The sequence below is a fragment of the Heterodontus francisci genome, chromosome 33, assembly GCF_036365525.1.
Source record: "Heterodontus francisci isolate sHetFra1 chromosome 33, sHetFra1.hap1, whole genome shotgun sequence".
NCBI lineage: Eukaryota > Metazoa > Chordata > Chondrichthyes > Heterodontiformes > Heterodontidae > Heterodontus > Heterodontus francisci.
In genome coordinates, this window is record NC_090403.1 from 26,316,728 (window position 1) to 26,387,747 (window position 71,020).

General features: G+C 43.0%; 6 protein-coding genes across 6 annotated transcripts in view; all 6 read right to left on the bottom strand.

Moving 5' to 3' along the window:
- LOC137347904 (interferon alpha-14-like) overlaps positions 1-4,104 on the bottom strand; it is a 5,934-nt gene extending 1,830 nt beyond the window's left edge. The window contains exons 1-2 of the mRNA XM_068012950.1: positions 3,973-4,104; positions 3,708-3,797 (exon numbers count right to left, since the gene is read on the bottom strand). Of these exons, the coding sequence (XP_067869051.1) occupies positions 3,708-3,797; positions 3,973-4,104 (222 nt within the window). The remainder of the gene's footprint in view (positions 1-3,707; positions 3,798-3,972) is intronic.
- An 8,921-nt stretch (positions 4,105-13,025) lies between these two features.
- On the bottom strand, positions 13,026-18,956 carry LOC137347905 (interferon alpha-B-like). The gene is made up of 4 exons (XM_068012951.1): positions 18,825-18,956; positions 18,560-18,649; positions 13,232-13,471; positions 13,026-13,124 (listed from the first exon to the last, which is right to left on the bottom strand). Exons 1-4 carry the CDS (start codon positions 18,954-18,956, stop codon positions 13,026-13,028), a joined length of 561 nt encoding a protein of 186 aa, XP_067869052.1.
- Positions 18,957-24,303: 5,347 nt separating this feature from the next.
- On the bottom strand, positions 24,304-30,237 carry LOC137347906 (interferon alpha-B-like). Its single transcript, XM_068012952.1, has 4 exons — positions 30,106-30,237; positions 29,841-29,930; positions 24,510-24,749; positions 24,304-24,402 (listed from the first exon to the last, which is right to left on the bottom strand). Exons 1-4 carry the CDS (start codon positions 30,235-30,237, stop codon positions 24,304-24,306), a joined length of 561 nt encoding a protein of 186 aa, XP_067869053.1.
- A 9,061-nt stretch (positions 30,238-39,298) lies between these two features.
- Positions 39,299-45,237, bottom strand: LOC137347907 (interferon alpha-21-like). The gene is made up of 4 exons (XM_068012953.1): positions 45,106-45,237; positions 44,841-44,930; positions 39,505-39,744; positions 39,299-39,397 (listed from the first exon to the last, which is right to left on the bottom strand). Exons 1-4 carry the CDS (start codon positions 45,235-45,237, stop codon positions 39,299-39,301), a joined length of 561 nt encoding a protein of 186 aa, XP_067869054.1.
- A 9,071-nt stretch (positions 45,238-54,308) lies between these two features.
- On the bottom strand, positions 54,309-60,244 carry LOC137347908 (interferon alpha-B-like). Its single transcript, XM_068012955.1, has 4 exons — positions 60,113-60,244; positions 59,848-59,937; positions 54,515-54,754; positions 54,309-54,407 (listed from the first exon to the last, which is right to left on the bottom strand). The coding sequence occupies exons 1-4, from the start codon at positions 60,242-60,244 to the stop codon at positions 54,309-54,311; spliced, it is 561 nt and encodes a 186-aa protein (XP_067869056.1).
- A 5,540-nt stretch (positions 60,245-65,784) lies between these two features.
- Positions 65,785-68,393, bottom strand: LOC137347909 (interferon kappa-like). The gene is made up of 4 exons (XM_068012956.1): positions 68,262-68,393; positions 67,997-68,086; positions 65,991-66,230; positions 65,785-65,883 (listed from the first exon to the last, which is right to left on the bottom strand). The coding sequence occupies exons 1-4, from the start codon at positions 68,391-68,393 to the stop codon at positions 65,785-65,787; spliced, it is 561 nt and encodes a 186-aa protein (XP_067869057.1).
- Positions 68,394-71,020: the final 2,627 nt, after the last annotated feature.

Genomic DNA, 71,020 nt, shown 5'->3' on the forward strand with positions numbered 1-71,020 from the left:
AGATGGAGGGTGTGAAATGGTTAAAAGAATGATTAGGGGACACTGGTGTACTGATAATGTTACTTGAATACTAATTCAGACGCCAGGAAAAAGCTCTGGGGACATGAGTCCAAATCCCACCAGAGTGGCTGGTGGAAATTAAATATAATTATTAAATCTGCAGTTAAAAGCTAGTCTCATTTATGGTTACCATGAAACTATTGGATTGTCAATAAAAACACATCTATTTCATCAATGCCAAATCTACTGTCCTTACCTGGTCTGGCCTATATGTGACTCCAGACCCGACTCTGAAAGGGCCTAGCAAGCCATTCAGTTGTATCAAACCACTGTAGAAAAGTTGAATAAGAATAAAACTGGACAGATTGACCACAGCACCAGAAATGACAATGGCAGACTCTGACCAGTCAACCCTACAAAATCCTCCTTACTACTTATCTGGGGATCTGTGCCAAAATAAAGAGAACTGTCCCACAGACTGCACAGGTTTGCCTGGCAGATTCATACTCACTGAATCATGCCATAGAGCCATTGTCCCAGACTACTCCATCATCATCGAAATGGGACAAGATACAGCCAGCAGAGTTAGTTGCACAGTATTAAACAGTGGGGAGGGAGTGTCCTCAACATTGATGCCAGACCCCATGAATTCTTACACCATCAGGCCAAACATGGGCAAGGAAATCACCTGCTGATTACCACCTAAAACCTCCCTCAGACAATCAAACTTGCTCTGCCACACAATAAGATCATGGCTGATCCGATTGTGACATTAACTCCACTTTCCTCCCTTAACCAGCACCACCCCCATATCTCTTGACTCCCTTGTAGATCAAAAATCTGTCTAACTCAGCCTTGAATATGTTCGGTGAATCACCCACCACTGCTCTCTGGGGAAGAGAATTCCAAATATTAAAGACCCTCTGAGAGAAGAAAGACCTCCTCGTTTCCATCTTAAAAAGAGACTCCTTATTTTAAAATTGTGCCCCCTTGTCTATCTCATGAAGAAAAACATCCTATCAGCATCTACGCTGTCAAGCCCCCTCAGAATATTATATGTTTCAATAAGATCACCTCTCATTCTTCTAAACTCCAATGAGTATAGACCCAACCTCCTCAACCTTTCCTCATAAGACAACCCTTTCATCCTAGGAAACAGCCCAGAGAGCATTTGCTGAACTGCTTCCAATGCATGTATATCCCTCAGATGATGAATCAGCACTCCTTCATGTTTAACACCACTTTGAGGAAGCAGTGTGGGTCGTAATGGCACAGAATGTACTCTTGGTGGAGAACCTCAATGCCCATCACCAAGAGTGGCTCAGTAGCAGCACTACTGACCGAGCTGGTCCAGTCCTGATGGATGTAACATCCAGACTGGGCCTGCAGCAAGTGGTGATGATCCAGGAAAAAGGAAATTTGCCTGACATCATCCTCACCAAGCGACCTGTTGCAGATGCATCTGTCCATGACAGTATTGGTAGGAGTGAGTACCACATAGTCCTTATGGAGGTGATGTCCTGTCTTCACTCTGAGGATACTGTCCATTGTGTGCAATGGCACTACCACGGTGCTAAATGGGATACATTCAGGACAGATCTAGCAGCTGAAAACTGGGCATCCATGAGGCACTGTGAGCCATCAGCAGCAGCAGAATTGTATTCAATCACACTCTGTAACTGCATGGCCTGACATATCCCTCACTCGACCATCACCATCAAGCCAGAGGATCAGACCTGGTTCAATGAGGAGTTTAAGAGAGCAAGCCAGGAGCAGCACCAGGGATACCTAAAAATGAGATATCAACCTGGTGAAGCTACCACACAGGACAACATGCATGTTAAACAGCGGAAGCAGCATGCCATAGAGCTAAGAGATCCCACACCAATGGATCAGATCAAAGCTCTGCAGCCCTGCCACATCACGTTGTGTATGGTGGTGGACAATTAAACAACTAACAGGGGGAAAAGGCTCCACAAACATCCCCAGTGTCAATGTTGGGGGAGCCCAGAACATTAGTGCAGAAGACAAGGCTAAAGTATTTGCATCCATCTTGGCCTCCTCGTGAGGTCCCCAGCATCATAGATGCAAATCTTCAACCAATTCAATTCACTCCACGTGATTTCAAGAAATGGCTGAAGGGACAGGATACAGCAAAGGCTATAGGGCCTGACAACATCCTGGCAGTAGAATTGAAGACTTGTTCTCCAGAATAAGCTGCACCCTTAGCCAAGCTTTTCCAGTACAGCTACAACATTGCGATCTACCCAACAAAGCAGAAAATTGCCCAGGTGTGTCATGTGCACAAAAGACAGTACAAATCCAATCTGGCCAATTTCCATTCCATCAGTCTGCTCTCGATCATCAGCAAAGTGCTGGAGGGTGTGGTCAACAGTTCTATCAAGTGGCACTTACACAGCAATAACCTGTTCACTGATGCTCAGTTGGGGTTCCAACAGGGCTATCCAGCTCCAGGCCTCATAATAGCCTTGGTCCAAACATGGACAAAAGGGCTGAATTCAAGTGGTAAGATGAGTGACTGACTTGACATCAAGGCAGCATTTGACTGAGTGTGGCATCAAAGAGCCCTAGCAAAATTGAAGTCAATGGGAATCAGGGGGTAAACTCTTCATTGATTGGAGTCATACCTAGAACAAATGAAGATGATTGTGGTTGTTGACAGCCAAACATCTAAGCCCCAGGACATCGCTGCAGGAGTTTCACAGGTTAATGTCCCAGACCTAACCATCTTCAGCCGCTTCATCAATGACTTTCCCACCATCAGAAGCTCAGAAGTGGGAATGTTCACTGATGACGTTATTCAGTATCAACCGTGACTCCTCAGGTACTCAAGCAGTTCATCTCCACCTGCAGCAAGAGCTGAACAACATTCAGGCTTCGGCTGATAAGTGACAAGTAACATTCATGACCACAAGTGCCAAGCAATGACCATCTCCAACAAGAGAGAATCTAACCATCTCCACTTGATATTCAACAACATTACCATCACTGAATATCCCACTATCAACATCCTGAGGGTTATCATTGACCAGAAACTTAACAGGACCAGTCATATAAATACTGTGGCAACAAGAGCAGCTCAGAGGCTGGTAATTCTGCGGGAGTAATTCACCTCCTGACTCCCCAATGCCAGTCCACCACCTACAAGGCACAAGTCAGGAATGTGATGGAATACTCTCCACTTGCCTGGATGAGTGCAGCTCCAACAACACTCAAGATGCTCGACACCATCCAGGACGAAGCAGCCCAATTGATTGACACCTGATCCAACACCTTCAACATTCTCTCCCTCCACCAGCATTGCAGTGTGTAACTTGTACAAGATGCACTGCAGCAAATCACCAAGAATTCTTCGACAGCACTTTCCAAAGCTGCAACCTCTACCACAGCAGCTGCTTGGCAACACTATCACCTGCGTGTTCCCCTCCAAGCTACAAACCATCCTGACTTGGGAGTATATCGCCGTTCCTACACTGTTAGAATTAAGGAGAAAGTAAGTGCTGTCATTGTGAGTGATGTAGTTAGTGAGTGAATGACTGAGTAGTTCTGCTGTCATTCTCACACCAATGGGCGGAAAACACTGGATTTAAATTTCCTGGTGTTGAAATTTCTGATCAGGTTGATGATCTTACTCATACTCTCAATAAAACTCCAGTTCGAATAAAATAAACCCAGTGTTCACTCACCTCGAATCCCTTCGAAAGTTTCATCAGGTTCAAGGGCTTGGTTTTCAGTGAGAGCCTCTGTTTTACACACTGTCGAGGAAAGGGACCGCCCTGAGAGGAGATAACAATCACTGTTACAATCAGCCCCAGAAACTGAAATACTACAGAATCACTGACTATTAATTAGCAAAATTATAAACTGCAAACTATTTCTCCTGATATGGCTTTTCACAACAAACAAACCCTGTGTGGTCCGGTTATGGTTCTGAATGTGTTTTAAACTCACCATTTCATTCAGTTTGCTCAGAGTCTCTGTGTTGAGAACTTGCTGTAACTGCAACCTCTCACAGCCCAGACTCAGGGTCCCGGGCAACAAGACCAACACCATCCAAAATCTCCAAACACTGGGCAAAGCCATCCCAAGCGACCCAGAGTAAAACACTGATCTGAAGGATGAGTAACCGACGGCTTCGATGTTCAGCGCCAAAACGCTTCTTGTTCACTGACTTAAACTGTGAAAGTGGAAATGCAGCCGATTCTGATCCAGGAGCGACCGTCTGTGTTGCTGAATGGTGTGAGAGTGCGGCTGGATTCTGCTGGGATCTCTCACTGACACTGCCATGCTGTCGGATTTAATGTGTGGCATTACATTCGAAAAGTGAAAATATTCTGCAGGATTTTTGGAGTTTGTGCTATTTCTTTTTGATGTAAGGAATCGAAAATCTGGAGACTCCAGAGCCAGCGACTGGAAAATCCCCGGTAGAAAAACATTGAACCAGCTCTCGATTCCAGTTCAATGTTGTGTGGGTTCAGATCACCGGGGCATGAAGGGAGAGTCTGCATTGGGGGGAGTGTGAACATGTATTGGGGCTGTATTTTATAATCGGGTTTAGAGAGACACTGACAGCGGTAATCCGGTGCCGCGGCTTTTAATGCTGACATTCGGCTCCAGAAAGAGCGATTCCCTTTTAAATCCACTCTCTCCCCGGTGTGCTCACATCGCGCTTTTCCTGTTCACACTTCGCTTGTTTGAAAGAAAATTTAATCTGCTTCGACTCTGAGTCCCAAAGTGATCCCGCTCCCTTTTCTTTCATCATTTCTTTCTTGTATCCCTCCCGGGAAAGTGTCCGTGTCAGTTTCTCTGTGGAAATGAACCTTGTGTCAATTACATCGAAAGTGAAAGTGTCTCAGGGAAAGTGACGAGTTTTGTCATTTCCGAAAGGGAGGAGAGTTTGTAAACAGAGCGGGTCACACTGAGAGGGCTGAGGGGGAGCTGCAACAGGGTTTGGGATATCCGGGATATCCCCGATTCCAAAGGGAATGTCACAAAATCAATCTCATCTGAAACTGTGATCAAAAACTTCCGTCCGGGTGGATGTGGGACTGAGATCCCACGAGCACCAGCTTTAGCCGGGAGAAAAACTGCAATTTAGAATAATGCTGATGGTAACAGGATAATGGTGAATAAAACTGTAGGAATTGTAAATAGTTTCGAATGGAGGCGGAAGGAGGGTTAGGGAATTTAAGGAGGAATGTTTAAAACACTGGTGGGTAACATAAAAGGAAGTAGCAAGGACTCTTAGCAGCACGTCCATTATAATCTTACTCTGTACCTTTCTCATTCTGCATAATTGGACTTCCTAATGTCAACATCTTGTCACCCCATTGGGGTAGTGATTCCGCTTTGTAGGAATTCATGGGGAGAGCAAATAGATGGGTTTATCCCCAATTTTGCCTCATTGCGCTCCGAACGAAATTGGATGTTTTGAGATTTTGTTCTCGAGTTTCCGCTCAAATTCGTTTGCCAATCCCCAAACGCAAAATCTGCCATGAACCAACAAATCGGTCAGGGATTTCAAATGTATTTTTAATAAAACTGCCTTAAACTGTTCGATTAGATATTTAAGAGTGGAAACAGTTGCAGTTTGATTCATACAGCAGAAAATGGATTTATCACAAAAAGTAAGCATTTTAAATGACACTATCAATCCTGCACCTGTGAGATTTTAAATGACTGAAATTAAGAACAAAGAACAAAGAAAATTACAGCACAGGAGCAGGCCCTTCGGCCCTCCAAGCCTACGCCGATCCAAATCCTCTCTCTAAACCTGTCGCCTATTTTCTAAGGGTCTGTATCTCTTTACTTCCTGCCCATTCATGTATCTGTCTAGATACATCTTAAAAGACGCTATCATGCCCGCGTCTACCACCTCCGCTGGCAAAGCGTTCCATGCACCCACCACCCTCTGCGTATAGAAATTTCCACGCATATCCCCCCTAAACTTTTCCCCTTTCACTTTGAACTCGTGTCCCCTTGTAATTGAATACCCCACTCTGGGAAAAAGCTTCTTGCTATCCACTCTGTCTATACCTCTCATGATTTTGTACACCTCAATCAGGTCCCCCCTCAACCTCTGCCTTTCTAATGAAAATAATCCTAATCTGCTCAACCTCTCTTCATAGCTAGCGCCCTCCAAACCAGGCAACATCCTGGTGAATCTCCTCTGCACCCTCTCCAAAGCATCCACATCCTTTTGGTAATGTGGCGACCAAAATTGGCATTTTAAAATATATAGGCCCATTTGTTAGTTATATTTGGGTGCAATAGTCATTTTCTTCGTAAAGTAAACTTGCCGAATCTTGTCCTTATTGCCCAAATGAAGCACTTTAAGATTTGGATCCTCCGGAGAGGCCTGCAATTACAATGGTGATTAATTTATCCTGGCAATAAAGCCACTATTTTGGCACAAACTGCTTCCAGTGCAATTTTTTTTCTAAACTAGCGTTGAGAGTGGAAACTCAATTTGCCCTGGACGTAATTTGCAGGTAACAGCGGTCAATCTTTCACAGTTATTTCACTGACTTTGGGTGAGTTGCACTGAGCAAACCAGGACAAATAGTCATGTGGTAGTACAGAACTTGAGAACTGCTAAAAATAGAGACATATTGTGGAAGCTTTTGTTCTTGCGCTCATCAGGCCAACAGGCAAGAATAACCAATGTCAGGGGAAACAACAACTTATTCTGTATGAGAACAGAGTGCTGATTGGTTGGCAAGTGAAATCTGATTGGTAGAGGCTTTGACATGGAGCATGCACCAGTTTATGGTGACTGACAGTTAACTGTCAAGCTTTGTTTGAAATTTAAACCAGGCAGCTTGACTCTGGCTGGTCAAGGCATTTCTCTGAGGAATGAACCAGCAAATGGCTGAAACAGCGGCAATGTGTGTACATGTTCATTCTGTGTGCACCGAACAGAACCCTGCGTAATAAGATATGTAGCTTCCAGAACACACAAATGCGCCACACTGTGAGCCCGACTGACAATCTTCAGTTAGTTGTCAGTGTAATTCTTAGCACACTGCCGATTATTTAGCAAATGTTGTCCAATTGCAGAATCACATCTAATGTTGGACATTGTGTTCTGAGCTTTGCAACCTAGGGCTGGTTGGTTACGTCCTGTACGTTGCCTGCTGCAAACAGTGGAAGGGACAATTCACCAGTCTTTGGGATATGCAGCCTAAATACTTAGCATCACACTGGCATTGAAATTCATACATCACACAACTCACTTGTGTGATAGGCAGGATGATGTTTGCCTTGACAGCAGCATCAGGTTAGTGGTGAACACCATGCGTGTTGCTACTGCATAGCGAACTTTACCTGTTGATCAATGTTTTGGGATACATTACCTCCAGGGTAATTTGAGGTAGACTGGGCATTTCTCAGGGCCACAAATAATGGCCTTACGCACGTTTCTATGTTTCCGTGATTTCCAGTGAGAAATGATCTGATCAGGGTCACCAATGTCACACAGGATTTCATTGATTCACCCTATTTCAGCATCAAGCTTGCATGGTGAGCAAATGGCTCGGGCCCTATTTACGAGGTTGACCATAAAGTCAATCTTATAGCGCGTGGAACTGTCGGAATCCCAATACTTGTATTGAACAATGAAGTATAAGATGTTGTTTTCCCTTACATTGGTTATTCCTGCGTGTTGTCCTGATGAGTGCAAAATGAAAAGCTTCGACAACATATCTCTATTTTAAGCAATTCTCAAAAACTAGGACAAGCGAGCGGAAAGTCCTCTTTGCTTTTTGTTAATTCTAAATTCCTATCCACCATTTATTTTGAGACTTGCATTATAAAATTGATGGTCTGAGTGCATAAAACAAGGCACTTCAGATGAAAAGAGGTAGAAATTATGATGTCACTTCGTGGGTGGGAGACAGAGGAATGAATAGAGGTTCTATGGAATGTTCGGGATGCAAAGTGGCAATAAACTGAACCATTTGGTCGCTGCGTAAAAGATAATGGGAGATTGACTAACAATTTAGGTGAAGCTGTTTGTCAGCATTTATCATTGTAAATTGCTATGTTAGCATTTGAAATCCAATTTTGACATGGCAACTGCCAAACTGCCATGATATAATTGCAGCCTTTGGTCATAAGGTTGCTCTTTCCATATCTTCCTATTATTCGCTTGGAGAGAATAGTGCGAACGAATGGAAGGATTTGCAGGATTTTTAACAGTCTGACAAATGGCGTCTTGAGCATTCCTTCCATGGCCATAAACATACCAATTGACAGATTGATCAGTCCAAGACAACAGGAGAGTATTATAGGCTCCCATAAACCATGCGGAGTATGGGGAATCCACTGGATACATGTGCACACGTGGATGTCAACCCAGAATTCAGAACCAGAATTTGGACCCTCCATTGAGACACTCTGGGACATCCCATCCTCTGACCCGAGGCAGTAATCAAAATACTAAGCCAAAGGTTCACTCCAGGCCCTGGCGTGATCCTGTGGAATAAGTCTCTGAAGTTTTCCAACATGCATAGAAAAAATGTATATTGATGAATTGACTGTGGACAAAGCCAGGGGAAATGTATCAATAAAAAATGAGAGGATAGTCAGTGAAGGGCTGTGTGCACTTGTGGATGAATGAAGACTTGTGTTTGAACAAATGGTAGAAATATTGAGATGAATACACAAAAGCAAGGATGAAGTGCATATCAGTGGACCAAAGGGAAGGGAGGATAAAAACAAGTAAGTGTGAATGACAGTAGAAAATACACCTGGTCCAGATCATATGCAGTCTAACAAACTATGAAATAAGGTCAATGAGAGAAAGAACAAATCATAATTTTCCAATCAACTTCAGAAACAAGTATTGTGCCAAAGGATTGCAGGGTGGCAAGATATTAGACTTAATTCAACTGTATGTAACTCTATGGAGTCCATAGTATGGGGTGAAATAATTGAGAAGTCGGAGAAGCATGAGGGACAGTCAACACGAATCTGTAAATAATACTTGTGCTTGCAGAATACCGTTTAAGTTTTCAATAAGCTCACATACAAATCGACAGAAATGCAATCAGTGTTAAAGATATAGATTTTCAGAAGGTGTAAGACACTCCCACTTTTCACTCATTCTCACTCATCACACCCATTGACTGATTTCCCCGTCTGTACTCTGTGTCAGATACTCCAGTCATCTCCTGCCGCCACCCATTCCTTTTCTCCGTCCATTTCCAATTGATGGCTTTATTTTGCCCTTTCCTGTTTAACAGGAACTGGTGGTCTGAGGTGTATTTGTTTTAATGCAAGAAGTGTAGTAGGTAAGGCAGATGAACTTAGGGCTTGGATTAGTACCTGGGTGTATGATGTTATTGCTATTACTGAGACTTGGTTAAGGGAAGGGCATGATTGGCAACTAAATATCCCAGGATACCGATGCTTCAGGCGGGATAGAGAGGGAGGGAAAAGGGGGGGAGGAGTTGCATTACTGGTCAAAGAGGATATCACAGCTGTGCTGAAGGAAGGCACTAAGGAGGACTCGAGCTGTGAGGCAATATGGGCAGAACTCAGAAATAGGAAGGGTGCGGTAACAATGTTGGGGCTGTACTATAGGCCTCCCAACAGCGAGCGTGAGATAGAGGTACAAATATGGAAACAGATTATGGAAAGCTGTAGGAGCAACAGGATGGTGGTGATAGGAGATTTTAATTTTCCCAACATTGACTGGGATTCACTTAATGTTAGAGGTCTAGATGGAGCAGAATTTGTAAGGAGCATCCAGGAGGGTTTTCTAGAACAGTATGTAAATAGTCCAACTCGGGAAGGGGCCATACTGGACCTGGTGTTGGGAAATGAGCCGAGCCAGGTGGTTGACGTTTCAGTAGGGGACTACTTTGGGAATAGTGATCACAATTCCGTAAGTTTTAGAATACTCATGGACAAAGACGAGAGTGGTCCTAAAGGAAGAGTGCTAAACTGGGGGAAGGCCAAATATACCAAAATTCGGCAGGAGCTGGGGAATGTAGATTGGGAGCAGCTGTTTGAAGGTAAATCCACTTTTGATATGTGGGAGGCTTTTAAAGAGAGGTTGATTAGCGTGCAGGAGAGACATGTTCCTGTGAAAATGAGGGGTAGAAATGGCAAGATTAGGGAACCATGGATGACAGGTGAAATTGTGAGACTAGCTAAGAGGAAAAAGGAAGCACACATAAGGTCTAGGCGGCTGAAGAAAGACGAAGCTTTGAAAGAATATCGGGATTGTAGGACCAATCTGAAACGAGGAATTAAGAGGGCTAAAAGGGGTCATGAAATATCTTTAGCAAACAGGGTTAAGGAAAATCCCAAAGCCTTTTATTCATATATAAGGAGCAAGCGGGTAATTAGAGAAAGGATTGGCCCACTCAAGGACAAAGGAGGAAAGTTATGCGTGGAGTCAGAGAAAATGGGTGAGATTCTAAACGAGTACCTTGCATCGGTATTCACCGAGGAGAGGGACATGACGGATGTTGAGGTTAGGGACAGATGTTTGATTACTCTAGGTCAAGTCGGCATAAGGAGGGAGGAAGTGTTGGGTATTCTAAAAGGCATTAAGCTGGACAAGTCCCCAGGTCCGGATGGGATCTATCCCAGGTTACTGTGGGAAGCGAGAGAGGAAATAGTTGGGGCCTTAACAGATATCTTTGCAACATCCTTAAACACGGGTGAGGTCCCGGAGGACTGGAGAATTGCTAATGTTGACCCCTTGCTTAAGAAGGGTAGCAGGGAAAGTCCAGGTAATTATAGACCGGTGAGCCTGACGTCAGTGGTAGGGAAGCTGCTGGAGAAGATACTGAGGGATAGGATCTATTCCCATCTGGAAGAAAATGGGCTCATCAGTGATAGGCAACATGGTTTTGTGCAGGGAAGGTCATGTCTTACCAACTTAATAGAATTCTTTGAGGAAGTGACAAAGTTGATTGATGAGGGAAGGGCTGTAGATGTCACATACATGGACTTCAGTAAGGCGTTTGATAAGGTTCCCCATGGTAGGCTGATGGAGAAAGTGAAGGCGCATGGGGTCCAAGGTGTACTAGCTAGATGGATAAAGAACTGGCTGGGCAACAGGAGACAGAGAGTAGCAGTGGAAGGGAGTTTCTCAAATTGGAGACGTGTGACCAGTGGTGTTCCACAGGGATCCGTGCTGGGACCACTGTTGTTTGTGATATACATAAATGATTTGGAGGAAAGTATAGGTGGTCTGATTAGCAAGTTTGCAGACGACACTAAGATTGGTGGAGTAGCAGATACTGAAGGGGACTGTCAGAGAATACAGCAGAATATAGATAGACTGGAGAGTTGGGCAGAGAAATGGCAGATGGAGTTCAATCAGGGCAAATGCGAGGTGATGCATTTTGGAAGATCCAATTCAAGAGTGAACTATACAGTAAATGGAAAAGTCCTGGGGAAAATTGATGTACAGAGAGATTTGGGTGTTCAGGTTCATTGTTCCCTGAAGGTGGCAACGCAGGTCAATAGAGTGGTCAAGAAGGCATACGGCATGCTTTCCTTCATCGGACGGGGTATTGAGTGCAAGAGTTGGCAGGTCATGTTACAGTTGTATAGGACTTTGGTTCGGCCACATTTGGAATACTGCGTGCCGTTCTGGTCGCCCCATTACCAAAAGGATGTGGATGCTTTGGAGAGGGTGCAGAGGAGGTTCACCAGGATGTTGCCTGGTATGGAGGGCGCTAGCTATGAAGAGAGGTTGAGTAGATTAGGATTATTTTCATTAGAAAGACGGAGGTTGAGGGGGGACCTGATTGAGGTGTACAAAATCATGAGAGGTATCGACAGGGTGGATAGCAAGAAGCTTTTTCCCAGAGTGGGGGATTCAATTACAAGGGGACACGAGTTCAAAGTGAAAGGGGAAAAGTTTAGGGGGGATATCTGTGGAAAGTTCTTTACGCAGAGGGTGGTGGGTGCATGGAACGCATTACCAGCGGAGGTGGTAGACGCGGGCACGATAGCGTCTTTTAAGATGTATCTGGACAGATACATGAATGGGCAGGAAGTAAAGAGATACAGACCCTTAGAAAATAGGCGACAGGTTTAGATAGAGGATCTGGATCGGCGTAGGCTTGGAGGGCCGAAGGGCCTGTTCCTGTGCTGTAATTCTCTTTGTTCTTTGTTCTTCTAACACCTCAGGCTTAATCCTCTCTCATTTGGAGTGTGGATATGAAGTTGAGAAAAGAGTGGAAAATCAGGTAAATTGGGTTTGAAATGGATTGACAGCTTTGAGCAGTGAGGGAAAATCAGACAGCAGAGAGAGGAGACTTGAACAGAGATTGTATCAGTAACAGACAGCAAGGAGAAAAATCCAGAGCATTTATAGTGAGTATGGAAAACTGATCAACACAAATGAGAAATAGATATTATTCTTGTAAATGTGAATTTTTGAAAACAATTTATTTGCACCAACATATGTTCATTCAGTATAAAAGATTTCCAGTTTACAAAAACATTGTCTATCCCACAACTCTTAATAAATATCAATAAGTTAATTTTTAAACTCACTTTACACATTGTATAACACTGTAACATTTCATTATGTGAACAAATCACAACAATAAATATCAATGAATTAGGATGAATTGAGATGGATTGTAGTTTGGGCTCTTTGGAGAGCAGAATTGTAAAGGTAGGTGTGACTCAGGGTTCATTGATCTGCAAGCCTACACCCTTGAAAGCCCAATAGTGCATTCAAAACCAGACTCCCCACAATGAGCCCTTTAGCATTTCATCACAGGAAATTATCACAGCAATAAATATAAATAAATTTAAATAAATAATTAAATATGAAACAATATTAAGCCAGTCATTCTTCTCTATCGGTCATTTTGCTGCCAATGGCATCATTACAGCAATCCAATTACATTAAAATATTAAATAAAATAAATACTGTTGAATAAAATATATGTAGTTATACATTTAAGGCATTTAAAATAAATATTTATTTTTTCCAGTCTGTACTGAAACATGTCTTTGGAAAGTCTTCAGTTTCTTCTTCTGATTTTTGCTGTTATAACAAGGATCTGTTGTAAACAGGCTCTGGTCTCAGTGCGGATTATTTCCCAGGCACAGTCACTGAATATCTGAAGGAAGGAAATATTCGGGAAAATCCATTAGAGAATCAATAGATTTAAATGGGGTGAAATGAACTACATGCTAGTAATTACACAGAAAATACCAATTGTCCCACCTTCTGTTTGAGAAACTTTTCCAGTTTCCTGAAGTATTTGTGAATGGCAGTCTTGCTCCTGGGCTTGGACTCTGATCTCAATTTCCAGACACATTCTTCCAGCTCTCCGAGTTGCCGATCGAGGAGAAGACGAAAGTTTTCCACTTTGTCTCGGGGCCATGTGACTGAGCCCAGGTTCATGCTGTAGATCTTGTTGATGTGACGCAGGGTTTGATGGACAATCTGGATGCTGTCCTGGGCCTGTGCACAATAGACACAATGACATTAGAGGGGGTCTTATACCTTTTCGGTTTAAAGTAGTAATGGAAAGGAACAAGGAATCGGTCAACAGTAAATAAGCAACGGGAGGCTTTAATAGTGAAGACATCTTGGGTACAGACTGGGTTCATTCCTATGAAGCAGAAAGTAAGGACATGCAAAAATTCGAGCTCCGTGGATAGAGAGCTCAAATAGATAGTGAAAAGGAAGGCTTCTCATAAATATTAGGCTCATAATAACGTGGGGAACAAAGCTGAATATAAACAGTACAGAGAAGAACTATCAAAGAAATGAGGGGCAGAGTGCATAGAAAATGGACTAGCTGCAAACAAAAAAGGGAAGCTACAAATCTTTTACAAGCATGTAAAGGGAAAGAAGGGTTAGTAATTAGTGGCCGGAAAAGCAATTTTCTTCTGGAGCAGGGGGTACAGCTGAGGATCTAAATGATTAATTTGCACGTGTCTTCACTAAATAGGATGGTTCGAATATCACAGTAAAGATGGGTGTTTGGCAGAGGTGGAGGTAGAAGAAAAATTGGATAGGGTGAAAATAGATACAGAGGAGGTCTTTAAAAGATTGGTGGCACTCTGCGTAGGAAAGTCACCCAGTCTGGATAGAATATGTCGCAGGTTGCTGAGGAAAGTAAGTGCTGAAATAATGGAAGTTCTGGCCACAATTTTCCAGTCCTCCTTAGATGTGAGAGTGATGCCAAAGGACTGGAAGTTTTCTGCCTGTTCAAAAAAGAAAGAGGGTAAACTTGACAACCACAGACCTGTTCGCCCTTCATGGGTGGCGGGAAGTTTGTCGACAGTATTTTTCCAAGGTAAAATGAATTGTCACTTACCAAAATATGACTTAGTAAATGTCAACCAGTAAAAATTTGTTAAGGTAAAATCATGTTGCCTAACTTGATTGAGTTATTCGATCAAGTAGCAGAAAGGATTGCTGAGGGAGGTGTGGTGATTGTTGTGTATATAGATCTTCAAAATATCTGTATACAGATTTGCTGAATTGATGGTGAAAAAATTCAATAATAGGTTTGAAAGGGAAATTGAGTAAATAGTTGAAGTGGAAAGGTTTGCATGGCTATGGGAAATAGTGAGGGGAGTGGGAATAATTGGATAATTCATTCAAAGAGCCTGCACAAGCATGATGAGCCACATGGCCTCTTCTGTACCATTCAATGATTCTATGACTTAACCTGCCCTGATGGTGCAAACCTCACAGCCAATCACTGTAGCTCAGGAGTGAGATGGTTAGAGGGAGGCAGATTGTTACATTGTGTAAGATGAATGGGTGAGTTTAGATAATTAGAGGAAGTGAGATGATGAGAAGCAAGGTAATTTGACAAGATTCATGGTTAACATAGATGGAGGGTGTGAAATGGTTAAAAGAATGATTAGGGGACACTGGCGTACTGATAATGTTACTTGAATACTAATTCAGACGCCAGGAAAAAGCTCTGGGAACATGAGTCCAAATCCCACCAGAGTGGCTGGTGGAAATTAAATTTAATTATTAAATCTGCGGTTAAAAGCTAGTCTCATTTATGGTTACCATGAAACTAATGGATTGTCATTAAAAACACATCTATTTCATCAATGCCCAATCTACTGCCCTTACCTGGTCTGGCCTATATGTGACTCCAGAACCGACTCTGAAAGGGCCTCGCAAGCCACTCAGTTGTATCAAACCACTGTCGAAAAGTTGAATAAGAATAAAACTGGACAGATTGACCACAGTACCAGAAATGACAATGGCAGACTCTGACCAGTCAACCCTGCAAAATCCTCCTTACTATTATCTGGGGACCTGTGCCAAAATAAAGAGAACTGTCCCACAGATTGCTCAAGTATTGGCCTGGCAGATTCATACTCACTGAATCATACCATTCAGCCATTGTCCCAGACTACTCCATCATCATCGCAGAGGGACAAGATACAGCCAGCAGAGTTAGTTGCACAGTCGTAAACAGTCGGGAGGGAGTGTCCTCAACATTGACTCCAGACCCCGTGAATTCTCACACCATCAGGCCAAACATGGGCAAGGAAATCACCTGCTGATTACCACCTAGTGCCTCCCTCAGACAATCAAACTTGCTCTGCTACACAATAAGATCATGGCTGATCCGATTGTGACATTAACTCCACTTTCCTCCCTTAACCAGCACCACCCCCATATCTCTTGACTCCCCTGTAGATCAAAAATCTGTCTAACTCAGCCTTGAATATGTTCGGTGAATCACCCACCACTGCTCTCTGGGGAAGAGAATTCCAAATATTAAAGACCCTCTGAGAGAAGAAAGACCTCCTCGTCTCCATCTTAAAAAGAGACTCCTTATTTTAAAATTGTGCCCCCTTGTCTATCTCACGAAGAAAAACATCCTGTCAGCATCTACGCTGTCAAGCCCCCTCAGAATATTATATGTTTCAATAAGATCACCGCTCATTCTTCTGAACTCCAATGCGTATCGACCCAACCTCCTCAACCTTTCCTCATAAGACAACCCTTTCATCCTAGGAATCAGCCTAGAGAGCTTTTGCTGAACTGCTTCCAATGCATGTATATCCCTCAGATGATGAATCAATACTCCTTCATGTTTAACACCACTTTGAGGAAGCAGTGTGGGTAGTAATGGCACAGAATGTACTCTTGGTGGAGAACCTCAATGCCCATCACCAAGAGTGGCTCAGTAGCAGCACTACTGACCGAGCTGGTCCAGTCCTGATGGATGTAACATCCAGACTGGGCCTGCAGCAAGTGGTGATGATCCAGGAAAAAGGAAAATTTGCCTGACATCGCCCTCACCAAGCGACCTGTTGCAGATGCATCTGTCCATGACAGTATTGGTAGGAGTGAGTACCACATAGTCCTTATGGAGATGATGTCCTATCTTCACTCTGAGGATACTGTCCATTGTGTGCAATGGCATTACCAGGGTGCTTATTGGGATACATTCAGGACAGATCTAGCAGCTGAAAACTGGGCATCCATGAGGCACTGTGAGCCATCAGCAGCAGCAGAATTGTATTCAATCAGACTCTGTAACTGCATGGCCTGGCATGTCCCTCACTCTACCATCACCATCAAGCCCAAGGATCAGACCTGGTTCAATGAGGAGTTTAAGAGAGCAAGCCAGGAGCAGCACCAGGGATATCTAAAAATGAGATATCAACCTGGTGAAGCTACCACACAGGACAACATGCATGTTAAACAGCAGAAGCAGCATGCCATAGAGCTAAGAGATCCCACACCAATGGATCAGATCAAAGCTCTGCAGCCCTGCCACATCCAGTTGTGTATGGTGGTGGACAATTAAACAACTGACAGGAGGAAAAGGCTCCACAAACATCCCCAGTGTCAATGCTGGGGGAGCCCAGAATATTAGTGCAAAAGACAAGGCTAAAGTATTTGCATCCATCTTGGCCTCCTCGTGAGGTCCCCAGCATCATAGATGCAAATCTTCAACCAATTCAATTCACTCCACGTGATATCAAGAAATGGCTGAAGGGACAGGATACAGCAAAGGCTATAGGGCCTCACAACATCCTGGCAGTAGAATTGAAGACTTGTTCTCCAGAATAAGCTGCACCCTTAGCCAAGCTTTTCCAGTACAGCTACAACATTGCGATCTACCCAACAAAGCAGAAAATTGCCCAGGTGTGTCATGTGCACAAAAGACAGTACAAATCCAATCTGGCCAATTTCCATCCCATCAGTCTGCTCTCGATCATCAGCAAAGTGCTGGAGGGTGTGGTCAACAGTTCTATCAAGTGGCACTTACACAGCAATAACCTGTTCACTGATGCAGTTCCAACAGGGCTATCCAGCTCCAGGCCTCATAATAGCCTTTGTCCAGACATGGACAAAAGGGCTGAATTCAAGTGGTAAGATGAGAGTGACTGACTTGACATCAAGGCAGCATTTGACTGAGTGTGGAATCAAAGAGCCCTAGCAAAATTGAAGTCAATGTGAATCAGGGGGTAAACTCTTCATTGATTGGAGTCATACCGAGAACAAATGAAGATGGTTGTGGTTGTTGACAGCCAAACATCTAAGCCCCAGGACATCGCTGCAGGAGTTTCACAGGTTAATGTCCCAGACCTAACCATCTTCAGCCGCTTCATCAATGACCTTCCCACCATCAGAAGCTCAGAAGTGGGAATGTTCACTGATGACGTTATTCAGTACCAACCGTGACTCCTCAGGTACTCAAGCAGTTCATCTCCACCTGCAGCAAGAGCTGGACAACATTCAGGCTTCGGCTGATAAGTGACAAGTAACATTCATGACCACAAGTGCCAAGCAATGACCATCTCCAACAAGAGAGAATCTAACCATCTCCACTTGATATTCAACAACATTACCATCACTGAATATCCCACTATCAACATCCTGAGGGTTATCATTGACCAGAAACTTAACAGGACCAGTCATATAAATACTGTGGCAACAAGAGCAGCTCAGAGGCTGGTAATTCTGCGGGAGTAATTCACCTCCTGACTCCCCAATGCCAGTCCACCACCTACAAGGCACAAGTCAGGAATGTGATGGAATACTCTCCACTTGCCTGGATGAGTGCAGCTCCAACAACACTCAAGATGCTCGACACCATCCAGGACGAAGCAGCCCAATTGATTGACACCAGATCCAACACCTTCAACATTCTCTCCCTCCACCAGCATTGCAGTGTGTAACTTGTACAAGATGCACTGCAGCAAATCACCAAGAATTCTTCGACAGCACTTTCCAAAGCTGCAACCTCTACCACAGCAGCTGCTTGGCAACACTATCACCTGCGTGTTCCCCTCCAAGCTACAAACCATCCTGACTTGGGAGTATATCGCCGTTCCTACACTGTTAGAATTAAGGAGAAAGTAAGTGCTGTCATTGTGAGTGATGTAGTTAGTGAGTGAATGATTGAGTAGTTCTGCTGTCATTCTCACACCAATGGGCGGAAAACACTGGATTTAAATTTCCTGGTGTTGAAATTTCTGATCAGGTTGATGATCTTACTCATACTCTCAATAAAACTCCAGTTCGAATAAAATAAACCCAGTGTTCACTCACCTCGAATCCCTTCGAAAGTTTCATCAGGTTCAAGGGCTTGGTTTTCAGTGAGAGCCTCTGTTTTACACACTGTCGAGGAAAGGGACCGCCCTGAGAGGAGATAACAATCACTGTTACAATCAGCCCCAGAAACTGAAATACTACAGAATCACTGACTATTAATTAGCAAAATTATAAACTGCAAACTATTTCTCCTGATATGGCTTTTCACAACAAACAAACCCTGTGTGGTCCGGTTATGGTTCTGAATGTGTTTTAAACTCACCATTTCATTCAGTTTGCTCAGAGTCTCTGTGTTGAGAACTTGCTGTAACTGCAACCTCTCACAGCCCAGACTCAGGGTCCCGGGCAACAAGACCAACACCATCCAAAATCTCCAAACACTGGGCAAAGCCATCCCAAGCGACCCAGAGTAAAACACTGATCTGAAGGATGAGTAACCGACGGCTTCGATGTTCAGCGCCAAAACGCTTCTTGTTCACTGACTTAAACTGTGAAAGTGGAAATGCAGCCGATTCTGATCCAGGAGCGACCGTCTGTGTTGCTGAATGGTGTGAGAGTGCGGCTGGATTCTGCTGGGATCTCTCACTGACACTGCCATGCTGTCGGATTTAATGTGTGGCATTACATTCGAAAAGTGAAAATATTCTGCAGGATTTTTGGAGTTTGTGCTATTTCTTTTTGATGTAAGGAATCGAAAATCTGGAGACTCCAGAGCCAGCGACTGGAAAATCCCCGGTAGAAAAACATTGAACCAGCTCTCGATTCCAGTTCAATGTTGTGTGGGTTCAGATCACCGGGGCATGAAGGGAGAGTCTGCATTGGGGGGAGTGTGAACATGTATTGGGGCTGTATTTTATAATCGGGTTTAGAGAGACACTGACAGCGGTAATCCGGTGCCGCGGCTTTTAATGCTGACATTCGGCTCCAGAAAGAGCGATTCCCTTTTAAATCCACTCTCTCCCCGGTGTGCTCACATCGCGCTTTTCCTGTTCACACTTCGCAGGTTGGACATTGCAGAGACCCCGGGTCACAGCCCAGGGTCACCGCTTGATGCCGAATGTCTCCGCTCGGATTCACCTGTCGGAGAATCTGCTCATTCAGTGGAAGAAGTTTGTCATTTCTGGGCTCTTTTCTGCGGTCATTTTCAGAGTTTGTTTGAAAGAAAATTTAATCTGCTTCGACTCTGAGTCCCAAAGTGATCCCGCTCCCTTTTCTTTCATCATTTCTTTCTTGTATCCCTCCCGGGAAAGTGTCCGTGTCAGTTTCTCTGTGGAAATGAACCTTGTGTCAATTACATCGAAAGTGAAAGTGTCTCAGGGAAAGTGACGAGTTTTGTCATTTCCGAAAGGGAGGAGAGTTTGGAAACAGAGCGGGTCACACTGAGAGGGCTGAGGGGGAGCTGCAACAGGGTTTGGGATATCCGGGATATCCCCGATTCCAAAGGGAATGTCACAAAATCAATCTCATCTGAAACTGTGATCAAAAACTTCCGTCCGGGTGGATGTGGGACTGAGATCCCACGAGCACCAGCTTTAGACGGGAGAAAAACTGCAATTTAGAATAATGCTGATGGTAACAGGATAATGGTGAATAAAACTGTAGGAATTGTTAATAGTTTCGAATGGAGGCGGAAGGAGGGTTCGGGAATTTAAGGAGGAATGTTTAAAACACTGGTGGGTAACATAAAAGGAAGTAGCAAGGACTCTTAGCAGCACGTCCATTATAATCTTATTCTGTACCTTTCTCATTCTGCATAATTGGACTTCCTAATGTCAACATCTTGTCACCCCATTGGGGTAGAGATTCCGCTTTGTCGGAATTCATGGGGAGAGCAAATAGATGGGTTTATCCCCAATTTTGCCTCATTGCGCTCCGAACGAAATTGTATGTTTTGAGATCTTGTTCTCGAGTTTCCGCTCAAATTCGTTTGCCAATCCCCAAACGCAAAATCTGCCATGAGCCAACAAATCGGTCAGGGATTTCAAATGTAGTTTTAATAAAACTGCCTTAAAATGTTCGATTAGATATTTAAGAGTGGAAACAGTTGCAGTTTGATTCATACAGCAGAAAATGGATTTATCACAAAAAGTAAACATTTTAAATGACACTATCAATCCTGCACCTGTGAGATTTTAAATAACTGAAATTGGCATTTTAAAATATATAGGCCCATTTGTTAGTTTTATTTGGGTGCAATAGTCATTTTCTTCGTAAAGTAAACTTGCCGAATCTTGTCCTTATTGCCCAAATGAAGCACTTTAAGATTTGGATCCTCCGGAGAGGCCTGCAATTACAATGGTGATTAATTTATCCTGGCAATAAAGCCACTATTTTGGCACAACCAGCTTCCAGTGCAATCTTTTTTGTGAACTGGCGTTGAGAGTGGAAACTCAATTTGCCCTGGACGTAATTTGCAGGTAACAGCGGGCAATCTTTCACGATTATTTCACTGACTTTGGGTGAGTTGCACTGAGAAAACCAGGACAAATAGTCATGTGGTAAGTACAGAACTTGTGAACTGCTGAAAATAGAGACATATTGTGGAAGCTTTTGGTCTTGCACTCATCAGGACAACAGGCAAGAATAACCAATGTAAGGGGAAACAACAACTTATTCTGTTTGAGAACAGAGTGCTGATTGGTTGGTAAGTGAAATCTGATTGGTGGAGGCTTTGCCACGGAGCATGCACCAGTTTATGGTGACTGACAGTTCACTGTCAAGCTTTGTTTGAAATTTAAACCAGGCAGCTTGACTGTGGTTGGTCAAGGCATTTCTCTGAGGAATGAACCAGCAAATGGCTGAAACAGCGGCAATGTGTGTACATGTTCATTCTGTGTGCAACCAACAGAACCCTGTGTAATAAGGCATGTAGCTTCCAGTACACACAAATGCGCCACACTGTGAGCCCGACTGACAATCTTCAATTAGTTGTCAGTGTAATTCTTAGCATACTGCGGATTATTTAGCAAATGTTGTCCAATTGCAGAATCACATCTAATGTTGGACTCTGTGTTCTGAGTTTTGCAACCAAGGGCTGGTTGGTTACGTCCTGTCCGTTGCCTGCTGCAAACAGTGGAAGGGACATGTTGTTTGATACAATTCACCAGTCTTTGGGATGTACAGCCTAAATACTAAGCATCACACTGGCATTGAAATTCATACATCACACAACTCACTTGTGCGATAGGCAGGATGATGTTTGCCTTGACAGCAGCATCAGGTTAGTGGTGAACACCATGCGTGTTGCTACTGCATAGCGAACTTTACCTGTTGATCAATGTTTTGGGATACATTACCTCCAGGGTAATTTGAGGTAGACTGGGCATTTCTCATGGCCACAAATGATGGCCTTACGCACGTTTCTATGTTTCCGTGATTTCCAGTGAGAAATGATCTGATTAGGGTCACCAATGTCACACAGGATTTCATTGATTCACCCTATTTCAGCATCAAGCTTGCATGGTGAGCAAATGGCTCGGGCCCAATTTACGAGGTTGACCATGAAGTCAATCTTATAGCGCGTGGAACTGTAGGAATCCCAATGCGTGTATTGAACAATGAAGTATAAGATGTTGTTTTCCCTTACATTGGTTATTCCTGCGTGTTGTCCTGATGAGTGCAAAATGAAAAGCTTCGACAACATATCTCTATTTTAAGCAATTCTCAAAAACTAGGACAAGCGAGCGGAAAGTCCTCTTTGCTTTTTGTTAATTCTAAATTCCTATCCACCATTTATTTTGAGACTTGCATTATAAAATTGATGGTCTGAGTGCATAAAGGAAGCCACTTCAGATGAAAAGAGGTAGAGATTATGATGTTATTTCGTGGGTGGGAGACAGAGGAATGAATAGAGGTTCTATGGAATGTTCGGGATGCAAAGTGGCAATAAACTGAACCATTTGGTCGCTGCGTAAAAGATAATGGGAGATTGACTAACAATTTAGGTGAAGCTGTTTGTCAGCATTTATCATTGTAAATTGCTATGTCAGCATTTGAAATCCAATTTTGACATGGCAACTGCCAAACTGCCATGATATAATTGCAGCCTTTGGTCATAAGGTTGCTCTTTCCATATCTTCCTATTATTCCATTGGAGAGAATAGTGCAAATTAATGGGAGGATTTGCAGGATGGTTAACAGTCTGACAAATGGCGTCTTGAGCATTCCTTCCATGGCCATAAACATACCAATTGACAGATTGATCAGTCCAAGACAACAGGAGTGTATTATAGGCTCCCATAAACCATGCGGAGTATGGGGAATCTATTGGGTACATGTGCCCACGTGGATGTCAACCCAGAATTCAGAACCAGAATTTGGATCCTCCGTTGAGACACTCTGGGACATCCCATCCTCTGACCCGAGGCAGTAATCATAATACTAAGCCAAAGGTTCACTCTAGGCCCTGGCGTGATCCTGTGGAATAAGTCTCTGAAGTTTTCCAACATGCAGAGAAAAAATGTATATTGATTAATTGACTGTGGACAAAGCCAGGGGAAATGTATTAATAAGAACTAACAGGACAGTCAGTGAAGGGCTGTGTGCACTTGTGGATGAATGAAGACTTGTGTTTGAACAAATGGTAGAAATATTGAGATGAATACACAAAAGCAAGGATGAAGTGCATATCAGTGGACCAAAGGGAAGGGAGGATAAAAACAAGTAAGTGTGACTGACAGTAGAAAATACACCAGGTCCAGATCATATGCAGTCTAAGAAACTATGAAATAAGGTCAATGAGAGAAAGAACAAATCATAATTTTCCTATCAACTTCAGAAACAAGTATTGTGCCAAAGGATTGCAGGGTGGCAAGATATTAGACTTAATTCAGCTGTATGTAACTCTATGGAGTCCATAGTATGGGGTGAAATAATTGAGAAGTCGGAGAAGCATGAGGGACAGTCAACACGAATCTGTAAATAATAACAATGAGAAAAGAGTGGAAAATCAGGAAAATTGGGTTTGAAATGGATTGACAGCTTTGAGCAGTGAGGGAAAATCAGACAGCAGAGAGAGGAGACTTGAGCAGAGATTGTATCAGTAATAGACAGCAAGGAGGAAAATCCAGAGCATTTATAGTGAGTATGGAAAACTGATCAACACAAATGAGAAATAGATATTATTCTTGTAATTGTGAATTATTGAAAACAATTTATTTACACCAACATATGTTCATTCAGTATAAAAGATTTCCAGTTTACAAAAACATTGTCTATCCCACAACTCTTAATAAATATCAATAAGTTAATTTTTAAACTCACTTTACACATTGTATAACACTGTAACATTTCATGCTGTGAACAAATCACAACAATAAATATCAATGAATTAGGATGAATTGAGATGGATTGTAGTTTGGGCTCTTTGGAGAGCAGAATTGTAAAGGTCAGTGTGACTCAGAGTTCATTGATCTGCAAACCTACACCCTTGAAAGCCCAATAGTGCATTCAAAACCAGACTCCCCATAATGAGCCCTTTAGCATTTCATCACAGGAAATTATCACAGCAATAAATATCAATAAATTAAAATAAATAATTAAATATGAAACAATATTAAGCCAGTCACTGTTCTCTATCGGTCATTTTGCTGCCAATGGCATCATTACAGCAATCCAATTAAATTAAAATATTAAATAAAATAAATACTGTTAAATAAAATATATGTAGTTATACATTTAAGGCATTTAAAATAAATATTTATTTTTTCCAGTCTGTACTGAAACATGTCTTTGGAAAGTCTTCAGTTTCTTCTTCTGATTTTTGCTGTTATAACAAGGATCTGTTGTAAACAGGCTCTGGTCTCAGTGCGGATTATTTCCCAGGCACAGTCACTGAATATCTGAAGGAAGGAAATATTCGGGAAAATCCATTAGAGAATCAATAGATTTAAATGGGGTGAAATGAACTACATGCTAGTAATTACACAGAAAATACCAATTGTCCCACCTTCTGTTTGAGAAACTTTTCCAGTTTCCTGAAGTATTTGTGAATGGCAGTGTTGCTCCTGGGCTTGGACTCTGATCTCAATTTCCAGACACATTCTTCCATCTCTCCGAGTTGCCGATCGAGGAGAAGACGAAAGTTTTCCACCTTGTCTCGGGGCCATGTGACTGAACCCAGGTTCATGCTGTAGATCTTGTTGATGTGACGCAGGGTTTGATGGACAATCTGGATGCTGTCCTGGGCCTGTGCACAATAGACACAATAACATTAGAGGGGGTCTTATACCTTTTCGGTTTAAAGTAGTTATGGAAAGGAACAAGGAATAGGTCAACAGTAAATAAGCAACGGGAGGCTTTAATAGTGAAGACATCTTGGATACAGACTGGTCTCATTCCTCTGAAGCAGAAAGTAAGGACATGCAAAATTCGAGCACCGTGGATAGAGAGCTCAAATAGATAGTGAAAAGGAAGGCTTCTCATAAATATTAGGCTCATAATAACGTGGGGAACGAAGCTGAATATAAACAGTGCAGAGAAGAACTATCAAAGAAATGAGGGGCAGAGTGCATAAAAAATGGACTAGCTGCAAACAAAAAAGGGAAGCTACAAATCTTTTACAAGCATGTAAAGGGAAAGAAGGGGTAGTAATTAGTGGCCGGAAAAGCAATTTTCTTCTGGAGCAGGGGGTACAGCTGAGGATCTAAATGATTAATTTGCACGTGTCTTCACTAAATAGGATGGTTCGAATATCACAGTGAAGATGGGTGTTTGGCAGAGGTGGAGGTAGAAGAAAAATTGGATAGGGTGAAAATAGATACAGAGGAGGTAGTTAAAAGATTGGTGGCACTCTACGTAGGAAAGTCACGCAGTCTGGATAGAATATGTCGCAGGTTGCTGAGGAAAGTAAGTGCTGAAATAATGGAAGTTCTGGCCACAATTTTCCAGTCCTCCTCAGATGTGAGAGTGATGCCAAAGGACTGGAAGTTTTCTGCCTGTTCAAAAAAGAAAGAGGGTAAACTTGACAACCACAGGCCAGTTCGCCCTTCATGGGTGGCGGGAAGTTTGTCGACAGTATTTTTCCAAGGTAAAAGGAATTGTCACTTACCAAAATATGACTTAGTAAATGTCAACCAGTAAAAATTTGTTAAGGTAAAATCATGATGCCTAACTTGATTGAGTTATTCGATCAAGTAGCAGAAAGGATTGCTGAGGGAGGTGTGGTGATTGTTGTGTATGTAGATCTTCAAAATATCTGTATACGGATTTGCTGAATTGATGGTGAAAAAATTCAATAATAGGTTTGAAAGGGAAATTGAGTAAATAGTTGAAGAGGAAAGGTTTGCATGGCTATGGGAAATAGTGAGGGGAGTGGGAATAATTGGATAATTCATTCAAAGAGCCTGCACAAGCATGATGAGCCACATGGCCTCTTCTGTACCATTCAATGATTCGATGACTTAACCTGCCCTGATGGTGCAAACCACACAGCCAATCACTGTAGCTCAGGAGTGAGATGGTTAGAGGGAGGCAGATTGTTACATTGTGTAAGATGAATGGGTGAGTTTAGATAATTAGAGGAAGTGAGATGATGAGAAGCAAGGTAATTTGACAAGATTCATGGTTAACATAGATGGAGGGTGTGAAATGGTTAAAAGAATGATTAGGGGACACTGGTGTACTGATAATGTTACTTGAATACTAATTCAGACGCCAGGAAAAAGCTCTGGGGACATGAGTCCAAATCCCACCAGAGTGGCTGGTGGAAATTAAATATAATTATTAAATCTGCAGTTAAAAGCTAGTCTCATTTATGGTTACCATGAAACTATTGGATTGTCAATAAAAACACATCTATTTCATCAATGCCAAATCTACTGTCCTTACCTGGTCTGGCCTATATGTGACTCCAGACCCGACTCTGAAAGGGCCTAGCAAGCCATTCAGTTGTATCAAACCACTGTAGAAAAGTTGAATAAGAATAAAACTGGACAGATTGACCACAGCACCAGAAATGACAATGGCAGACTCTGACCAGTCAACCCTACAAAATCCTCCTTACTACTTATCTGGGGACCTGTGCCAAAATAAAGAGAACTGTCCCACAGACTGCACAGGTTTGCCTGGCAGATTCATACTCACTGAATCATGCCATAGAGCCATTGTCCCAGACTACTCCATCATCATCGAAATGGGACAAGATACAGCCAGCAGAGTTAGTTGCACAGTATTAAACAGTGGGGAGGGAGTGTCCTCAACATTGATGCCAGACCCCATGAATTCTTACACCATCAGGCCAAACATGGGCAAGGAAATCACCTGCTGATTACCACCTAAAACCTCCCTCAGACAATCAAACTTGCTCTGCCACACAATAAGATCATGGCTGATCCGATTGTGACATTAACTCCACTTTCCTCCCTTAACCAGCACCACCCCCATATCTCTTGACTCCCTTGTAGATCAAAAATCTGTCTAACTCAGCCTTGAATATGTTCGGTGAATCACCCACCACTGCTCTCTGGGGAAGAGAATTCCAAATATTAAAGACCCTCTGAGAGAAGAAAGACCTCCTCGTTTCCATCTTAAAAAGAGACTCCTTATTTTAAAATTGTGCCCCCTCGTCTATCTCATGAAGAAAAACATCCTATCAGCATCTACGCTGTCAAGCCCCCTCAGAATATTATATGTTTCAATAAGATCACCTCTCATTCTTCTAAACTCCAATGAGTATAGACCCAACCTCCTCAACCTTTCCTCATAAGACAACCCTTTCATCCTCGGAAACAGCCCAGAGAGCATTTGCTGAACTGCTTCCAATGCATGTATATCCCTCAGATGATGAATCAGCACTCCTTCATGTTTAACACCACTTTGAGGAAGCAGTGTGGGTCGTAATGGCACAGAATGTACTCTTGGTGGAGAACCTCAATGCCCATCACCAAGAGTGGCTCAGTAGCAGCACTACTCACCGAGCTGGTCCAGTCCTGATGGATGTAACATCCAGACTGGGCCTGCAGCAAGTGGTGATGATCCAGGAAAAAGGAAGTTTGCCTGACATCATCCTCACCAAGCGACCTGTTGCAGATGCATCTGTCCATGACAGTATTGGTAGGAGTGAGTACCACATAGTCCTTATGGAGGTGATGTCCTGTCTTCACTCTGAGGATACTGTCCATTGTGTGCAATGGCACTACCACGGTGCTAAATGGGATACATTCAGGACAGATCTAGCAGCTGAAAACTGGGCATCCATGAGGCACTGTGAGCCATCAGCAGCAGCAGAATTGTATTCAATCACACTCTGTAACTGCATGGCCTGACATATCCCTCACTCGACCATCACCATCAAGCCAGAGGATCAGACCTGGTTCAATGAGGAGTTTAAGAGAGCAAGCCAGGAGCAGCACCAGGGATACCTAAAAATGAGATATCAACCTGGTGAAGCTACCACACAGGACAACATGCATGTTAAACAGCGGAAGCAGCATGCCATAGAGCTAAGAGATCCCACACCAATGGATCAGATCAAAGCTCTGCAGCCCTGCCACATCACGTTGTGTATGGTGGTGGACAATTAAACAACTAACAGGGGGAAAAGGCTCCACAAACATCCCCAGTGTCAATGTTGGGGGAGCCCAGAACATTAGTGCAGAAGACAAGGCTAAAGTATTTGCATCCATCTTGGCCTCCTCGTGAGGTCCCCAGCATCATAGATGCAAATCTTCAACCAATTCAATTCACTCCACGTGATTTCAAGAAATGGCTGAAGGGACAGGATACAGCAAAGGCTATAGGGCCTGACAACATCCTGGCAGTAGAATTGAAGACTTGTTCTCCAGAATAAGCTGCACCCTTAGCCAAGCTTTTCCAGTACAGCTACAACATTGCGATCTACCCAACAAAGCAGAAAATTGCCCAGGTGTGTCATGTGCACAAAAGACAGTACAAATCCAATCTGGCCAATTTCCATCCCATCAGTCTGCTCTCGATCATCAGCAAAGTGCTGGAGGGTGTGGTCAACAGTTCTATCAAGTGGCACTTACACAGCAATAACCTGTTCACTGATGCACAGTTGGGGTTCCAACAGGGCTATCCAGCTCCAGGCCTCATAATAGCCTTGGTCCAAACATGGACAAAAGGGCTGAATTCAAGTGGTAAGATGAGTGACTGACTTGACATCAAGGCAGCATTTGACTGAGTGTGGCATCAAAGAGCCCTAGCAAAATTGAAGTCAATGGGAATCAGGGGGTAAACTCTTCATTGATTGGAGTCATACCTAGAACAAATGAAGATGATTGTGGTTGTTGACAGCCAAACATCGAAGCCCCAGGACATCGCTGCAGGAGTTTCACAGGTTAATGTCCCAGACCTAACCATCTTCAGCCGCTTCATCAATGACTTTCCCACCATCAGAAGCTCAGAAGTGGGAATGTTCACTGATGACGTTATTCAGTACCAACCGTGACTCCTCAGGTACTCAAGCAGTTCATCTCCACCTGCAGCAAGAGCTGAACAACATTCAGGCTTCGGCTGATAAGTGACAAGTAACATTCATGACCACAAGTGCCAAGCAATGACCATCTCCAACAAGAGAGAATCTAACCATCTCCACTTGATATTCAACAACATTACCATCACTGAATCTCCCACTATCAACATCCTGAGGGTTATCATTGACCAGAAACTTAACAGGACCAGTCATATAAATACTGTGGCAACAAGAGCAGCTCAGAGGCTGGTAATTCTGCGGGAGTAATTCACCTCCTGACTCCCCAATGCCAGTCCACCACCTACAAGGCACAAGTCAGGAATGTGATGGAATACTCTCCACTTGCCTGGATGAGTGCAGCTCCAACAACACTCAAGATGCTCGACACCATCCAGGATGAAGCAGCCCAATTTATTGACACCTGATCCAACACCTTCAACATTCTCTCCCTCCACCAGCATTGCAGTGTGTAACTTGTACAAGATGCACTGCAGCAAATCACCAACAATTCTTAGACAGCACTTTCCAAAGCTGCAACCTCTACCACAGCAGCTGCTTGGCAACACTATCACCTGCGTGTTCCCCTCCAAGCTACAAACCATCCTGACTTGGGAGTATATCGCCGTTCCTCCACTGTTAGAATTAAGGAGAAAGTAAGTGCTGTCATTGTGAGTGATGTAGTTAGTGAGTGAATGACTGAGTAGTTCTGCTGTCATTCTCACACCAATGGGCGGAAAACACTGGATTTAAATTTCCTGGTGTTGAAATTTCTGATCAGGTTGATGATCTTACTCATACTCTCAATAAAACTCCAGTTCGAATAAAATAAACCCAGTGTTCACTCACCTCGAATCCCTTCGAAAGTTTCATCAGGTTCAAGGGCTTGGTTTTCAGCGAGAGCCTCTGTTTTACACACTGTCGAGGAAAGGGACCGCCCTGAGAGGAGATAACAATCACTGTTACAATCAGCCCCAGAAACTGAAATACTACAGAATCACTGACTATTAATTAGCAAAATTATAAACTGCAAACTATTTCTCCTGATATGGCTTTTCACAACAAACAAACCCTGTGTGGTCCGGTTATGGTTCTGAATGTGTTTTAAACTCACCATTTCATTCAGTTTGCTCAGAGTCTCTGTGTTGAGAACTTGCTGTAACTGCAACCTCTCACAGCCCAGACTCAGGGTCCCGGGCAACAAGACCAACACCATCCAAAATCTCCAAACACTGGGGAAAGCCATCCCAAGCGACCCAGAGTAAAACACTGATCTGAAGGACGAGTAACCGACGGCTTCGATGTTCAGCGCCAAAACGCTTCTTGTTCACTGACTTAAACTGTGAAAGTGGAATTGCAGCCGATTCTGATCCAGGAGCGACCGTCTGTGTTGCTGAATGGTGTGAGAGTGCGGCTGGATTCTGCTGGGAACTCTCACTGACACTGCCATGCTGTCGGATTTAATGTGTGGCATTACATTCGAAAAGTGAAAATATTCTGCAGGATTTTTGGAGTTTGTGCTATTTCTTTTTGATGTAAGGAATCGAAAATCTGGAGAGTCCAGAGCCAGCGACTGGAAAATCCCCGGTAGAAAAACATTGAACCAGCTCTCGATTCCAGTTCAATGTTGTGTGGGTTCAGATCACCGGGGCATGAAGGGAGAGTCTGTATTGGGGGGAGTGTGAACATGTATTTTATAATCCGGGTTTAGAGAGACACTGACAGCGGTAATCCGGTGCCGCGGCTTTTAATGCTGACATTCGGCTCCAGAAAGAGCGATTCCCTTTTAAATCCACTCTCTCCCCGGTGTGCTCACATGGCGCTTTTCCTTTTCACACTTCGCAGGTTGGACATTGCAGAGACCCCGGGTCACAGCCCAGGATCACCGCTTGATGCCGAATGTCTCCGCTCGGATTCACCTGTCGGAGAATCTGCTCTTTAAGTGGAAGAAGTTTGTCATTTCTGGGCTCTTTTCTGCGGTCATTTTCAGAGTTTGTTTGAAAGAAAATTTAATCTGCTTCGACTCTGAGTCCCAAAGTGATCCCGCTCCCTTTTCTTTCATCATTTCTTTCTTGTCTCCCTCCCGGGAAAGTGTCCGTGTCAGTTTCTCTGTGGAAATGAACCTTGTGTCAATTACATCGAAAGTGAAAGTGCCTCAGGGAAAGTGACGAGTTTTGTCATTTCCGAAAGGGAGGAGAGTTTGTAAACAGAACGGGTCACACTGAGAGGGCTGAGGGGGAGCTGCAACAGGGTTTGGGATATCCGGGATATCCCCGATTCCAAAGGGAATGTCACAAAATCAATCTCATCTGAAACTGTGATCAAAAACTTCCGTCCGGGTGGATGTGGGACTGAGATCCCACGAGCACCAGCTTTAGCCGGGAGAAAAACTGCAATTTAGAATAATGCTGATGGTAACAGGATAATGGTGAATAAAACTGTAGGAATTGTAAATAGTTTCGAATGGAGGCGGAAGGAGGGTTAGGGAATTTAAGGAGGAATGTTTAAAACACTGGTGTGTAACATAATAGGAAGTAGCAAGGACTCTTAGCAGCACGTCCATTATAATCTTACTCTGTACCTTTATCATTCTGCATAATTGGACTTCCTAATGTCAACATCTTGTCACCCCATTGGGGTAGAGATTCCGCATTGTAGGAATTCATGGGGAGAGCAAATAGATGGGTTTATCCCCAATTTTGCCTCATTGCGCTCCGAACGAAATTGGATGTTTTGAGATTTTGTTCTCGGGTTTCCGCTCAAATTCGTTTGCCAATCCCCAAACGCAAAATCTGCCATGAGCCAACAAATCGGTCAGGGATTTCAAATGTATTTTTAATAAAACTGCCTTAAAATGTTCGATTAGATATTTAAGAGTGGAAACAGTTGCAGTTTGATTCATACAGCAGAAAATGGATTTATCACAAAAAGTAAGCATTTTAAATGACACTATCAATCCTGCACCTGTGAGATTTTAAATGACTGAAATTAAGAACAAAGAACAAAGAAAATTACAGCACAGGAACAGGCCCTTCGGCCCTCCAAGCCTACGCCGATCCAAATCCTCTCTCTAAACCTGTCGCCTATTTTCTAAGGGTCTGTATCTCTTTACTTCCTGCCCATTCATGTATCTGTCTAGATACATCTTAAAAGACGCTATCGTGCCCGCGTCTACCACCTCCGCTGGCAAAGCGTTCCATGCACCCACCACCCTCTGCGTCAAGAAATTTCCACGCATATCCCCCCTAAACTTTTCCCCTTTCACTTTGAACTCGTGTGCCCTTGCAATTGAATCCCCCACTCTGGGAAAAAGCTTCTTGCTATCCACTCTGTCTATACCTCTCATGATTTTGTACACCTCAATCAGGTCCCCCCTCAACCTCTGTCTTTCTAATGAAAATAATCCTAATCTGCTCAACCTCTCTTCATAGCAAGCGCCCTCCATACCAGGCAACATCCTGGTGAATCTCCTCTGCACCCTCTCCAAAGCATCCACATCCTTTTGGTAATGTGGCGACCAAAATTGGCATTTTAAAATATATAGGCCCATTTGTTAGTTATATTTGGGTGCAATAGTCATTTTCTTCGTAAAGTAAACTTGCCGAATCTTGTCCTTATTGCCCAAATGAAGCACTTTAAGATTTGGATCCTCCGGAGAGGCCTGCAATTACAATGGTGATTAATTTATCCTGGCAATAAAGCCACTATTTTGGCACAACCAGCTTCCAGTGCAATTTTTTTTCTAAACTAGCGTTGAGAGTGGAAACTCAATTTGCCCTGGACGTAATTTGCAGGTAACAGCGGTCAATCTTTCACAGTTATTTCACTGACTTTGGGTGAGTTGCACTGAGCAAACCAGGACAAATAGTCATGTGGTAGTACAGAACTTGAGAACTGCTAAAAATAGAGACATATTGTGGAAGCTTTTGTTCTTGCACTCATCAGGCCAACAGGCAAGAATAACCAATGTAAGGGGAAACAACAACTTATTCTGTATGAGAACAGAGTGCTGATTGGTTGGCAAGTGAAATCTGATTGGTAGAGGCTTTGCCATGGAGCATGCACCAGTTTATGGTGACTGACAGTTAACTGTCAAGCTTTGTTTGAAATTTAAACCAGGCAGCTTGACTGTGGTTGGTCAAGGCATTTCTCTGAGGAATGAACCAGCAAATGGCTGAAACAGCGGCAATGTGTGTACATGTTCATTCTGTGTGCACCGAACAGAAACCTGCGTAATAAGATATGTAGCTTCCAGTACACACAAATGCGCCACACTGTGAGCCCGACTGACAATCTTCAATTAGTTGTCAGTGTAATTCTTAGCACACTGCGGATTATTTAGCAAATGTTGTCCAATTGCAGAATCACATCTAATGTTGGACATTGTGTTCTGAGCTTTGCAACCTAGGGCTGGTTGGTTACGTCCTGTACGTTGCCTGCTGCAAACAGTGGAAGGGACAATTCACCAGTCTTTGGGATATACAGCCGAAATACTAAGCATCACACTGGCATTGAAATTCATACATCACACAACTCACTTGTGTGATAGGCAGGATGATGTTTGCCTTGACAGCAGCATCAGGTTAGTGGTGAACACCATGCGTGTTGCTACTGCATAGCGAACTTTACCTGTTGATCAATGTTTTGGGATACATTACCTCCAGGGTAATTTGAGGTAGACTGGGCATTTCTCAGGGCCACAAATAATGGCCTTACGTACGTTTCTATGTTTCCGTGATTTCCAGTGAGAAATGATCTGATCAGGGTCACCAATGTCACACAGGATTTCATTGATTCACCCTATTTCAGCATCAAGCTTGCATGGTGAGCAAATGGCTCGGGCCCTATTTACGAGGTTGACCATAAAGTCAATCTTATAGCGCGTGGAACTGTCGGAATCCCAATACTTGTATTGAACAATGAAGTATAAGATGTTGTTTTCCCTTACATTGGTTATTCCTGCGTGTTGTCCTGATGAGTGCAAAATGAAAAGCTTCGACAACATATCTCTATTTTAAGCAATTCTCAAAAACTAGGACAAGCGAGCGGAAAGTCCTCTTTGCTTTTTGTTAATTCTAAATTCCTATCCACCATTTATTTTGAGACTTGCATTATAAAATTGATGGTCTGAGTGCATAAAACAAGGCACTTCAGATGAAAAGAGGTAGAAATTATGATGTCACTTCGTGGGTGGGAGACAAAGGAATGAATAGAGGGTCGATGGAATGTTCGGGATGCAAAGCGGCAATAAACTGAACCATTTGGTCGCTGCGTAAAAGATAATGGGAGATTGACTAACAATTTAGGTGAAGCTGTTTGTCAGCATTTATCATTGTAAATTGCTATGTTAGCATTTGAAATCCAATTTTGACATGGCAACTGCCAAACTGCCATGATATAATTGCAGCCTTTGGTCATAAGGTTGCTCTTTCCATATCTTCCTATTATTCGCTTGGAGAGAATAGTGCGAACGAATGGGAGGATTTGCAGGATTTTTAACAGTCTGACAAATGGCGTCTTGAGCATTCCTTCCAGGGCCATAAACATACCAATTGACAGATTGATCAGTCCAAGACAACAGGAGTGTATTATAGGCTCTCATAAACCATGCGGAGTATGGGGAATCCACTGGATACATGTGCACACGTGGATGTCAACCCAGAATTCAGAACCAGAATTTGGACCCTCCATTGAGACACTCTGGGACATCCCATCCTCTGACCCGAGGCAGTACTCAAAATACTAAGCCAAAGGTTCACTCCAGGCCCTGGCGTGATCCTGTGGAATAAGTCTCTGAAGTTTTCCAACATGCATAGAAAAAATGTATATTGATGAATTGACTGTGGACAAACCCAGGGGAAATGTATTCATAAGAAATGAGAGGATAGTCAGTGAAGGGCTGTGTGCACTTGTGGATGAATGAAGACTTGTGTTTGAACAAATGGTAGAAATATTGAGATGAATACACAAAAGCAAGGATGAAGTGCATATCAGTGGACCAAAGGGAAGGGAGGATAAAAACAAGTAAGTGTGAATGACAGTAGAAAATACACCAGGTCCAGATCATATGCAATCTAAGAAACTATGAAATAAGGTCAATGAGAGAAAGAACAAATCATAATTTTCCAATCAACTTCAGAAACAAGTATTGTGCCAAAGGATTGCAGGGTGGCAAGATATTAGACTTAATTCAACTGTATGTAACTCTATGGAGTCCATAGTATGGGGTGAAATAATTGAGAAGTCGGAGAAGCATGAGGGACAGTCAACACGAATCTGTAAATAATACTTGTGCTTGCAGAATACCGTTTAAGTTTTCAATAAGCTCACATACAAATCGACAGAAATGCAATCAGTGTTAAAGATATAGATTTTCAGAAGGTGTAAGACACTCCCACTTTTCACTCATTCTCACTCATCACACCCATTGACTGATTTCCCCGTCTGTACTCTGTGTCAGATACTCCAGTCATCTCCTGCCGCCACCCATTCCTTTTCTCCGTCCATTTCCAATTGATGGCTTTATTTTGCCCTTTCCTGTTTAACAGGAACTGGTGGTCTGAGGTGTATTTGTTTTAATGCAAGAAGTGTAGTAGGTAAGGCAGATGAACTTAGGGCTTGGATTAGTACCTGGGAGTATGATGTTATTGCTATTACTGAGACTTGGTTAAGGGAAGGGCATGATTGGCAACTAAATATCCCAGGATACCGATGCTTCAGGCGGGATAGAGAGGGAGGTAAAAGGGGGGGAGGAGTTGCATTACTGGTCAAAGAGGATATCACAGCTGTGCTGAAGGAAGGCACTAAGGAGGACTCGAGCTGTGAGGCAATATGGGCAGAACTCAGAAATAGGAAGGGTGCGGTAACAATGTTGGGGCTGTACTATAGGCCTCCCAACAGCGAGCGTGAGATAGAGGTACAAATATGTAAACAGATTATGGAAAGCTGTAGGAGCAACAGGATGGTGGTGATAGGAGATTTTAATTTTCCCAACATTGACTGGGATTCACTTAATGTTAGAGGTCTAGATGGAGCAGAATTTGTAAGGAGCATCCAGGAGGGTTTTCTAGAACAGTATGTAAATAGTCCAACTCGGGAAGGGGCCATACTGGACCTGGTGTTGGGAAATGAGCCGAGCCAGGTGGTTGACGTTTCAGTAGGGGACTACTTTGGGAATAGTGATCACAATTCCGTAAGTTTTAGAATACTCATGGACAAAGACGAGAGTGGTCCTAAAGGAAGAGTGCTAAACTGGGGGAAGGCCAACTATACCAAAATTCGGCAGGAGCTGGGGAATGTACATTGGGAGCAGCTGTTTGAAGATAAATCCACTTTTGATATGTGGGAGGCTTTTAAAGAGAGGTTGATTAGCGTGCAGGAGAGACATGTTCCTGTGAAAATGAGGGGTAGAAATGGCAAGATTAGGGAACCATGGATGACAGGTGAAATTGTGAGACTAGCTAAGAGGAAAAAGGAAGCACACATAAGGTCTAGGCGGCTGAAGAAAGACGAAGCTTTGAAAGAATATCGGGATTGTAGGACCAATTTGAAACGAGGAATTAAGAGGGCTAAAAGGGGTCATGAAATATCTTTAGCAAACAGGGTTAAGGAAAATCCCAAAGCCTTTTATTCATATATAAGGAGCAAGAGGGTAACTAGAGAAAGGATTGGCCCACTCAAGGACAAAGGAGGAAAGTTATGCGTGGAGTCAGAGAAAATGGGTGAGATTCTAAACGAGTACCTTGCATCGGTATTCACCGAGGAGAGGGACATGATGGATGTTGAGGTTAGGGACAGATGTTTGATTACTCTAGGTCAAGTCGGCATAAGGAGGGAGGAAGTGTTGGGTATTCTAAAAGGCATTAAGCTGGACAAGTCCCCAGGTCCGGATGGGATCTATCCCAGGTTACTGTGGGAAGCGAGAGAGGAAATAGTTGGGGCCTTAACAGATATCTTTGCAACATCCTTAAACACGGGTGAGGTCCCGGAGGACTGGAGAATTGCTAATGTTGACCCCTTGCTTAAGAAGGGTAGCAGGGAAAGTCCAGGTAATTATAGACCGGTGAGCCTGACGTCAGTGGTAGGGAAGCTGCTGGAGAAGATACTGAGGGATAGGATCTATTCCCATCTGGAAGAAAATGGGCTCATCAGTGATAGGCAACATGGTTTTGTGCAGGGAAGGTCATGTCTTACCAACTTAATAGAATTCTTTGAGGAAGTGACAAAGTTGATTGATGAGGGAAGGGCTGTAGATGTCATATACATGGACTTCAGTAAGGCGTTTGATAAGGTTCCCCATGGTAGGCTGATGGAGAAAGTGAAGGCGCATGGGGTCCAAGGTGTACTAGCTAGATGGATAAAGAACTGGCTGGGCAACAGGAGACAGAGAGTAGCAGTGGAAGGGAGTTTCTCAAATTGGAGACGTGTGACCAGTGGTGTTCCACAGGGATCCGTGCTGGGACCACTGTTGTTTGTGAAATACATAAATGATTTGGAGGAAAGTATAGGTGGTCTGATTAGCAAGTTTGCAGACGACACTAAGATTGGTGGAGTAGCAGATACTGAAGGGGACTGTCAGAGAATACAGCAGAATATAGATAGACTGGAGAGTTGGGCAGAGAAATGGCAGATGGAGTTCAATCAGGGCAAATGCGAGGTGATGCATTTTGGAAGATCCAATTCAAGAGTGAACTATACAGTAAATGGAAAAGTCCTGGGGAAAATTGATGTACAGAGAGATTTGGGTGTTCAGGTTCATTGTTCCCTGAAGGTGGCAACGCAGGTCAATAGAGTGGTCAAGAAGGCATACGGCATGCTTTCCTTCATCGGACGGGGTATTGAGTGCAAGAGTTGGCAGGTCATGTTACAGTTGTATAGGACTTTGGTTCGGCCACATTTGGAATACTGCGTGCCGTTCTGGTCGCCCCATTACCAAAAGGATGTGGATGCTTTGGAGAGGGTGCAGAGGAGGTTCACCAGGATGTTGCCTGGTATGGAGGGCGCTAGCTATGAAGAGAGGTTGAGTAGATTAGGATTATTTTCATTAGAAAGACGGAGGTTGAGGGGGGACCTGATTGAGGTGTACAAAATCATGAGAGGTATCGACAGGGTGGATAGCAAGAAGCTTTTTCCCAGAGTGGGGGATTCAATTACAAGGGGACACGAGTTCAAAGTGAAAGGGGAAAAGTTTAGGGGGGATATCTGTGGAAAGTTCTTTACGCAGAGGGTGGTGGGTGCATGGAACGCATTACCAGTGGAGGTGGTAGACGCGGGCACGATAGCGTCTTTTAAGATGTATCTAGACAGATACATGAATGGGCAGGAAGTAAAGAGATACAGACCCTTAGAAAATAGGCGACAGGTTTAGATAGAGGATCTGGATCGGCGTAGGCTTGGAGGGCCGAAGGGCCTGTTCCTGTGCTGTAATTCTCTTTGTTCTTTGTTCTTCTAACACCTCAGGCTTAATCCTCTCTCATTTGGAGTGCGGATATGAAGTTGAGAAAAGAGTGGAAAATCAGGTAAATTGGGTTTGAAATGGATTGACAGCTTTGAGCAGTGAGGGAAAATCAGACAGCAGAGAGAGGAGACTTGAGCAGAGATTGTATCAGTAACAGACAGCAAGGAGAAAAATCCAGAGCATTTATAGTGAGTATGGAAAACTGATCAACACAAATGAGAAATAGATATTATTCTTGTAAATGTGAATTTTTGAAAACAATTTATTTACACCAACATATGTTCATTCAGTATAAAAGATTTCCAGTTTACAAAAACATTGTCTATCCCACAACTCTTAATAAATATCAATAAGTTAATTTTTAAACTCACTTTACACATTGTATAACACTGTAACATTTCATTATGTGAACAAATCACAACAATAAATATCAATGAATTAGGATGAATTGAGATGGATTGTAGTTTGGGCTCTTTGGAGAGCAGAATTGTAAAGGTAGGTGAGACTCAGGGTTCATTGATCTGCAAGCCTACACCCTTGAAAGCCCAATAGTGCATTCAAAACCAGACTCCCCACAATGAGCCCTTTAGCATTTCATCACAGGAAATTATCACAGCAATAAATATAAATAAATTTAAATAAATAATTAAATATGAAACAATATTAAGCCAGTCATTCTTCTCTATCGGTCATTTTGCTGCCAATGGCATCATTACAGCAATCCAATTACATTAAAATATTAAATAAAATAAATACTGTTGAATAAAATATATGTAGTTATACATTTAAGGAATTTAAATTAAATATTTATTTTTTCCAGTCTGTACTGAAACATGTCTTTGGAAAGTCTTCAGTTTCTTCTTCTGATTTTTGCTGTTATCACAAGGATCTGTTGTAAACAGGCTCTGGTCTCAGTGCGGATTATTTCCCAGGCACAGTCACTGAATATCTGAAGGAAGGAAATATTCGGGAAAATCCATTAGAGAATCAATAGATTTAAATGGGGTGAAATGAACTACATGCTAGTAATTACACAGAATATACCAATTGTCCCACCTTCTGTTTGAGAAACTTTTCCAGTTTCCTGAAGTATTTGTGAATGGCAGTCTTGATCCTGGGCTTGGACTCTGATCTCAATTTCCAGACACATTCTTCCAGCTCTCCGAGTTGCCGATCGAGGAGAAGACGAAAGTTTTCCACCTTGTCTCGGGGCCATGTGACTGAGCCCAGGTTCATGCTGTAGATCTTGTTGATGTGACGCAGTGTTTGATGGACAATCTGGATGCTGTCCTGGGCCTGTGCACAACAGACACAATTACATTAGAGGGGGTCTTATACCTTTTCGGTTTAAAGTAGTAATGGAAAGGAACAAGGAATAGGTCAACAGTAAATAAGCAACGGGAGGCTTTAATAGTGAAGACATCTTGGGTACAGACTGGGTTCATTCCTATGAAGCAGAAAGTAAGGACATGCAAAAATTCGAGCTCCGTGGATAGAGAGCTCAAATAGATAGTGAAAAGGAAGGCTTCTCATAAATATTAGGCTCATAATAACGTGGGGAACGAAGCTGAATATAAACAGTGCAGAGAAGAACTATCAAAGAAATGAGGGGCAGAGTGCGTAAAAAATGGACTAGCTGCAAACAAAAAAGGGAAGCTACAAATCTTTTACAAGCATGTAAAGGGAAAGAAGGGGTAGTAATTAGTGGCCGGAAAAGCAATTTTCTTCTGGAGCAGGGGGTACAGCTGAGGATCTAAATGATTAATTTGCACGTGTCTTCACTAAATAGGATGGTTCGAATATCACAGTAAAGATGGGTGTTTGGCAGAGGTGGAGGTAGAAGAAAAATTGGATAGGGTGAAAATAGATACAGAGGAGGTCTTTAAAAGATTGGTGGCACTCTGCGTAGGAAAGTCACCCAGTCTGGATAGAATATGTCGCAGGTTGCTGAGGAAAGTAAGTGCTGAAATAATGGAAGTTCTGGCCACAATTTTCCAGTCCTCCTTAGATGTGAGAGTGATGCCAAAGGACTGGAAGTTTTCTGCCTGTTCAAAAAAGAAAGAGGGTAAACTTGACAACCACAGGCCTGTTCGCCCTTCATGGGTGGCGGGAAGTTTGTCGACAGTATTTTTCCAAGGTAAAATGAATTGTCACTTACCAAAATATGACTTAGTAAATGTCAACCAGTAAAAATTTGTTAAGGTAAAATCATGTTGCCCAACTTGATTGAGTTATTCGATCAAGTAGCAGAAAGGATTGCTGAGGGAGGTGTGGTGATTGTTGTGTATGTAGATCTTCAAAATATCTGTATACGGATTTGCTGAATTGATGGTGAAAAAATTCAATAATAGGTTTGAAAGGGAAATTGAGTAAATAGTTGAAGTGGAAAGGTTTGCATGGCTATGGGAAATAGTGAGGGGAGTGGGAATAATTGGATAATTCATTCAAAGAGCCTGCACAAGCATGATGAGCCACATGGCCTCTTCTGTACCATTCAATGATTCTATGACTTAACCTGCCCTGATGGTGCAAACCTCACAGCCAATCACTGTAGCTCAGGAGTGAGATGGTTAGAGGGAGGCAGATTGTTACATTGTGTAAGATGAATGGGTGAGTTTAGATAATTAGAGGAAGTGAGATGATGAGAAGCAAGGTAATTTGACAAGATTCATGGTTAACATAGATGGAGGGTGTGAAGTGGTTAAAAGAATGATTAGGGGACACTGGCGTACTGATAATGTTACTTGAATACTAATTCAGACGCCAGGAAAAAGCTCTGGGAACATGAGTCCAAATCCCACCAGAGTGGCTGGTGGAAATTAAATATAATTATTAAATCTGCGGTTAAAAGCTAGTCTCATTTATGGTTACCATGAAACTAATGGATTGTCATTAAAAACACATCTATTTCATCAATGCCCAATCTACTGCCCTTACCTGGTCTGGCCTATATGTGACTCCAGACCCGACTCTGAAAGGGCCTCGCAAGCCACTCAGTTGTATCAAACCACTGTCGAAAAGTTGAATAAGAATAAAACTGGACAGATTGACCACAGTACCAGAAATGACAATGGCAGACTCTGACCAGTCAACCCTGCAAAATCCTCCTTACTATTATCTGGGGACCTGTGCCAAAATAAAGAGAACTGTCCCACAGATTGCTCAAGTATTGGCCTGGCAGATTCATACTCACTGAATCATACCATTCAACCATTGTCCCAGACTACTCCATCATCATCGCAGAGGGACAAGATACAGCCAGCAGAGTTAGTTGCACAGTAGTAAACAGTCGGGAGGGAGTGTCCTCAACATTGACTCCAGACCCCGTGAATTCTCACACCATCAGGCCAAACATGGGCAAGGAAATCACCTGCTGATTACCACCTAGTGCCTCCCTCAGACAATCAAACTTGCTCTGCTACACAATAAGATCATGGCTGATCCGATTGTGACATTAACTCCACTTTCCTCCCTTAACCAGCACCACCCCCATATCTCGTGACTCCCCTGTAGATCAAAAATCTGTCTAACTCAGCCTTGAATATGTTCGGTGAATCACCCACCACTGCTCTCTGGGGAAGAGAATTCCAAATATTAAAGACCCTCTGAGAGAAGAAAGACCTCCTCGTCTCCATCTTAAAAAGAGACTCCTTATTTTAAAATTGTGCCCCCTTGTCTATCTCACGAAGAAAAACATCCTGTCAGCATCTACGCTGTCAAGCCCCCTCAGAATATTATATGTTTCAATAAGATCACCTCTCATTCTTCTGAACTCCAATGCGTATCGACCCAACCTCCTCAACCTTTCCTCATAAGACAACCCTTTCATCCTAGGAATCAGCCTAGAGAGCTTTTGCTGAACTGCTTCCAATGCATGTATATCCCTCAGATGATGAATCAATACTCCTTCATGTTTAACACCACTTTGAGGAAGCAGTGTGGGTAGTAATGGCACTGAATGTACTCTTGGTGGAGAACCTCAATGCCCATCACCAAGAGTGGCTCAGTAGCAGCACTACTGACCGAGCTGGTCCAGTCCTGATGGATGTAACATCCAGACTGGGCCTGCAGCAAGTGGTGATGATCCAGGAAAAAGGAAAATTTGCCTGACATCGCCCTCACCAAGCGACCTGTTGCAGATGCATCTGTCCATGACAGTATTGGTAGGAGTGAGTACCACATAGTCCTTATGGAGATGATGTCCTATCTTCACTCTGAGGATACTGTCCATTGTGTGCAATGGCACTACCACGGTGCTTATTGGGATACATTCAGGACAGATCTAGCAGCTGAAAACTGGGCATCCATGAAGCACTGTGAGCCATCAGCAGCAGCAGAATTGTATTCAATCAGACTCTGTAACTGCATGGCCTGGCATGTCCCTCACTCTACCATCACCATCAAGCCCGAGGATCAGACCTGGTTCAATGAGGAGTTTAAGAGAGCAAGCCAGGAGCAGCACCAGGGATATCTAAAAATGAGATATCAACCTGGTGAAGCTACCACACAGGACAACATGCATGTTAAACAGCAGAAGCAGCATGCCATAGAGCTAAGAGATCCCACACCAATGGATCAGATCAAAGCTCTGCAGCCCTGCCACATCCAGTTGTGTATGGTGGTGGACAATTAAACAACTGACAGGAGGAAAAGGCTCCACAAACATCCCCAGTGTCAATGCTGGGGGAGCCCAGAACATTAGTGCAAAAGACAAGGCTAAAGTATTTACATCCATCTTGGCCTCCTCGTGAGGTCCCCAGCATCATAGATACAAATCTTCAACCAATTCAATTCACTCCACGTGATATCAAGAAATGGCTGAAGGGACAGGATACAGCAAAGGCTATAGGGCCTGACAACATCCTGGCAGTAGAACTGAAGACTTGTTCTCCAGAATAAGCTGCACCCTTAGCCAAGCTTTTCCAGTACAGCTACAACATTGCGATCTACCCAACAAAGCAGAAAATTGCCCAGGTGTGTCATGTGCACAAAAGACAGTTCAAATCCAATCTGGCCAATTTCCATCCCATCAGTCTGCTCTCGATCATCAGCAAAGTGCTGGAGGGTGTGGTCAACAGTTCTATCAAGTGGCACTTAGACAGCAATAACCTGTTCACTGATGCTCAGTTTGGGTTCCAACAGGTCAATCCAGCTCCAGGCCTCATAACAGCCTTGGTCCAAACATGAACAAAAGGGCTGAATTCAAGTGGTAAGATGAGAGTGACTGACTTGACATCAAGGCAGCATTTGACTGAGTGTTGCATCAAAGAGCCCTAGCAAAATTGAAGTCAATGGGAATCAGGGGGAAAACTCTTCATTGATTGGAGTCATACCGAGAACAAATGAAGATGGTTGTGGTTGTTGACAGCCAAACATCTAAGCCCCAGGACATCGCTGCAGGAGTTTCACAGGTTCGTGTCCCAGACCAAACCATCTTCAGCCGCTTCATCAATTACTTTCCCACCATCAGAAGCTCAGAAGTGGGAATGTTCACTGATGACTTTTTTCAGTACCAACTGAGACTCCTCAGGTACTCAAGCAGTTCATCTCCACCTGCAGCAAGAGCTGAACAACATTCAGGCTTGGGCTGATAAGTGACAAGTAACATTCATGACCACAAGTGCCAAGTAATGACCATCTCCAACAAGAGAGAATCTAACCATCTCCACTTGATATTCAACAACATTACTATCACTGAATATCCCACTATCAACATCCTGAGGGTTATCATTGACCAGAAACTTAACAGGACCAGTCATATAAATACTGTGGCAACAAGAGCAGCTCAGAGGCTGGTAATTCTGCGGGAGTAATTCACCTCCTGACGCCCCAATGCCAGTCCACCACCTACAAGGCACAAGTCAGGAATGTGATGGAATACTCTCCACTTGCCTGGATGAGTGCAGCTCCAACAACACTCAAGATGCTCGACACCATCCAGGACGAAGCAGCCCAATTGATTGACACCAGATCCAACACCTTCAACATTCTCTCCCTCCACCAGCATTGCAGTGTGTAACTTGTACAAGATGCACTGCAGCAAATCACCAAGAATTCTTCGACAGCACTTTCCAAAGCTGCAACCTCTACCACAGCAGCTGCTTGGCAACACTATCACCTGCGTGTTCCCCTCCAAGCTACAAACCATCCTGACTTGGGAGTATATCGCCGTTCCTCCACTGTTAGAATTAAGGAGAAAGTAAGTGCTGTCATTGTGAGTGATGTAGTTAGTGAGTGAATGACTGAGTAGTTCTGCTGTCATTCTCACACCAATGGGCGGAAAACACTGGATTTAAATTTCCTGGTGTTGAAATTACTGATCAGGTTGATGATCTTACTCATACTCTCAATAAAACTCCAGTTCGAATAAAATAAACCCAGTGTTCACTCACCTCGAATCCCTTCGAAAGTTTCATCAGGTTCAAGGGCTTGGTTTTCAGCGAGAGCCTCTGTTTTACACACTGTCGAGGAAAGGGACCGCCCTGAGAGGAGATAACAATCACTGTTACAATCAGCCCCAGAAACTGAAATACTACAGAATCACTGACTATTAATTAGCAAAATTATAAACTGCAAACTATTTCTCCTGATATGGCTTTTCACAACAAACAAACCCTGTGTGGTCCGGTTATGGTTCTGAATGTGTTTTAAACTCACCATTTCATTCAGTTTGCTCAGAGTCTCTGTGTTGAGAACTTGTTGTAACTGCAACCTCTCACAGCCCAGACTCAGGGTCCCGGGCAACAAGACCAACACCATCCAAAATCTCCAAACACTGGGGAAAGCCATCCCAAGCGACCCAGAGTAAAACACTGATCTGAAGGATGAGTAACCGACGGCTTCGATGTTCAGCGCCAAAACGCTTCTTGTTCACTGACTGAAACTGTGAAAGTGGAAATGCAGCCGATTCTGATCCAGGAGCGACCGTCTGTGTTGCTGAATGGTGTGAGAGTGCGGCTGGATTCTGCTGGGATCTCTCACTGACACTGCCATGCTGTCGGATTTAATGTGTGGCATTACATTCGAAAAGTGAAAATATTCTGCAGGATTTTTGGAGTTTGTGCTATTTCTTTTTGATGTAAGGAATCGAAAATCTGGAGACTCCAGAGCCAGCGACTGGAAAATCCCCGGTAGAAAAACATTGAACCAGCTCTCGATTCCAGTTCAATGTTGTGTGGGTTCAGATCACCGGGGCATGAAGGGAGAGTCTGCATTGGGGGGAGTGTGAACATGTATTGGGGCTGTATTTTATAATCGGGTTTAGAGAGACACTGACAGCGGTAATCCGGTGCCGCGGCTTTTAATGCTGACATTCGGCTCCAGAAAGAGCGATTCCCTTTTAAATCCACTCTCTCCCCGGTGTGCTCACATCGCGCTTTTCCTGTTCACACTTCGCAGGTTGGACATTGCAGAGACCCCGGGTCACAGCCCAGGGTCACCGCTTGATGCCGAATGTCTCCGCTCGGATTCACCTGTCGGAGAATCTGCTCATTCAGTGGAAGAAGTTTGTCATTTCTGGGCTCTTTTCTGCGGTCATTTTCAGAGTTTGTTTGAAAGAAAATTTAATCTGCTTCGACTCTGAGTCCCAAAGTGATCCCGCTCCCTTTTCTTTCATCATTTCTTTCTTGTATCCCTCCCGGGAAAGTGTCCGTGTCAGTTTCTCTGTGGAAATGAACCTTGTGTCAATTACATCGAAAGTGAAAGTGTCTCAGGGAAAGTGACGAGTTTTGTCATTTCCGAAAGGGAGGAGAGTTTGTAAACAGAGCGGGTCACACTGAGAGGGCTGAGGGGGAGCTGCAACAGGGTTTGGGATATCCGGGATATCCCCGATTCCAAAGGGAATGTCACAAAATCAATCTCATCTGAAACTGTGATCAAAAACTTCCGTCCGGGTGGATGTGGGACTGAGATCCCACGAGCACCAGCTTTAGCCGGGAGAAAAACTGCAATTTAGAATAATGCTGATGGTAACAGGATAATGGTGAATAAAACTGTAGGAATTGTAAATAGTTTCGAATGGAGGCGGAAGGAGGGTTAGGGAATTTAAGGAGGAATGTTTAAAACACTGGTGGGTAACATAAAAGGAAGTAGCAAGGACTCTTAGCAGCGCGTCCATTATAATCTTACTCTGTACCTTTATCATTCTGCATAATTGGACTTCCTAATGTCAACATCTTGTCACCCCATTGGGGTAGAGATTCCGCTTTGTAGGAATTCATGGGGAGAGCAAATAGATGGGTTTATCCCCAATTTTGCCTCATTGCGCTCCGAACGAAATTGGATGTTTTGAGATTTTGTTCTCGAGTTTCCGCTCAAATTCGTTTGCCAATCCCCAAACGCAAAATCTGCCATGAACCAACAAATCGGTCAGGGATTTCAAATGTATTTTTAATAAAACTGCCTTAAACTGTTCGATTAGATATTTAAGAGTGGAAACAGTTGCAGTTTGATTCATACAGCAGAAAATGGATTTATCACAAAAAGTAAGCATTTTAAATGACACTATCAATCCTGCAGCTGTGAGATTTTAAATGACTGAAATTAAGAACAAAGAACAAAGAAAATTACAGCACAGGAACAGGCCCTTCGGCCCTCCAAGCCTACGCCGATCCAAATCCTCTCTCTAAACCTGTCGCCTATTTTCTAAGGGTCTGTATCTCTTTACTTCCTGCCCATTCATGTATCTGTCTAGATACATCTTAAAAGACGCTATCATGCCCGCGTCTACCACCTCCGCTGGCAAAGCGTTCCATGCACCCACCACCCTCTGCGTATAGAAATTTCCACGCATATCCCCCCTAAACTTTTCCCCTTTCACTTTGAACTCGTGTCCCCTTGTAATTGAATACCCCACTCTGGGAAAAAGCTTCTTGCTATCCACTCTGTCTATACCTCTCATGATTTTGTACACCTCAATCAGGTCCCCCCTCAACCTCTGCCTTTCTAATGAAAATAATCCTAATCTGCTCAACCTCTCTTCATAGCTAGCGCCCTCCAAACCAGGCAACATCCTGGTGAATCTCCTCTGCACCCTCTCCAAAGCATCCACATCCTTTTGGTAATGTGGCGACCAAAATTGGCATTTTAAAATATATAGGCCCATTTGTTAGTTATATTTGGGTGCAATAGTCATTTTCTTCGTAAAGTAAACTTGCCGAATCTTGTCCTTATTGCCCAAATGAAGCACTTTAAGATTTGGATCCTCCGGAGAGGCCTGCAATTACAATGGTGATTAATTTATCCTGGCAATAAAGCCACTATTTTGGCACAAACTGCTTCCAGTGCAATTTTTTTTCTAAACTAGCGGTGAGAGTGGAAACTCAATTTGCCCTGGACGTAATTTGCAGGTAACAGCGGTCAATCTTTCACAGTTATTTCACTGACTTTGGGTGAGTTGCACTGAGCAAACCAGGACAAATAGTCATGTGGTAGTACAGAACTTGAGAACTGCTAAAAATAGAGACATATTGTGGAAGCTTTTGTTCTTGCACTCATCAGGCCAACAGGCAAGAATAACCAATGTCAGGGGAAACAACAACTTATTCTGTATGAGAACAGAGTGCTGATTGGTTGGCAAGTGAAATCTGATTGGTAGAGGCTTTGACATGGAGCATGCACCAGTTTATGGTGACTGACAGTTAACTGTCAAGCTTTGTTTGAAATTTAAACCAGGCAGCTTGACTCTGGCTGGTCAAGGCATTTCTCTGAGGAATGAACCAGCAAATGGCTGAAACAGCGGCAATGTGTGTACATGTTCATTCTGTGTGCACCGAACAGAACCCTGCGTAATAAGATATGTAGCTTCCAGAACACACAAATGCGCCACACTGTGAGCCCGACTGACAATCTTCAGTTAGTTGTCAGTGTAATTCTTAGCACACTGCGGATTATTTAGCAAATGTTGTCCAATTGCAGAATCACATCTAATGTTGGACATTGTGTTCTGAGCTTTGCAACCTAGGGCTGGTTGGTTACGTCCTGTACGTTGCCTGCTGCAAACAGTGGAAGGGACAATTCACCAGTCTTTGGGATATGCAGCCTAAATACTTAGCATCACACTGGCATTGAAATTCATACATCACACAACTCACTTGTGTGATAGGCAGGATGATGTTTGCCTTGACAGCAGCATCAGGTTAGTGGTGAACACCATGCGTGTTGCTACTGCATAGCGAACTTTACCTGTTGATCAATGTTTTGGGATACATTACCTCCAGGGTAATTTGAGGTAGACTGGGCATTTCTCAGGGCCACAAATAATGGCCTTACGCACGTTTCTATGTTTCCGTGATTTCCAGTGAGAAATGATCTGATCAGGGTCACCAATGTCACACAGGATTTCATTGATTCACCCTATTTCAGCATCAAGCTTGCATGGTGAGCAAATGGCTCGGGCCCTATTTACGAGGTTGACCACAAAGTCAATCTTATAGCGCGTGGAACTGTAGGAATCCCAATACTTGTATTGAACAATGAAGTATAAGATGTTGTTTTCCCTTACATTGGTTATTCCTGCGTGTTGTCCTGATGAGTGCAAAATGAAAAGCTTCGACAACATATCTCTATTTTAAGCAATTCTCAAAAACTAGGACAAGCGAGCGGAAAGTCCTCTTTGCTTTTTGTTAATTCTAAATTCCTATCCACCATTTATTTTGAGACTTGCATTATAAAATTGATGGTCTGAGTGCATAAAACAAGGCACTTCAGATGAAAAGAGGTAGAAATTATGATGTCACTTCGTGGGTGGGAGACAAAGGAATGAATAGAGGGTCGATGGAATGTTCGGGATGCAAAGCGGCAATAAACTGAACCATTTGGTCGCTGCGTAAAAGATAATGGGAGATTGACTAACAATTTAGGTGAAGCTGTTTGTCAGCATTTATCATTGTAAATTGCTATGTTAGCATTTGAAATCCAATTTTGACATGGCAACTGCCAAACTGCCATGATATAATTGCAGCCTTTGGTCATAAGGTTGCTCTTTCCATATCTTTCTATTATTCGCTTGGAGAGAATAGTGCGAACTAATGGGAGGATTTGCAGGATGATTAACAGTCTGACAAATGGCGTCTTGAGCATTCCTTCCATGGCCATAAACATACCAATTGACAGATTGATCAGTCCAAGACAACAGGAGAGTATTATAGGCTCTCATAAACCATGCGGAGTATGGGGAATCCACTGGATACATGTGCACACGTGGATGTCAACCCAGAATTCAGAACCAGAATTTGGACCCTCCATTGAGACACTCTGGGACATCCCATCCTCTGACCCGAGGCAGTAATCAAAATACTAAGCCAAAGGTTCACTCCAGGCCCTGGCGTGATCCTGTGGAATAAGTCTCTGAAGTTTTCCAACATGCATAGAAAAAATGTATATTGATGAATTGACTGTGGACAAACCCAGGGGAAATGTATTCATAAGAAATGAGAGGATAGTCAGTGAAGGGCTGTGTGCACTTGTGGATGAATGAAGACTTGTGTTTGAACAAATGGTAGAAATATTGAGATGAATACACAAAAGCAAGGATGAAGTGCATATCAGTGGACCAAAGGGAAGGGAGGATAAAAACAAGTAAGTGTGAATGACAGTAGAAAATACACCAGGTCCAGATCATATGCAATCTAAGAAACTATGAAATAAGGTCAATGAGAGAAAGAACAAATCATAATTTTCCAATCAACTTCAGAAACAAGTATTGTGCCAAAGGATTGCAGGGTGGCAAGATATTAGACTTAATTCAACTGTATGTAACTCTATGGAGTTCATAGTATGGGGTGAAATAATTGAGAAGTCGGAGAAGCATGAGGGACAGTCAACACGAATCTGTAAATAATACTTGTGCTTGCAGAATACCGTTTAAGTTTTCAATAAGCTCACATACAAATCGACAGAAATGCAATCAGTGTTAAAGATATAGATTTTCAGAAGGTGTAAGACACTCCCACTTTTCACTCATTCTCACTCATCACACCCATTGATTGATTTCCCCGTCTGTACTCTGTGTCAGATACTCCAGTCATCTCCTGCCGCCACCCATTCCTTTTCTCCGTCCATTTCCAATTGATGGCTTTATTTTGCCCTTTCCTGTTTAACAGGAACTGGTGGTCTGAGGTGTATTTGTTTTAATGCAAGAAGTGTAGTAGGTAAGGCAGATGAACTTAGGGCTTGGATTAGTACCTGGGAGTATGATGTTATTGCTATTACTGAGACTTGGTTAAGGGAAGGGCATGATTGGCAACTAAATATCCCAGGATACCGATGCTTCAGGCGGGATAGAGAGGGAGGTAAAAGGGGTGGAGGAGTTGCATTACTGGTCAAAGAGGATATCACAGCTGTGCTGAAGGAAGGCACTAAGGAGGACTCGAGCTATGAGGCAATATGGGCAGAACTCAGAAATAGGAAGGGTGCGGTAACAATGTTGGGGCTGTACTATAGGCCTCCCAACAGCGAGCGTGAGATAGAGGTCCAAATATGTAAACAGATTATGGAAAGCTGCAGGAGCAACAGGATGGTGGTGATAGGAGATTTTAGTTTTCCCAACATTGACTGGGATTCACTTAATGTTAGAGGTCTAGATGGAGCAGAATTTGTAAGGAGCATCCAGGAGGGTTTTCTAGAGCAGTATGTAAATAGTCCAACTCGGGAAGGGGCCATACTGGACCTGGTGTTGGGAAATGAGCCGGGCCAGGTGGTTGACGTTTCAGTAGGGGACTACTTTGGGAATAGTGATCACAATTCCGTAAGTTTTAGAATACTCATGGACAAAGACGAGAGTGGTCCTAAAGGAAGAGTGCTAAACTGGGGGAAGGCCAACTATACCAAAATTCGGCAGGAGCTGGGGAATGTAGATTGGGAGCAGCTGTTTGAAGGTAAATCCACTTTTGATATGTGGGAGGCTTTTAAAGAGAGGTTGATTAGCGTGCAGGAGAGACATGTTTCTGTGAAAATGAGGGGTAGAAATGGCAAGATTAGGGAACCATGGATGACAGGTGAAATTGTGAGACTAGCAAAGAGGAAAAAGGAAGCACACATAAGGTCTAGGCGGCTGAAGAAAGACGAAGCTTTGAAAGAATATCGGGATTGTAGGACCAATCTGAAACGAGGAATTAAGAAGGCTAAAAGGGGTCATGAAATATCTTTCGCAAACAGGGTTAAGGAAAATCCCAAAGCCTTTTATTCATATATAAGGAGCAAGAGGGTAACTAGAGAAAGAATTGGCCCACTCAAGGACAAAGGAGGAAAGTTATGCGTGGAGTCAGAGAAAACGGGTGAGATTCTAAACGAGTACCTTGCATCGGTATTCACTGAGGAGAGGGACATGACGGATGTTGAGGTTAGGGACAGATGTTTGATTACTCTAGGTCAAGTCGGCATAAGGAGGGAGGAAGTGTTGGGTATTCTAAAAGGCATTAAGCTGGACAAGTCCCCAGGTCCGGATGGGATCTATCCCAGGTTACTGTGGGAAGCGAGAGAGGAAATAGTTGGGGCCTTAACAGATATCTTTGCAACCTCCTTAAACACGGGTGAGGTCCCGGAGGACTGGAGAATTTCTAATGTTGACCCCTTGCTTAAGAAGGGTAGCAGGGAAAGTCCAGGTAATTATAGACTGGTGAGCCTGACGTCAGTGGTAGGGAAGCTGCTGGAGAAGATACTGAGGGATAGGATCTATTCCCATCTGGAAGAAAATGGGCTTATCAGTGATAGGCAACATGGTTTTGTGCAGGGAAGGTCATGTCTTACCAACTTAATAGAATTCTTTGAGGAAGTGACAAAGTTGATTGATGATGGAAGGGCTGTAGATGTCATATACATGGACTTCAGTAAGGCGTTTGATAAGGTTCCCCATGGTAGGCTGATGGAGAAAGTGAAGGCGCATGGGGTCCAAGGTGTACTAGCTAGATGGATAAAGAACTGGCTGGGCAACAGGAGACAGAGAGTAGCAGTGGAAGGGAGTTTCTCAAATTGGAGACGTGTGACCAGTGGTGTTCCACAGGGATCTGTGCTGGGACCACTGTTGTTTGTGATATACATAAATGATTTGGAGGAAAGTATAGGTGGTCTGATTAGCAAGTTTGCAGACGACACTAAGATTGGTGGAGTAGCAGATACTGAAGGGGACTGTCAGAGAATACAGCAGAATATAGATAGATTGGAGAGTTGGGCATAGAAATGGCAGATGGAGTTCAATCAGGGCAAATGCGAGGTGTTGCATTTTGGAAGATCCAATTCAAGAGTGAACTATACAGTAAATGGAAAAGTCCTGGGGAAAATTGATGTACAGAGAGATTTGGGTGTTCAGGTTCATTGTTCCCTGAAGGTGGCAACGCAGGTCAATAGAGTGGTCAAGAAGGCATACGGCATGCTTTCCTTCATCGGACGGGGTATTGAGTGCAAGAGTTGGCAGGTCATGTTACAGTTGTATAGGACTTTGGTTCGGCCACATTTGGAATACTGCGTGCAGTTCTGGTCGCCACATTACCAAAAGGATGTGGATGCTTTGGAGAGGGTGCAGAGGAGGTTCACCAGGATGTTGCCTGGTATGGAGGGCGCTAGCTATGAAGAGAGGTTGAGTAGATTAGGATTATTTTCATTAGAAAGACGGAGGTTGAGGGGGGACCTGATTGAGGTGTACAAAATCATGAGAGGTATAGGCAGGGTGGATAGCAAGAAGCTTTTTCCCAGAGTGGGGGATTCAATTACAAGGGGACACGAGTTCAAAGTGAAAGGGGAAAAGTTTAGGGGGGATATCTGTGGAAACTTCTTTACGCAGAGGGTGGTGGGTGCATGGAACGCATTACCAGCGGAGGTGGTAGACGCGGGCACGATAGCGTCTTTTAAGATGTATCGAGACAGATACATGAATGGGCAGGAAGTAAAGAGATACAGACCCTTAGAAAATAGGCGACAGATTTAGATAGAGGATCTGGATCGGCGTATTCTTGGAGGGCCGAAGGGCCTGTTCCTGTGCTGTACTTCTCTTTGTTCTTTGTTCTTCTAACACCTAAGGCTTAATCCTCTCTCATTTGGAGTGCGGATATGAAGTTGAGAAAAGAGTGGAAAATCAGGTAAATTGGGTTTGAAATGGATTGACAGCTTTGAGCAGTGAGGGAAAATCAGACAGCAGAGAGAGGAGACTTGAGCAGAGATTGTATCAGTAACAGACAGCAAGGAGAAAAATCCAGAGCATTTATAGTGAGTATGGAAAACTGATCAACACAAATGAGAAATAGATATTATTCTTGTAAATGTGAATTTTTGAAAACAATTTATTTACACCAACATATATTCATTCAGTATAAAAGATTTCCAGTTTACAAAAACATTGTCTATCCCACAACTCTTAATAAATATCAATAAGTTAATTTTTAAACTCACTTTACACATTGTATAACACTGTAACATTTCATTATGTGAACAAATCACAACAATAAATATCAATGAATTAGGATGAATTGAGATGGATTGTAGTTTGGGCTCTTTGGAGAGCAGAATTGTAAAGGTCAGTGTGACTCAGGGTTCATTGATCTGCAAGCCTACACCCTTGAAAGCCCAATAGGGCATTCAAAACCAGACTCCCCACAATGAGCCCTTTAGCATTTCATCACAGGAAGTTATCACAGTAATAAATATAAATAAATTAAAATAAATAATTAAATATGAAACAATATTAAGCCAGTCATTCTTCTCTATCGGTCATTTTGCTGCCAATGGCATCATTACAGCAATCCAATTACATTAAAATATTAAATAAAATAAATATTGTTGAATAAAATATATGTAGTTATACATTTAAGGCATTTAAAATAAATATTTATTTTTTCCAGTCTGTACTGAAACATGTCTTTGGAAAGTCTTCAGTTTCTTCTTCTGATTTTTGCTGTTATAACAAGGATCTGTTGTAAACAGGCTCTGGTCTCAGTGCGGATTATTTCCCAGGCACAGTCACTGAATATCTGAAGGAAGGAAATATTCGGGAAAATCCATTAGAGAATCAATAGATTTAAATGGGGTGAAATGAACTCCATGCTAGTAATTACACAGAAAATACCAATTGTCCCACCTTCTGTTTGAGAAACTTTTCCAGTTTCCTGAAGTATTTGTGAATGGCAGTCTTGCTCCTGGGCTTGGACTCTGATCTCAATTTCCAGACACATTCTTCCAGCTCTCCGAGTTGCCGATCGAGGAGAAGACGAAAGTTTTCCACCTTGTCTCGGGGCCATGTAACTGAGCCCAGGTTCATGCTGTAGATCTTGTTGATGTGACGCAGGGTTTGATGGACAATCTGGATGCTGTCCTGGGCCTGTGCACAACAGACACAATGACATTAGAGGGGGTCTTATACCTTTTCGGTTTAAAGTAGTTATGGAAAGGAACAAGGAATAGGTCAACAGTAAATAAGCAACGGGAGGCTTTAATAGTGAAGACATCTTGGGTACAGACTGGGTTCATTCCTATGAAGCAGTAAGTAAGGACATGCAAAAATTCGAGCTCCGTGGATAGAGAGCTTAAATAGATAGTGAAAAGGAAGGCTTCTCATAAATATTAGGCTCATAATAACGTGGGGAACGAAGCTGAATATAGACAGTACAGAGGAGAACTATCAAAGAAATGAGGGGCAGAGTGCATAAAAAATGGACTAGCTGCAAACAAAAAAGGGAAGCTACAAATCTTTTACAAGCATGTAAAGGGAAAGAAGGGTTAGTAATTAGTGGCCGGAAAAGCAATTTTCTTCTGGAGCAGGGGGTACAGCTGAGGATCTAAATGATTAATTTGCACGTGTCTTCACTAAATAGGATGGTTCGAATATCACAGTAAAGATGGGTGTTTGGCAGAGGTGGAGGTAGAAGAAAAATTGGATAGGGTGAAAATAGATACAGAGGAGGTAGTTAAAAGATTGATAGCACTCTAAGTAGGAAAGTCACCCGGTCTGGATAGAATATGTCTCAGGTTGCTGAGGAAAGTAAGTGCTGAAATAATGGAAGTTCTGGCCACAATTTTCCAGTCCTCCTCAGATGTGAGAGTGATGCCAAAGGACTGGAAGTTTTCTTCCTGTTCAAAAAAGAAAGAGGGTAAACTTGACAACCACAGGCCTGTTCGCCCTTCATGGGTGGCGGGAAGTTTGTCGACACTATTTTTCCAAGGTAAAAGGAATTGTCACTTACCAAAATATGACTTAGTAAATGTCAACCAGTAAAAATTTGTTAAGGTAAAATCATGTTGCCTAACTTGATTGAGTTATTCGATCAAGTAGCAGAAAGGATTGCTGAGGGAGGTGTGGTGATTGTTGTGTATGTAGATCTTCAAAATATCTGTATACGGTTTTGCTGAATTGATGGTGAAAAAATTCAATAATAGGTTTGAAAGGGAAATTGAGTAAATAGTTGAAGAGGAAAGGTTTGCATGGCTATGGGAAATAGTGAGGGGAGTGGGAATAATTGGATAATTCATTCAAAGAGCCTGCACAAGCATGATGAGCCACATGGCCTCTTCTGTACCATTCAATGATTCTATGACGTAACCTGCCCTGATGGTGCAAACCACACAGCCAATCACTGTAGCTCAGGAGTGAGATGGTTAGAGGGAGGCAGATTGTTACATTGTGTAAGATGAATGGGTGAGTTTAAATAATTAGAGGAACTGAGATGATGAGAAGCAAAGTAATTTGACAAGATTCATGGTTAACATAGATGGAGGTTGTGAAATGGTTAAAAGAATGATTAGGGGACACTGGCGTACTGATAATGTTACTTGAATACTAATTCAGACGCCAGGAAAAAGCTCTGGGAACATGAGTCCAAATCCCACCAGAGTGGCTGGTGGAAATTAAATTTAATTATTAAATCTGCGGTTAAAAGCGAGTCTCATTTATGGTTACCATGAAACTATTGGATTGTCAATAAAAACACATCTATTTCATCATTGCCAAATCTACTGTCCTTACCTGGTCTGGCCTACATGTGACTCCAGACCTGACTCTGAAAGGGCCTAGCAAGCCATTCAGTTGTATCAAACCACTGTAGAAAAGTTGAATAAGAATAAAACTTGACAGATTGACCACAGCACCAGAAATGACAATGTCAGACTCTGACCAGTCAACCCTACAAAATCCTCCTTACTATTTATCTGGGGACCTGTGCCAAAATAAAGAGAACTGTCCCACAGACTGCACAAGTTTGCCTGGCAGATTCATACTCACTGAATCATACCATACAGCTATTGTCCCAGACTACTCCGTCATCATCGCAATGGGACAAGATATACCCACCAGAAGTAGTTGCACAGTATTAAACAGTGGGGAGGGAGTGTGCTCAACATTGACTCCAGACCCCATGAATTCTTACACCATCAGGCCAAACATGGGCAAGGAAATCACCTGCTGATTACCACCTAAAACCTCCCTCAGACGATCAAACTTGCTCTGCCACACAATAAGATCATGGCTGATCCGATTGTGACATTAACTCCACTTTCCTCCCTTAACCAGCACCACCCCCATATCTCTTGTCTCCCCAGTAGATCAAAAATCTGTCTAACTCAGCCTTGAATATGTTCGGTGAATCAACCACCACTGCTCTCTGGGGAAGAGAATTCCAAATATTAAAGACCCTCTGAGAGAAGAAAGACCTCCTCGTTTCCATCTTAAAAAGAGACTCCTTATTTTACAATTGTGCCCCCTTGTCTATCTCATGAAGAAAAACATCCTGTCAGCATCTACGCTGTCAAGCCCCCTCAGAATATTATATGTTTCAATGAGATCACCTCTCATTCTTCTAATCTCCAATGAGTATAGCCCCAACCTCATCAACCTTTCCTCATAAGACAACCCTTTCATCCTAGGAATCAGCCCAGAGAGCTTTTGCTGAACTGCTTCCAATGCATGTATATCCCTCAGATGATGAATCAGTACTCCTTCATGTTTGACACCACTTTGAGGAAGCAGTGTGGGTCGTAATGGCACTGAATGTACTCTTGGTGGAGAACCTCAATGCCCATCACCAAGAGTGGCTCAGTAGCAGCACTACTGACCGAGCTGGTCCAGTCCTGATAGATGTAACATCCAGACTGGGCCTGCAGCAAGTGGTGATGATCCAGGAAAAAGGAAATTTGCCTGACATCGCCCTCACCAAGCGACCTGTTGCAGATGCATCTGTCCATGACAGTATTGGGAGGAGTGAGTACCACATAGTCCTTATGGAGATGATGTCCTATCTTCACTCTGAGGATACTGTCCATTGTGTGCAATGGCACTACCACGGTGCTAAATGGGATACATTCAGGACAGATCTAGCAGCTGAAAACTGGGCATCCATGAGGCACTGTGAGCCATCAGCAGCAGCAGAATTGTATTCAATCACACTCTGTAACTGCATGGCCTGGCATATCCCTCACTCGACCATCACCATCAAGCCAGAGGATCAGACCTGGTTCAATGAGGAGTTTAAGAGAGCAAGCCAGGAGCAGCACCAGGGATATCTAAAAATGAGATATCAACCTGGTGAAGCTACCACACAGGACAACATGCATGTTAAACAGCAGAAGCAGCATGCCATAGAGCTAAGAGATCCCACACCAATGGATCAGATCAAAGCTCTGCAGCCCTGCCACATCCAGTTGTGTATGGTGGTGGACAATTAAACAACTGACAGGAGGAAAAGGCTCCACAAACATCCCCAGTGTCAATGCTGAGGGAGCCCAGAACATTAGTGCAAAAGACAAGGCTAAAGTATTTGCATCCATCTTGGCCTCCTCGTGAGGTCCCCAGCATCATAGATGCAAATCTTCAACCAATTCAATTCACTCCACGTGATATCAAGAAATGGCTGAAGGGACAGGATACAGCAAAGGCTATAGGGCCTGACAACATCCTGGCAGTAGAATTGAAGACTTGTTCTCCAGAATAAGCTGCACCCTTAGCCAAGCTTTTCCAGTACAGCTATAACATTGCGATCTACCAACAAAGCAGAAAATTGCCCAGGTGTGTCATGTGCACAAAAGACAGTTCAAATCCGATCTGGCCAATTTCCATCCCATCAGTCTGCTCTCGATCATCAGCAAAGTGCTGGAGGGTGTGGTCAACAGTTCTATCAAGTGGCACTTACACAGCAATAACCTGTTCACTGATGCACAGTTTGGGTTCCAACAGGGCTATCCAGCTCCAGGCCTCATAATAGCCTTTGTCCAGACATGGACAAAAGGGCTGAATTCAAGTGGTAAGATGAGAGTGACTGACTTGACATCAAGGCAGCATTTGACTGAGTGTGGAATCAAAGAGCCCTAGCAAAATTGAAGTCAATGTGAATCAGGGGGTAAACTCTTCATTGATTGGAGTCATACCTAGAACAAATGAAGATGATTGTGGTTGTTGACAGCCAAACATCTAAGCCCCAGGACATCGCTGCAGGAGTTTCACAGGTTAATGTCCCAGACCTAACCATCTTCAGCCGCTTCATCAATGACCTTCCCACCATCAGAAGCTCAGAAGTGGGAATGTTCACTGATGACGTTATTCAGTACCAACCGTGACTCCTCAGGTACTCAAGCAGTTCATCTCCACCTGCAGCAAGAGCTGAACAACATTCAGGCTTCGGCTGATAAGTGACAAGTAACATTCATGACCACAAGTGCCAAGCAATGACCATCTCCAACAAGAGAGAATCTAACCATCTCCACTTGATATTCAACAACATTACCATCACTGAATATCCCACTATCAACATCCTGAGGGTTATCATTGACCAGAAACTTAACAGGACCAGTCATATAAATACTGTGGCAACAAGAGCAGCTCAGAGGCTGGTAATTCTGCGGGAGTAATTCACCTCCTGACTCCCCAATGCCAGTCCACCACCTACAAGGCACAAGTCAGGAATGTGATGGAATACTCTCCACTTGCCTGGATGAGTGCAGCTCCAACAACACTCAAGATGCTCGACACCATCCAGGACAAAGCAGCCCAATTGATTGACACCTGATCCAACACCTTCAACATTCTCTCCCTCCACCAGCATTGCAGTGTGTAACTTGTACAAGATGCACTGCAGCAAATCACCAAGAATTCTTCGACAGCACTTTCCAAAGCTGCAACCTCTACCACAGCAGCTGCTTGGCAACACTATCACCTGCGTGTTCCCCTCCAAGCTACAAACCATCCTGACTTGGGAGTATATCGCCGTTCCTCCACTGTTAGAATTAAGGAGAAAGTAAGTGCTGTCATTGTGAGTGATATAGTTAGTGAGTGAATGACTGAGTAGTTCTGCTGTCCTTCTCACACCAATGGGCGGAAAACACTGGATTTAAATTTCCTGGTGTTGAAATTTCGGATCAGGTTGATGATCTTACTCATACTCTCAATAAAACTCCAGTTCGAATAAAATAAACCCAGTGTTCACTCACCTCGAATCCCTTCGAAAGTTTCATCAGGTTCAAGGGCTTAGTTTTCAGCGAGAGCCTCTGTTTTACACAGTGTCGAGGAAAGGGACCGCCCTGAGAGGAGATAACAATCACTGTTACAATCAGCCCCAGAAACTGAAATACTACAGAATCACTGACTATTAATTAGCAAAATTATAAACTGCAAACTATTTCTCCAAATATGGCTTTTCACAACAAACAAACCCTGTGTGGTCCGGTTATGGTTCTGAATGTGTTTTAAACTCACCATTTCATTCAGTTTGCTCAGAGTCTCTGTGTTGAGAACTTGTTGTAACTGCAACCTCTCACAGCCCAGACTCAGGGTCCCGGGCAACAAGACCAACACCATCCAAAATCTCCAAACACTGGGCAAAGCCATCCCAAGCGACCCAGAGTAAAACACTGATCTGAAGGATGAGTAACCGACGGCTTCGATGTTCAGCGCCAAAACGCTTCTTGTTCACTGACTTAAACTGTGAAAGTGGAAATGCAGCCGATTCTGATCCAGGAGCGACCGTCTGTGTTGCTGAATGGTGTGAGAGTGCGGCTGGATTCTGCTGGGAACTCTCACTGGCACTGCCATGCTGTCGGATTTAATGTGTGGCATTACATTCGAAAAGTGAAAATATTCTGCAGGATTTTTGGAGTTTGTGCTATTTCTTTCTGATGTAAGGAATCGAAAAGCTGGAGAGTCCAGAGGCAGCAACTGGAAAATCCCCGGTAGAAAAACATTGAACCAGCTCTCGATTCCAGTTCAACGTTGGGTGGGTTCAGATCACCGGGGCATGAAGGGAGAGTCTGTATTGGGGGGAGTGTGAACATGTATTGGGGCTGTATTTTATAATCCGGGTTTAGAGAGACACTGACAGCGGTAATCCGGTGCCGCGGCTTTTAATGCTGACATTCGGCTCCAGAAAGAGCGATTCCCTTTGAAATCCACTCTCTCCCCGGTGTGCTCACATCGCGCTTTTCCTGTTCACACTTCGCAGGTTGGACATTGCAGAGACCCCGGGTCACAGCCCAGGGTCACCGCTTGATGCCGAATGTCACCGCTCGGATTCACCTGTCGGAGAATCTGCTCATTAAGTGGAAGAAGTTTGTCATTTCTGGGCTCTTTTCTGCGGTCATTTTCAGAGATTGTTTGAAAGAAAATTTAATCTGCTTCGACTCTGAGTCCCAAAGTGATCCCGCTCCCTTTTCTTTCATCATTTCTTTCTTGTCTCCCTCCCGGGAAAGTGTCCGTGTCAGTTTCTCTGTGGAAATGAACCTTGTGTCAATTACATCGAAAGTGAAAGTGTCTCAGGGAAAGTGACGAGTTTTGTCATTTCCGAAAGGGAGGAGAGTTTGTAAACAGAGCGGGTCACACTGAGAGGGCTGAGGGGGAGCTGCAACAGGGTTTGGGATATCCGGGATATCCCCGATTACAAAGGGAATGTCACAAAATCAATCTCAGCTGAAACTGTGATCAAAATCTTCCGTCCGGGTGGATGTGGGACTGAGATCCCACGAGCACCAGCTTTAGACGGGAGAAAAACTGCAATTTAGAATAATGTTGATGGTAACAGGATAATGGTGAATAAAACTGTAGGAATTGTAAATAGTTTCGAATGGAGGCGGAAGGAGGGTTAGGGAATTTAAGGAGGAATGTTTAAAACACTGGTGTGTAACATAAAAGGAAGTAGCAAGGACTCTTAGCAGCACGTCCATTATAACCTTACTCTGTACCTTTATCATTCTGCATAATTGGACTTCCTAATGTCAACATCTTGTCACCCCATTGGGGTAGAGATTCCGCTTTGTCGGAATTCATGGGGAGAGCAAATAGATGGGTTTATCCCCACTTTTCCCTTGGCGCACCGAACGGAATTTGCACGTTTTGAGATTTTGTTCTCGAATTTCCGCTCAAATTCGTTTGCCAATCACCAAACGCAAAATCTGCCATGAGCCAACAAATCGGTCAGGGATTTCAAATATATTTTTAATAAAACTGCCTTAAAATGTTCGATTAGATATTTAAGAGTGGAAACAGATGCAGTTTGATTCATACAGCAAAAAATAGGTTTATCACAAAAAGTAAGCATTTTAAATGACACTATCAATCCTGCACCTGTGAGATTTTAAATGACTGAAATTGACATTTTAAAATATATAGGCCCATTTGTTAGTTATATTTGGGTGCAATAGTCATTTTCTTACTAAAGTAAACTTGCCGATTCTTGTCCTTATTGCCCAAATGAAACACTTGACATTTTGGATCCTCCGGAGAGGCCTGCAATTACAATGGTGATTAATTCATCCTGGCAATTAAGCCACTATTTTGGCACAACCAGCTTCTAATGCAATCTTTTTTGTGAACTAGCGTCGAGAGTGGAAAGTCACTTTGCCCTGGACGTAATTTATAGGTAACAGGAGGCAATCTTTCACACTTATTTCACTGACTTTGGGTGAGTTGCACTGAGCAAACCAGAACAAATAGTCATGTGGTAGTACAGAACTTGAGAAGTGCTCAAAATAGAGATATGTTGTGGAAGCTCTTGGTCTTGCTCTCATCAGGACAACAGGCAAGAATAACCAATGTAAGGGAAAACAACATCTTATTCTGTATGAGAACAGAGTGCTGATTGGTTGGCAAGTGAATTCTGATTGGTAGAGGCTTTGCCATGGAGCATGCATCAGTTTATGGTGACTGACAGTTAACTGTCAAGCGTTGTTTGAAATTTAAACCAGGCAACTTGAACAGAGCCCTGTATATTAAGCCATGTAGCTTCCAGTAAACACAAATGCGCCACACTGTGAGCCCAACTGACAATCTTCAATTAGTTGTCAGTGTAATTCTTAGCACACTGCGGATTATTTAGCATATGTTGTCCAATTGCAGAATCACATCTAATGTTGGACACTGTGTTCTGAGCTTTGCAACCTAGGGCTGGTTGGTTACGTCCTGTGCGTTGCCTGTTGCAAACAGTGGAAGGGACATTTTGTTTGATACAATTCACCAGTCTTTGGGATGTACAGCCAAAATACTTAGCATCACACTGGCATTGAAATTCATACATCACACAACTCACTTGTGTGATAGGCAGGATGATGTTTGCCTTGACAGCAGCATCAGGTTAGTGGTGAACACCATGCGTGTTGCTACTGCATAGCAAACTTTACCTGTTGATCAATGTTTTGGGATACATTACCTCCAGGGTAATTTGAGGTAGACTGGGCATTTCTCAGGGCCACAAATGATGGCCTTACGCACGTTTCTATGTTTCCGTGATTTCCAGTGAGAAATGATCTGATCAGGGTCACCAATGTCACACAGGATTTCATTGATTCACCCTATTTCAGCATCAAGCTTGCATGGTGAGCAAATGGCTCGGGCCCTATTTACGAGGTTGACCACAAAGTCAATCTTATAGCGCGTGGAACTGTAGGAATCCCAATACTTGTATTGAACAATGAAGTATAAGATGTTGTTTTCCCTTACATTGGTTATTCCTGCGTGTTGTCCTGATGAGTGCAAAATGAAAAGCTTCGACAACATATCTCTATTTTAAGCAATTCTCAAAAACTAGGACAAGCGAGCGGAAAGTCCTCTTTGCTTTTTGTTAATTCTAAATTCCTATCCACCATTTATTATGAGACTTGCATTATAACATTGATGGTCTGAGTGCATAAAGGAAGGCACTTCAGATGAAAAGAGGTAGAAATTATGATGTCACTTCGTGGGTGGGAGATAGAGGAATAAATAGAGCGTCTGTGGAATGTTCGGGATGCAAAGCGGCAATAAACTGAGCCATTTGGTCGCTGCATAAAAGATAATGGGAGATTGACTAACAATTTAGGTGAAGTTTGTCAGCATTTATCATTGTAAATTGTTATGTCAGCATTTGAAATCCAATTTTGACATGGCAACTGCCAAACTGCCATGATATAATTGCAGCCTTTGGTCATAAGGTTGCTCTTTCCATATCTTCAAATTATTCCCTTGGAGAGAATAGTGCGAACTAATGGGAGGATTTGCAGGATGATTAACAGTCTGACAAATGGCGTCTTGAGCATTCCTTCCATGGCCATAAACATACCAATTGACAGATTGATCAGTCCAAGACAACAGGAGAGTATTATAGGCTCCCAAAAACCATGCGGAGTATGGGGAATCCACTGGATATATATGTCCACGTGAATGTCAACCCAGAATTTGGATCTTCCATTGAGACACTCTGGGATATCCCATTCTCTGACCCGAGGCAGTAATCATAATACTAAGCCAAAGGTTCACTCCAGGCCCTGGCCTGATCCTGTGGAATAAGTCTCTGAAGTTTTCCAACATGCATAGAAAAAATGTATATTGATTAATTGACTGTGGACAAAGCCAGGGGAAATGTATTAATAAGAACTAAAAGGACAGTCAGTGAAGGGCTGTGTGCGCTTGTGGATGAATGAAGACTTGTGTTTGAACAAATGGTAGAAATATTTTGATGAATGCACAAAAGCAAGGATGAAGTGCATATCAGTGGACCAAAGGGACGGGAGGATAAAAACAAGTAAGTGTGAATGACAGTAGAAAATACACCTGGTCCAGATCATATGCAATCTAAGAAACTATGAAATAAGGTCAATGAGAGAAAGAACAAATCATAATTTTCCAATCAACTTCAGAAACAAGTATTGTGCCAAAGGATTGCAGGGTGGCAAGATATTAGACTTAATTCAGCTGTATGTAACTCTGTGGAGTCCATAGTATGGGGTGAAATAATTGAGAAGTCGGAGAAGCATGAGGGACAGTCAACACGAATCTGTAAATAATACTTGTGCTTGCAGAATACCGTTTAAGTTTTCAATAAGCTCACATACAAATCGATAGAAATGCAATCAGTGTTAAAGATATTGATTTTCAGAAGGTGTAAGACACTCCCACTTTTCACTCATTCTCACTCATCACACCCATTGACTGATTTCCCCGTCTGTACTCTGTGTCAGATACTCCAGTCATCTCCTGCCGCCACCCACTCCTTTTCTCTATCTGTCCATTTCCAACTGATGGCTTTATTTTGCCCTTTCCTGTTTAGCATCTCAGGCTTAATCCTCTCTCATTTGGAGTGCGGATATGAAGTTGAGAAACGAGTGGAAAATCAGGTAAATTGGGTTTGAAATGGATTGACAGCTTTGAGCAGTGAGGGAAAATCAGACAGCAGAGAGAGGAGACTTGAGCAGAGATTGTATCAGTAACAGACAGCAAGGAGGAAAATCCAGAGCATTTATAGTGAGTATGGAAAACTGATCAACACAAATGAGAAATAGATATTATTCTTGTAAATGTGAATTTTTGAAAACAATTTATTTACACCAACATATGTTCATTCAGTATAAAAGATTTCCAGTTTACAAAAACATTGTCTATCCCACAACTCTTAATAAATATCAATAAGTTAATTTTTAAACTCACTTTACACATTGTATAACACTGTAACATTTCATGATGTGAACAAATCACAACAATAAATATCAATGAATTAGGATGAATTGAGATGGATTGTAGTTTGGGCTCTTTGGAGAGCAGAATTGGAAAGGTCAGTGTGACTCAGGGTTCATTGATCTGCAAACCTACACCCTTGAGAGCCCAATAGTGCATTCAAAACCAGACTCCCCACAATGAGCCCTTCAGCATTTCATCACAGGAAATTATGACAGCAATAAATATAAATAAATTAAAATAAATAATTAAATATGAAACAATATTAAGCCAGTCATTCTTCTCTATCGGTCATTTTGCTGCCAATGGCATCATTACAGCAATCCAATTACATTAAAATATTAAATAAAATAAATACTGTTAAATAAAATATATGTAGTTATACATTTAAGGCATTTAAAATAAATATTTATTTTTTCCAGTCTGTACTGAAACATGTCTTTGGAAAGTCTTCAGTTTCTTCTTCTGATTTTTGCTGTTATAACAAGGATCTGTTGTAAACAGGCTCTGGTCTCAATGCGGATTATTTCCCAGGCACAGTCACTGAATATCTGAAGGAAGGAAATATTCGGGAAAATCCATTAGAGAATCAATAGATTTAAATGGGGTGAAATGAACTACATGCTAGTAATTACACAGAAAATACCAATTGTCCCACCTTCTGTTTGAGAAACTTTTCCAGTTTCCTGAAGTATTTGTGAATGGCAGTCTTGCTCCTGGGCTTGGACTCTGATCTCAATTTCCAGACACATTCTTCCATCTCTCCGAGTTGCCGATCGAGGAGAAGACGAAAGTTTTCCACCTTGTCTCGGGGCCATGTGACTGAGCCCAGGTTCATGCTGTAGATCTTGTTGATGTGTCGCAGGGTTTGATGGACAATCTGGATCCTGTCCTGGGCCTGTGCACAATAGACACAATAACATTAGAGGGGGTCTCATACCTTTCAGGTTTAAAGTAGTTATGGAAAGGAACAAGGAATAGGTCAACAGTAAATAAGCAACGGGAGGCTTTAATAGTGAAGACATCTTGGATACAGACTGGTCTCATTCCTATGAAGCAGAAAGTAAGGACATGCAAAAATTCGCGCTCCGTGGATAGAGAGCTTAAATAGATAGTGAAAAGGAAGGCTTCTCATAAATATTAGGCTCATAATAACGTGGGGAACGAAGCTGAATATAGACAGTACAGAGGAGAACTATCAAAAAAATGAGGGGCAGAGTGCAGAGAAAATAGACTAGCTGCAAACATAAAAGGGAAGCTACAAATCTTTTATAAGCATGTAAAGGGAAAGAAGGGTTAGTAATTAGTGGCCGGAAAAGCAATTTTCTTCTGGAGCAGGGGGTACAGCTGAGGATCTAAATGATTAATTTGCACGTGTCTTCACTAAATAGGATGGTTCAAATATCACAGTAAAGATGGGTGTTTGGCAGAGGTGGAGGTAGAAGAAAAATTGGATAGGGTGAAAATAGATACAGAGGAGGTAGTTAAAAGATTGATAGCACTCTAAGTAGGAAAGTCATCCGGTCTGGATAGAATATGTCACAGGTTGCTGAGGAAAGTAAGTGCTGAAATAATGGAAGTTCTGGCCACAATTTTCCAGTCCTCCTTAGATGTGAGAGTGATGCCAAAGGACTGGAAGTTTTCTCCCTGTTCAAAAAAGAAAGAGGGTAAACTTGACAACCACAGGCCAGTTCGCCTATCATGGGTGGCGGGAAGCTTGTAGACACTATTTTTCCAAGGTAAATTGAATTGTCACTTACCAAAATATGACTTAGTAAATGTCAACCAGTAAAAATTTGTTAAGGTAAAATCATGTTGCCTAACTTGATTGAGTTATTCGATCAAGTAGCAGAAAGGATTGCTGAGGGAGGTGTGGTGATTGTTGTGTATATAGATCTTCAAAATATCTGTATACGGATTTGCTGAATGGATGGTGAAAAAATTCAATAATAGGTTTGAAAGGGAAATTAAATAAATCGTTGAAGAGGAAAGATTTTCATGGCTATGGGAAATTGGGAGGGGAGTGGGAATAATTAGATAATTCATTCAAAGAGCCTGCACAAGCATGATGAGCCACATGGCCTCTTCTGTACCTTTCAAGGATTCTATGACTTAACCTGCCCTGATGGTGCAAACCACACAACCAATCACTGCAGCACAGGAGTGAGATGGTTAGAGGGAGGCAGATTGTTACATTGTGTAAGATGAATGGGTGAGTTTAGATAATTAGAGGAAGTGAGATGATGAGAAGCATGGTAATTTGACAAGATTCATGGTTAACATAGATGGAGGGTGTGAAATGATTAAAAGAATGATTAGGGGACACTGGCGTACTGATAATGTTACTTGAATACTAATTCAGACGCCAGGAAAAAGCTCTGGGAACATGAGTCCAAATCCCACCAGAGTGGCTGGTGGAAATTAAATTTAATTATTAAATCTGCTGTTAAAGGCTAATCTCATTTATGGTTACCATGAAACTAATGGATTGTCAATAAAAACACATCTATTTCATGAATAAAAACAAGAAATGCTGGAACCAATCAACAGGTCTGGCAGCATCTTCAGACCCTTCTTCAGAACTTCGGTTCTCCAGGTTGATGATCTTACTCATACTCTCAATAAAACTCCAGTTTGAATAAAATAAACCCAGTGTTCACTCACCTCGAATCCCTTCGAAAGTTTCATCAGGTTCAAGGGCTTGGTTTTCAGCGAGAGTCTCTGTTTTACACAGTGTCGAGGAAAGGGACCGCCCTGAGAGGAGATAACAATCACTGTTGCAATCAGCCCCAGAAACTGAAATACGACAGAATCACTGACTATTAATTAGCAAAATTACAAACTGCAAACTATTTCTCCTGATATGGCTTTTCACAACAAACAAACCCTGTGTGGTCCGGTTATGGTTCTGAATGTGTTTTAAACTCACCATTTCATTCAGTTTGCTCAGAGTCTCTGTGTTGAGAACTTCTTGTAACTGCAACCTCTCACAGCCCAGACTCAGGGTCCCGGGCAACAAGACGAATACCATCCAAAATCTCCAAACACTGGGCAAAGCCATCCAAACCGACCCAGAGTAAAACACTGATCTGAAGGATGAGTAACCGACGGCTTCGTGGTTCAGCGCCCAAAACGCTTCTTGTTCACTGATTTAAACTCTGAACGTGGAATTGCAGCCGATTCTGATCCAGGAGCGACCGTCTGTGTTGCTGAATGGTGTGAGAGTGCGGCTGGATTCTGTTGGGAACTCTCACTGGCACTGCCATGCTGTCGGATTTAATGTGTGGCATTACATTCGAAAAGTGAAAATATTCTGCAGGATTTTTGGAGTTTGTGCTATTTCTTTCTGATGTAAGGAATCGAAAAGCTGGAGACTCCAGAGCCAGCGACTGGAAAATCCCCGGTAGAAAAACATTGAACCAGCTCTCGATTCCAGTTCAACGTTGTGTGGGTTCGGATCACCGGGGCATGAAGGGAGAGTCTGTATTGGGGGGAGTGTGAACATGTATTGGGGGCTGTATTTTATAATCCGGGTTTAGAGAGACACTGACAGCGGTAATCCGGTGCCGCGGCTTTTAATGCTGACATTCGGCTCCAGAAAGAGCGATTCCCTTTTAAATCCACTCTCTCCCCGGTGTGCTCACATCGCGCTTTTCCTGTTCACACTTCGCAGGTTGGACATTGCAGAGATCCCGGGTCACAGCCCAGGATCACCGCTTGATGCCGAATGTCTCCGCTCGGATTCACCTGTCGGAGAATCTGCTCTTTAAGTGGAAGAAGTTTGTCATTTCTGGACTCTTTTCTGCGGTCATTTTCAGAGTTTGTTTGAAAGAAAATTTAATCTGCTTCGACTCTGAGTCCCAAAGTAAATCGCTCCCTTTTCTTTCATCGTTTATTTCTTGTCTCCCCCCCGGGAAAGTGTCCGTGTCAGTTTCTCTATGGAAATGAACCTTGTGTCAATTACATCGAAAGTGAAAGTGTCTCAGGGAAAGTGACGAGTTTTGTCATTTCCGAAAGGGAGGAGAGTTTGTAAACAGAGCGGGTCACACTGAGAGGGCTGAGGGGGAGCTGCAACAGGGTTTGGGATATCCGGGATATCCCCGATTACAAAGGGAATGTCACAAAATCAATCTCATCTGAAACTGTGATCAAAAACTTCCGCCCGGGTGGATGTGGGACTGAGATCCCACGAGCACCAGCTTTAGCCGGGAGAAAAACTGCAATTTAGAATAATGCTGATGGTAACAGGATAATGGTGAATAAAACTGTAGGAATTGTAAATAGTTTCGAATGGAGGCGGAAGGAGGGTTAGGGAATTTAAGGAGGAATGTTTAAAACACTGGTGGGTAACATAAAAGGAAGTAGCAAGGACTCTTAGCAGCACGGCCATTATAATCTTACTCTGTACCTTTATCATTCTGCATAATTGGACAACATCTTGTCACCCCATTGGGGTAGAGATTCCGCTTTGTTGGAATTCATGGGGAGGGCAAATGGTTCATCGAATTTTCGCCACTTTGTACCCCCACCTTCCCCGCCCAAAATTGCATCTGTATTAATAACATAAGAACATACGAAATAGGAGCAGGAGTAGGCCATTCAGCCCCTCAAGCTTGCCCTGCCATTCAGTAAGATCATGGCTGCTCTGTCCCAGGCCTCGACTCCTTTTTCGTGCCTGCTCCGCCAAATCCTTGACTCCCGAAAGTTTTGGAAAGTTTTTGTTGCGTTTCTGCTCAAACTCATTTGCCAGTCACCAAACGCAAAATCTGCCATGAACCAGCATTGTCATTTTTAAAAATTGCTTTAAATATTCTTTTATACATTTTATACACTGATGCAGTTTTTTAAAATTCATTCATGGGATGTGGGCCTTGCTGGCCAGGCCAGCATTTATTGCCCATCCCTAATTGCCCTTGAGAAGGTGGTGGTGAGCTGCCTTCTTGAACCACTGCAGTCCATGTGGGGTGGGTACATCCACAGTGCTGTTAGGAAGGGAATTCCAGGATTTTGACCTAACGACAGTGAAGGAACGGCGATATAGTTCCAAGTCAGGATGGTGTGTGACTTGGAGGGGAACTTGCAGTAGGTGGTGTTCTCATGCATCTGCTGCCCTTGTCCTTCTAGTTGGTAGAGGTCGCAGGTTTGGAAGGTGCTGTCTAAGGAGCCTTGGTGCATTGCTGCAGTGCATCTTATAGATGGTACACACTGCTGTCACTGTGCGTCGGTGGTGGAGGGAGTGAATGTTTGCGGATGGGATGCCAATCAAGTGGGCTGCTTTGTCCTGGATGGTGTCAAGCTTCTTGAGTGTTGTTGGAGCTGCACCCATCCAGGCAAGTGGAGAGCATTCCATCACACTCCTGACTTGTGCCTTGTAGATGGTGGACAGACTTTGAGGAGTCAGGAGATGAGTTACTTGCTGCAGGATTCCTAGCCTCTGACCTGCTCTTGTAGCCACAGTATTTATATGGCTACTCCAGTTCAGTTTCTGGTCGATGGTAACCCCTAGGATGTTGATAGTGGGGGATTCAACGATGGGAATGCCATTGAATATCAAGGGGAGATGGTTAGATTCTCTCTTTTTTGAGATGGTCATTGCCTGGCACTTGTGTGGCATGAATGTTACCGTTTGATTAATACAGCAGAAAATGGGTTATCACAAAAAGTGAGTAACCCGCTTTTAAATTACTG

Coding starts and splice junctions, on each gene's coding strand:
- LOC137347905 (XM_068012951.1), bottom strand. CDS start 18,956: ATGGCTTTGCCCAGTGTTTGGAGATTTTGGATGGTGTTGGTCTTGTTG. Junction 13,472..18,559: donor AACTTTCGAAGGGATTCGAG/GTGAGTGAACAC, acceptor TATTGTGCACAG/GCCCAGGACAGCATCCAGAT. Junction 13,125..13,231: donor AAAAGTTTCTCAAACAGAAG/GTGGGACAATTG, acceptor TCCTTCCTTCAG/ATATTCAGTGACTGTGCCTG.
- LOC137347906 (XM_068012952.1), bottom strand. CDS start 30,237: ATGGCTTTCCCCAGTGTTTGGAGATTTTGGATGGTGTTGGTCTTGTTG. Junction 29,931..30,105: donor TGAGCAAACTGAATGAAATG/GTGAGTTTAAAA, acceptor ATCTCCTCTCAG/GGCGGTCCCTTTCCTCGACA. Junction 24,403..24,509: donor AAAAGTTTCTCAAACAGAAG/GTGGGACAATTG, acceptor TCCTTCCTTCAG/ATATTCAGTGACTGTGCCTG.
- LOC137347907 (XM_068012953.1), bottom strand. CDS start 45,237: ATGGCTTTCCCCAGTGTTTGGAGATTTTGGATGGTGTTGGTCTTGTTG. Junction 44,931..45,105: donor TGAGCAAACTGAATGAAATG/GTGAGTTTAAAA, acceptor ATCTCCTCTCAG/GGCGGTCCCTTTCCTCGACA. Junction 39,745..44,840: donor AACTTTCGAAGGGATTCGAG/GTGAGTGAACAC, acceptor TGTTGTGCACAG/GCCCAGGACAGCATCCAGAT.
- LOC137347908 (XM_068012955.1), bottom strand. CDS start 60,244: ATGGCTTTGCCCAGTGTTTGGAGATTTTGGATGGTGTTGGTCTTGTTG. Junction 59,938..60,112: donor TGAGCAAACTGAATGAAATG/GTGAGTTTAAAA, acceptor ATCTCCTCTCAG/GGCGGTCCCTTTCCTCGACA. Junction 54,408..54,514: donor AAAAGTTTCTCAAACAGAAG/GTGGGACAATTG, acceptor TCCTTCCTTCAG/ATATTCAGTGACTGTGCCTG.
- LOC137347909 (XM_068012956.1), bottom strand. CDS start 68,393: ATGGCTTTGCCCAGTGTTTGGAGATTTTGGATGGTATTCGTCTTGTTG. Junction 68,087..68,261: donor TGAGCAAACTGAATGAAATG/GTGAGTTTAAAA, acceptor ATCTCCTCTCAG/GGCGGTCCCTTTCCTCGACA. Junction 66,231..67,996: donor AACTTTCGAAGGGATTCGAG/GTGAGTGAACAC, acceptor TATTGTGCACAG/GCCCAGGACAGGATCCAGAT.